The following is a 72,089-nucleotide window of genomic DNA, read 5'->3' as shown; positions in this document are numbered from 1 at the left end:
ATATATAAGAACAAATAAATTGACATTCGTTGAGTGATAAAAGAAAAGAGAGGCGTCAGTCTTGGATCCCAAAAATACATGAGTGAGTAAAAAAGATGTCAACTTAGTATGCAAGCACAAGGAGCCTGCTTGAGATCATAAAGAGATTTGTTAAGGTGGCAAACATTAGTTGGTTGAGTCAAGTCAACAAAACTAGAGGGTTGCTCCATGAACACTGTTTCAACTAGATTACCATGTAGAAAGGTGTTGGATACATCAAGCTAACGAATCAGCCAATCATTTAAAATAGTTAAGGAAAAAATTATTTGTATTGTAGTATGCTTTATAACAAGACTAATGTATCCCCTATAAGATCTAAGATAAAGGATTTCTGAGGGAAGTTTCTTCTCTACCGTTCTCACGATAGGAAGCATCTAATTTATATTGGAATTTAGGGAGAGTTACAAGTGTATCATAATTCTATAGTTGGAGTTACAATGAAATACAGTTGAGTTTGATTGAGACTCAAGTTTGTGAATTTGGTGTTTGAGTTTCTAACATGGTTGACTCTATCAACGGAACATTCAAATTTTAAATTTTTTAATGTTCCGTTACACCTCCCCGCAAGTGAATCATAATTCTCTTGCACAACTCTTCCAACAATAGTCCACTGCTCGAAGGACTTATCTTTGCAGTGAATTGCAGATGATTAATATAGGAACGAGCACAATTATGGACTATCTTCACAAAATTAAGTCCATCGCTGATTCCTTCGCGGCAATCAATGACAAGGTAAATGACTCTAACTTGGTAGCATATACATTAAATGGTCTTGGTTCAGATTATCTCACTTTCATCATCATTGTGGAAAATATTATCCCACCCGTTACCTTTAACAACCTAAAGGCCAAACTACTTACTCATGAGCAACGGTTACGTCATGGCTATAGGACCACCCAATCAATCTTAACTGATTCTCATTCCCCTACTGCATTACTTGTTAGAGATCAACCCAAATTTAATCGGTCTAATAATAGTATTAATTCCTATCCACCCAACAACCAAAACCCACCTAGATCTGACTTCTGAAACTCATCAAATGGCCCTCCAAGATCTCAAAATTCCTATAACCGACCAAACCAAAACACCTTTAATACTAATTCCTTCAAATGTCAAATATGTGCTAAGCAAGGCCATTCAACCAATAGATGCTATTTTTGTTATGCCCAGAGCTGAAATAATCCTAATCCACAACCTCACATTCCTTATTGTTGGCTTACATGGTACCCAAAATACCCGACACATTACACCACAGAATGATGCACAGTGGATACTAGATTCAAGTGCTACCAACCATATGTCATTTGATCCAACCATGCTACAGCGATCTGCCACTTACAAAGGAGAAGACCAGGTTTCAGTTGGTGATGGTAAGAAACTCCCTATAACTCATATAAGCTCCTCACCTTTAAAAACAAATTCAAATCATTTATCTCTTAATGATATACTAATAGTTCCCCAATTGTCAAAGAATTTAATTTTCATTTCTCAACTTACATTTGACAATAATTGTTCTGTTGAATTTTTTTCCATGGGGTTTCTATGTTAAGGATTTGGAGTTAGGCATCACTCTACTGAAGGGTCCAGTCAAAGATAAATTGTATTCTTTCTTGACCAATGTTGTGCCTCCTTTGGCTCTTTATGGAAATAAAGCTCCTTCTGATATTTGGCTTCACCGGCTTGGTCATCCTTCTTCTGCAGTATTTACTCATTTGAAAAATAGTGTCTTATTTAATTCCTTTGAAACACTTAGAACCAATAAAATTTGTGATGCTTACCAACTTGACAAACATCACAAATTACCCTTTTCTATTTCAGTTATTAGAACTACTCAACCATTACAGCTTATTCATTGTGATTTGTGGGGTCCCACTAAAACTTTGTCAATTAGTGGATTCAATTCATATATGATTGTCGTTGATGATTTCAGTCAATTTACTTGGTTTTATCCTTTGCGATTTAAATTTGATGCAATTCATTGTTTCAAGCATTTTAAAAATATGGCTGAAAACTTGCTTTATAATTCTATTAAATTTTTCAAAGTGATGGAGCCTTAGAGTTAACAAGGGGAGCTTTCAAAAACTATCTTGATGAATGTGGCATTGTATCTAGGATTTCATATCTTCATACTCTAGAACAAAATGGAGTTTCAAAAAGAAAACACATATACATTATAGAGATGGGTTTATCCTTTCCATTCCAAGCTCACATGCCCAAAGAATATTGTTTAGAAGCCTTTACTGCTGCTGTCTATCTAATAAATCAGTTACCTACACTAATATTCCAAGGAAAATCTCCTCATGAATCACTGTTTAGCTTAAAACCAGATTATTGTTTATTGAGAGTTTTTGGCTGCCTTTGTTAACCCAACTTGACACCCTATAGAGAAGACAAATTATCGCCAAAGTCCAAGGCTTGTGTCTTTCTTGGTTACAGTCTTTATCACAAGGGTTATAGATGCTTAGATAGAGACACTGGCAAGGCATATTTATCTAGACATGTTATTTTTGAAGAAAAGGAATTTCCCTTTCCAAATCCCCCATCACACCAATCATCAAACAAATCACCAGTCGAATTTATTTCTCTACCTGTTTTCATCCCACACACCCCACCAAATGTGTCTCCGCTCACTTCACATTCTTCTTCACCTATTTCAAACAACCAACCATCACAAACAGCCCCTACAACATCATTACCAGCCATATCAATGGCAAATCCAACCCAAGATATTAATCAATCCCCACTTCAACTATCTTCAACAATAGACCAACCACATCCCCAACCATCTCATCCTATGATTATTAGGAGTAAAACCAATTCTACCAAACCAAAAACCCCTCTCTCTTTCTCACTATTAGACACCCAATACCTCAAACCTTTCTTACCACCATCTCCAACATCCCAACTGAACCTAAAACCTATAAATCAGCCTCAAAAGACCCAAAGTGGATTGATGCAATGCAACAAGAATGCAAAGCCTTGATAGACAATCAGACTTGGAACTTGGTGCCTTATAACAAGGGTATGAATATTGTAGGCTGTAAGTGGGTGTATAGGATCAAGACAAAAAGTGATGGTTCCATTGAGAGATACAAGGCACGATTAGTTGCCAAGGCGTTTAGCCAGTAGGCAGGAGTGGACTTTCATGAAACATTTAGTCCAATTGTAAAGCCAACCACCATTCGGATAGTATTAACTGTTGCACTCTCAAAGTCATGGCCAGTACATCAACTTGATGTGAAAATGTCTTCTTGAATGGCAACTTAACAGAAGATGTTTACATGGAACAACCACAGGGGTTTGTTTCCACATCTAAACCAACACATGTTTGTCATCTACAAAAAGCAATTTATGGTATCAAGCAAGCTCCACGAGCTTGTTTTTACAGATTCAAAACATACCTACAAGGAGAAGGTTTCAAGCACAGCGTGGCAGATTCTTCCATGTTTACACGCAAAACCCAAGGTATAATGACAGCATTGCTATTATATGTAGATGATATAATATTGATAGGAGCCAATGAAGCTGCAATTCAAGAGGTTATTCAAAGCCTGAACAAAGAATTTGCAATGACAGATTTGGGACACTTGCATTACTTCTTAGGAATTGAGGCTAATCAAAGTTTAGATGGTCTTTTACTCACTCAAAGTAAATACTCCATCGATTTATTAAAGTCTACAGGAATGGAGACTTCAAAGCCATGCATAACCCCAATTGCAGTTGGAACAAAGTTATCATCAACAACAGATTATCCCCTACCTAATCAAACGGCATACAGACAATTAACAGGAGCCTTACAATATATGACGATCACTAGACTAGATATCTCCTATGCAGTCAATCAAGTGTGTTAGTTCATGCAATCTCCCACAAAAAATTATCTACGAGCAACAAAACGTATTTTACGTTATGTCAAGCATACTATTGGTGCTGGTGTTCTCTCAAAACCAACCCAACTTTCTTTCATAGCTGCTTACACTGATGTAGATTGAGCAGGATGCCTAGACACTCACTGATCAACTAGTGGGTTTTGCACTTTTCTTAAGGATAATTTATTATCATGGTCTTCTAAAAACAACCTACAGTATTTAGATCATGTATGGAAGCTGAGTACAAATCCCTTGCCATCACAACATTTGAGTTACTATGGCTTTCTTATGTTCTACATGATTTGCAAGTTCAACTTTCAAGAGGAATGAAAATTTATTGTGATAATGTGTTTGCAACACAAATGGCTGCAAATCCAGTGCTACATGCTCGCACAAAACATATAGAAGTGGACTATCATTTTGTCCGAGATTTGGTTCAGAACAACACCATAAAAGTACACTTTGTTCAGTTAGATGATCAAATTGCAGATGTGTTTACTAAGGGCTTAACATCACAAGCTTTCTTCAAGCATAGAGACAAACTCTTGCACCTACCAATGCAGAGTTTGAGGGGAGATGAAAGACCATAACGGATTTGTTATGGTTTGAATTTTATTTTTGAATTCAAGTTTTTAATTTTGAACTCAAATTCGAATATTGTAAACGACTCTTGTACAACAGCCATGTTTATTTATAAATAGATGATTAGAAAACATTTATCATTGTTTGCTAAAAGAGAAAGATCACCTTCTCTTTCATTCCCACCTATTTTCAAATCTACATTTTACTTTTCTGCACCCTTTCTTGTTAGTGTCGGCTTAGTCTTCTTTTACTTTTAGTCATCCTCTCATTCTCCAATCAATTACAAAAATCTCAGGTCCTCCACCTTTAATCTTCCTGGCTTTTGAAATTCTAGTTCTCACGTTGAAGATTGGTTTCATTCCATTGCATCTAAAAATAAATAGATAAAATATAATAAAAAAAAATCCAGTTATGGTTTCAGATTGATATCAGTAGGGATCGACAATATTAGATCTTATCCTTAAGTTCTTTTAAAAGTCTACATCGTTGACCTCTTTACCCCTTGTTCATGCTATGCACCTAATATGATATTGGTTTAACATCAATAGCGACAAAGTACAAAAGTGACATAGATCATCATCTTCTAATGATCTCACAGATTTTGAGGTGTACACTGAGATATGCGGAGCATGATCCAACATATATTTGTAGCGTTATAAAAGAACCATGAGGATGAAATCCATGGTAAAATCATTGTTTGGTGGGAGAAAAATCATTTATGATATTTATTTGATTTGATTTTCTTGGGTTCCAAACGGGGTCTTCATCTCACCCTCCTCATTACGGTCATAGTCAGTAGGCCCAGCACCCCTTGGGTTGTTGTTTTGCCGTCTTTTGGACGTGACCAAATGTCTATCTCGCCAGCTCATCTTCCGCCCACCTGTATTATTCTTTTCTTTTAAATATTCCAAATCTTTAGAAAAATTAAAAAATGAATCATATCCAACGTAATTAATACATACTCTCACCAACTTTCCGATATTTTCGTACACACGGTACTTATTTAAATTTAATTTAATAAAAAATATCCTTCTAGATTGAGTAACATTCAGACCTCGTAGAATTTCCATTAACTGAAGAGGTCTTACTTCCATTTACGCCAGATCGGTATCTAAGAAACCAAATCTAATTTTACGGTATCCAAGTGTGCCACGTGGGTTGACCAGTCTTTCTCCTATAAAGACTTGGCTCATCATGCTCATGCCGGCTCATTCCCAACTGTCAATAAACCAACAGATATATTTATCTCTCTCTCTCTCTCTCTGTCTCTCTCCTCTGTCTCTTCCTCTCTCTCTCTAGCTAGGGTTTGAGATTCCGAGTTTACAACAGTTCACACACGGCTACGCTCGAAGACAAACTGAGAAGAAACAATCCATAGTTTTTCGGGGAAGGAAGCAGCGGAATCCGGCGAGAACTGCTGCTCGCTTTGAGAAGATTAATCTTTTATCTTTGTTAAAGAAGAAGGAATTGTATCTTCTTTCATGAGAATCCGGTGTTTTCATCTTTTCTAGCGCCACTTGAAATATAACTATTTGCTCCACTCAAAGGCAAGCAAGAAGCATGACTCGACAGATCGTACTCCACCGGCAATCTCAACCGGAGAACTTTCAGACAAGCAATAAGAAACGGTTTGCAGAGGTGGCCGGAGGAACAACCGCCGCCTGTGCAGCCGTGTGTTGTTGCTTTCCATGTGGGCTTTTGAACCTTCTCGTTCTTACCATGTATAAGTTGCCTAAAGGGATTTGCAGGAAAGCATTAAAGAAGATGAAGAAGAAGAAGAGGGAGAGTCAGAAGTTGAGGGAGAAGAGTACGTGTGATCACGACCCGGCCGAGTCGCAGGTACACCCAGTTTCGCTAGAATTATGGTCGTTGGATAATTCGAACGAGAACAACGATGATGATCTGACTGCAAAGAGAGTTCTTGAATTGGAGAAGGAGATGTGGAACCAGTTCTTTAGTACCGGATTCTGGAGAAGTTCTTCCCAGAGCCAGAAAGATTTAGAGGCTTCACCTGTACAAAACGGTTGAAACAAAATTTAGTAACTTTCGGTGTGTTCCTTGCGAATCGCAAGTGAATTTGTGTTCAAACGAGATTCTTGTCTCATTTGTGTTGTACAGAAGGTAAAGAATTGGGAAGCGAAGCAATTCGGTTTCGATGAACAATTAGATTAATAGAAGGCCTTGTCATCGTTGGTTTCTAGGTTTTGGGTAATTCAAGATCAAGGTAAGATCGTTGGCTTATTTGTTCATGTTTAGTGTTTTCTTGGTGATTAATGCGTTTTGGCGAAATGGGTTCATAATTTTATTGACTGAACAATAAAGAAACCCTACTTTTGATCGATTGGAATCTGAAAATAATATAAGTTGGATTGGATTGCTGAAGTTCCCTGTGCAATTCGTAGAGAGATTTCTATTTTTATTTGGGGTTTTTGGGTCATAAAAACTGGTTCGCAGACCAAAGAGTAGAGCAGCCGACACCATCAACATGTGGTACTCCAAACGTGACCAAATGTGTTTTGACCCCATAAGCCTGATTCGATGCTGATTGCTGAGGGGGTTGGGTTCTCTCTCTCTCTCGGGTGGAAGATCTCTTTGTCAGTGTCAACTTTGTGGTGGGCACTTCATAGCTACTGGGGAGGCTTGAAACTACAAATCCAATTTAAGAATGGAAAATTACAGTTTAAGAATTCTTTTGAAATTTATGCTTATTGACATGCATGCTTGGTCCCCCTACTCTTTCATGATTCCCATCCTCCCATTTCACCCATCTGATGTGATGTAACTGGTCTTCTTTATCTCTCTCTTCCCTTTAAGAAACCCATTAGTCAACAATAAATTATCTGGTTTAAAAAAGAAAGTGTAAGGATCTGTTTGATAATCAATCCAAAAAAGAGTTTACTGCTTCTAGACGTAAAAAAAAATGGTTAAAGATTATTTGATGGGGATTGTATTGCTATAGAAGATTTTTAAAACATAGATTAAAATTTTCGAAAATTTCTGCATCAAGAACAGAGATGCGAGTAGGTTTAAATGAAACAGCTTTGAAATGAGATATCATGAAATTTAGTAATTAGGAATATGCAGAACTGTTGGTGGGTTATCAAATGGTTGTCAAGTTCATGAATCAGTCTAGTTCCCCATGCTTTGAATTCTTTTGAAGGCATTTCATCTTCATTGGACACGTCTGTTACTTATAGACACATACATAGAGTAATATTGTGGGCTTGAGCCATCAAGCGCACAACTGCAATGAATTAAAGCATATCATAGCTACATGCCTCATGCATGTTTCTAGAGCCAAGGCCCAACACTGAAACAAGTGATTTTTTATTTATTTTTAATGATAAAAGGAAAATTCACTCACTTGAAGTATTGCATACAGTTACAATATAAAATAGAAAGTTTTATATCATTACTCTCAACAATACTACTAGATGGAATTAGATATAATAATCATTGTTTTAGGAATGTGAAATGGAAACAAGTAAATTAATCTTACAATAAAACCCCATCATGGGAACCACAAAGTTAAGAATTTTGTAACAAATGTTTTTCCTCATTTTTATTTCTTGACGTTAAAGATTTTTTAAGTAATGACTGGTACTTGATGAGATGGGGCCTTGTAATATGTAATAGATTGGCCTGAAAAGCTATCGGCTGTGCCCTTCCCTTGCTACGGTGGTCCACCATCTGGACAAATAGACCAATCTTCCCCCATTTATTTAAACGGGTTCGCGTTGAGCTCCTCTACTTCCATTTTTGACCATTGGATTGGCATATGTGATGATGTGAGACACCCACAATGCTATTGAGTATAATTCCTATGGTGTCCCTATAGTGGACAAAATGATAACAATTATTAAACAGAAGATTCTTTATTTTATAAAAAAAAAAATATCTTTTTTATTATATTTTAATCCTTTGGAGAAGTTTGTTGTGATGAGGGAATTAAAGACATATTGAGTATAATTCCTATGGTGTTCCTAAGTCAAAACGTCTTTAGAAGATATATTATTATATTAATCCTTGATTTTCATTCAGTACCATAAATGCCTTCTGCAGAATGTCAAGATACATTGGAATGATTACAAACAAAAAAAAAAAAAACATTGGAATGGATTGAGATAAATATCGAATTTAACCTCCAAATAGCATAGAACAACAACATAATATGTCTTCTAAAGAGTTTTGACTTGTTGATGTTATTTCTCAAAGAAGCAATGGAAAAGCAAAACCCAAATGTACTGAGCAATGTAAGCGAGAAATTGGACTTGAAAGAGATGACTCTCTTTCTTTTAAATTTTTTCTTCTTCTTCTCAATAGCATGTATCTTTAGAAATATTTGGTTGCATTTTTAAGAAAAAAAATTAACAAGATGTATCAAAAAACAATATATATATATATAGATTTTTTTTTTTTTTTTTTTTTTTTTTTTTTTTTTTTTTTTTTTTTTTTTTTTTTTTTTTTTTTTTTTTTATAAAAAGATGGACTACAGATGGACTACACGCGTTCACTTTATTCTCATGATATTGATACTCCTTATCTTTAGTATTTCTTTCACATATGATTACAAGAAACAAACGTCATTTGACATAGAGTCATTTGACATAGATAAGTTATATTTAATTTTTTTTATTGGTAAAGATAATATTTTGTGGATTTAATGGGTTATGTCATTATGTGACAAATGATTTTTTTTTTCCTCTTTTAAACAATGCATTTTGGTTTTGATGAGTGATGTGACACTCTATATATATATTCCTTGTTTTTCTTAGATGTAAAGATCCGAAAGAATAAATGATGGTCTCAAATTAGGTTTTTGTCTATTGTTTTTGGTATTGAAGGTTGTTTATTTATTTATGTAGGCATAAAAAATTTGAATTAATTGCAAAGATCAATTTATACTATTGATTTGTAAATAGACAAAACCCCCTCCCCCATATTTTTGCTCCCATACTTATTCAAATCAGTCGTATTAAATTATACATGTAAGTATGATTGCCGTACACGATTTCTTGAGAACATACCATTTGCCATTTGGCCTTATTAATTGTTGTACGTATCCATACCATAATTATTGCCTACTCGAACTTACTAACTACCTCGGTAATACTACAAGAGGTTTGGCTACTTAGTGCCAGCAAAAGCATACTTCACATATAAATGACTTTGAAGAAGAGAGACCCCCCCAAGCCCTATTGATTCAACCAAATGAATGGACCAAACAAAAGGGTGTAAATACCTTGGCTCAACTCAATAACCTATGGTGTTGGTTCAAGTGGAGTCAAACAAAATATAAACCATGGTTTGTTAAGGGTAATAATGGTTTTCTATGTTCAATGGATAAGATTGAACCTTCTCATGCAACCCTAGCCGAATCTAGAGTTGCCCTAGCAGCCATCACTCCCCCATGCATGAAGGACTTTATTGGAAGCTCACCTAAAGTCCAGGCCGAATTAACTTTTTCAATCTCCCATTATGTGTGTGTGTGTGTGTGTGACACATTTCTCTCTAAACCCTAATTCGTGGCTTCTAACTTGCCATCAGAGCTCCAAGTTTCCACCCATTCGTTTCCCTCGCTTAATGGCTTCCTCTCAACGAAGCTAAATGAGACAAATAATTTTTTATGGAGATCTCAGATTGTGCCCCTTCTGAAGACCCATGAACTATTTGATATTGTTGATAGTTCTTCTCCTTGCCCACGGGCTACCATCTCCGATAAAGATGATGTTACGATCTTCAAAGCAAACCTTGACTATCAAAAGTGGAATCGTTAGAATCAACTACTAATGCATTGGATCATTGCTTTCCTTACTAAACCAATTCATGCACAAGTTGTTGGATGCACCACCTCTAGAAAAGTTTGGTCAAAGTTGGAGCAAATCTACTCAACTTTCTTTTTTGCTTGTATAATGCAACTTCGCCATCAAATCCAAAATATTCGAGGAAGAAATAGTAGCATTCATGACTATCTTCTTCGCGTAAAAAATATTTTTGATAAACTGGGTACTATGGGATGGCCTGTGAATGATGAAGAACTATGCCTCCATGTTTTGAACGATTTGAGAGTTGAATACTCTCCTTTTGTGATTGCCATTACCACCTGCAACTCTCTCAATTCGTATGATAAATTAGAAGGTATGTTATTGACTCAAGAAATTCGGTTAAGAGATTAACTAACTACTTTTGAATTTTCTTCTCCTATGGAAAACATGGCCAATAGCCAACCCACCCTTATCAGCCTCCAAGATAGTCCTACACGAGCATTTTTCTCAAAGGGGCAAATCTGGTTGTGGTTGTTTTTCTCCTTCTCAAACTAGCAACCAATTGTTTGTCAGATATGTGATCGTACTAGACATAGAGCAAAGGATTCTTACCAGAACTTCAATCATGCCATTCAAGGCACCATTAGTGTACCTCTCTCTGTGAATATTTCTAAAATTACTAGTGTTCCTATTCTAGATGAAAATTGGTACCTTGACTTTGGCATTACACATCACATCACCAATGCTCTTGAGAATCTCCATATTGCTGAAACCTACAATGGTTTAGATCAGGCTCAAGTTGGTAATGGTATTGGTCTTCCTACATTGGTAACATAAATATTGATACATCTTCTTCTCTAGTTTATCTGTTTTCTATTCTTATCTGCAAGAACTTATTATTGGTCTCACAATTCCCTAAGGATAATAATGATATGTTTGAATTTTGTCCTAATATCTCTTATGTGAAGGATTGTACAACGAGGAGATGTCTTTTTCAGAGTAGTGTTAAGGATCGATTAAATTGTACCAAATTCAGTTGGGCTCCAATCTCTCCCCCAAAGCATTGCTTGGAGAAAAGACTTCTTTTGGCATTCACGTTTGGGGCATCCTGCCTCCAAAGTTGTTAGAAATTTAATTTCAAATTTTGCTTTACTAGTTTGTTTAGATGAGTTTGTTTACATTTGTGATGCTTGTCACAAAGGTAAAAGTCACAGACTTCCTTGTTGCCCACCAAACTGTTTCTTATGGACATTTGGATTTAATATTTTAGGATGTCTGGGGACCCTTTGTTGTGGATCAATTGGGAACTTTCGTTGTTATGTGATTTTTTGTGATGATTTAATTCAGCAATTTATTTTATTTTATCCTCTGACAGTTAATTGTGGTTGTTGGTATTTTTAAGAGATTTAAGTTGTTGATAAGTTTATTCTATGTATATATTATTTTGAGTAATTAATTTGATACATTTTCAAGTATTCACACTAGTTTTGAATCATTTTATCTTAATATTGCATGCAAATGAATATAAGATGCACTCTCTCCAAATTTAAGTAATTTTTGTAATTTATATTTATCGTAGTAAATACTGATTCATATTTATCTATGTTTGTAGTGAATCATTTTAGTACTTGTATTCCTTCAACAAAAAGGATTTGCTTTGAGAAATTAATGGAGTTTGAAGGTTTAATCAAAGAAGGGAAAAGAAAAAGAAAAAAGAATCATATTCAGAGAAGGAAAAGGAAGAATCCTGTTTTTGGGTGTTTTCTGTCTAGTTTCGATCAAGTCCTTCATCTAATAGTCATCTGACATCCGATCGAGCTGCTTTTTGGACAAGATCTTCAAGACTTCTTGATCTTTACATCCAACGGTGGGATTGTGTATTTGAGCTCTCAATAATAATACAATGTATATGCCACCTAGACAAACAAATTTCTTAGTTGAGTCAGATTAAGAACTCAGAGTTTGTTTCAAACTATACTAGGAATCAAATCCCATGTAATCTAGGAAATCATTCTATAAAAGAGGAGCATACTCCAGCAATAAGGAAACTTTTTGGGCTTTAGAGAACTGCAGAGGATGAATTTGGAGAGGAGGAGCTGTTGGAGCTTCTACTTCTTCAACCTTAGAGTAATGTTTCCTTTAACTATTTATTATTATTCTACTTCTTCTATAATGTTCTAAGTTTCTTTTGCTATGGTTAGATGGATCCTTATATGAGATAATTATTGATTATATTTCCTTTCACATAATTCAATTCCTCTCTTGTTTTCTTCAGTTTTGTTTTTAATGTCTGAATGTCTAGCCAATATTCATGAATCTTGTGGCGTGTTTTCGATCATGTAACGATGAGGAGTACATGCTAGACTTGAGATTGAAGAATGAAAAATTACATCTAAAGCGTAACAGGTTCGATGGTTTGTTCGACTTATTTATGAGTTTCTTTGTGTTTAATGCAATATATTAAATTGATTCTCTAAGCATAACTCGTAGGGGGGGTTTAATATGTTAGGGATCCTCAGGCGTGATAGTGAGGTAATCTAACTTAGGAAATCTTGTCGACAAGAGTGGAAATTAAATTGGTTATATGAGAAGGGGGGAATAGATCAATAATCTATATCATGTTTGGTGAAACCGAATCCCTAGTAATTTCATTCATTGAGTTTTTTTTAGCAATTTAGTTATTTCATTCCTATTTTGTTAATTTAATCAATAGTTTATAAAAATCCTTCATAATTCATTTAGCCAGATAATTATAGGTGTTTTTGAAGCGTGTACGTAATTTTACTCTATTCGATCCTCATGGGAATGATATCCCTCTTACCTCTTTATTAATTGGGCAACCTTGTGCACTTGAGTGTACCAATGCAATAGTTGCTTGTTGAGAATCTCTTTTCTAGACAAATTAAGCATTTTCACAGTGATGAGGGAGGGGAATATAGAACTCTCTCCATTTTTCTTTAAGAACATAGTATTAAATACAAGCTCTCTTGTCCTCACACACCTATGAACAAAATGGGGTTGTTAAGCGTCGTCATCAACACATTGTGGAAATTGGATTGACCTTATTAGCACATGCTTATTGCTCTAGAAAGTTTTGGATGCATGCCTTAAAAAATACAGTTTTTCCAATAAATCGTACACCAATGCTGAAAAATAATTAAAACTATGTAAATTTCAGCTTGATTATGACTCTTTCAGGATTTTTGGTTGTGGATGTTATCCACGTTTGAGACCATATAACAAACATAAGCTGGAATTTCAGTCTGCATTACATGCCTTCTTGGGATACAATTTTTGCCTTAGAGGATACAAGTATTTCAATCCTATTACTAGGAAAATTCTTATCTCTTGCCACATTGTGTTTGATGAAAGGCGAATCCTGTTCTTTGGCAGTGAGGTAAATCCCTCCCCTTCCCACCATTTCCCTCACTCCACTCCCACTACATCACTTCCCTCAATTTTAGGAGCCCCACCTAAGATGAACTCTCCTGAGGGAGTCCCACACCTTTACTTCTCACATTGGGTCCCACACCTCCTCCCCTAGGGAGACTTCTCCAAGCCCACACATTTCTAGGGCTTCCCCCACCACCTTGGTCAAATCCTCTTCCTCCTCCCCTCCCTTGGCCAAATCTCTCTCCTGTTCACCTAGTTGTTCACCTACCCTATAAACCCCAAGAAACCCTACCACCCACTACTTCCAAACCTCCACAAAACACTCATCCCATGATCACTAGATCAAAGGCAAACCCTAGGGCTCTTCTCACCCCTACTTCCTCAGTTGATTATACCCAAATTGAGCCTACCTCTTTTACTATTGCCAATAAATACCCTCATTGTCAGAAGGCTTTGGAAGAAGAATTTACTGTACTTTTGAAGAATGGTACTTGATCTCTTTTTCCTCCTCCTTCCTCTCATAATATCAATCACCGCAAATGGGTTTTTGGGTCAACCATAAGGCAGATGGCTCCATTAAAAGATACAGAGTCCACTTAGTGTCAAAGGGTTTTAATCAACAAGAAGGCTTGGACTATAATGAAAACTTTAGCCCGGTGATTAAACCACCTACCATTCAATTGTTCTTGGCTCTTGCAGTTTCGTGGCCTTGGCCTATTCGCCAACTGGATATTTACAATGCCTTCCTTCATTAGTTTTTGCATGAAATTGTATATATGAAGCAACATCCTGGCTTCATTGACTCCTTTCATCCTAACTATTTTTGCGGACTTCACTAGTCTCTTTATGGTTTAAAGCAGGTTCCACGTGCTTGGTTCGACCGACTTAGCTCCCTTCTTCTTGAATATGGGTTTATTGGCTCCAAAACCGACACATCTTTATTTATTGTTTTGCTAGCACTATGTTTATTTTGATATATGTTGATGATATTATTCTTACTGATAGTTTTAACACTTTATTGGCTCACTTCCTTAGTGACCTTGGATCTATTTTTTCCCTAAAGAATTTGGGCTCTCTACATTATTTTTTAGGCATGTTTGTCATTAAATCTCACGATGGCATTCATCTTTCTCAACATTAGTATATTCAAGATCTTTTTAAGAGGGAAAATATGTTTGATTGCTTGTCTCTACTCCAGTCTCCACCACTGACAAACTTAGTAAGTTTACAGAGGAATTAATGGCAGATCTATCAAAACATTATTGGTGCCTTTCCATATGAAACTATGACTTGGCCTGACATTCAATTTGCAATCAATAAAGTTTGTCAGTTCATACACTCTCCCACTATTCATCATTGGTGCAGTGAAGCTTCGACGGTTCGGGAGATCCTATTGCCCATATCGGTTACTACCAGCAGACTATGGCACTAGCTGGTAACTCTGATGAAATTCTTTGTAGAGTGTTCAGTTCTTCCTTAACAAGAGCAGCACATAAGTGGTTCTTGAATCTTCCTTCGGGGAGAATTGTTGATTTTGAGGAGTTGGCCCAAAAGTTTATCGGTCGTTTCCAAAGTGGCATCCAAATCAAGAAGACGGAAGAAACATTATTCACCATCAAGATAGGGAAGAACGAATCGATTTGAGAATACCTGAAGAGATTCAACAAAGTCACTATGGAGATCGAGAATTTGGATGAATAGGTGGCTAAAACCGCTTTATTCACTGGGCTTATAAACCGAAGGTTGTTGGAGTTATTACTTCAAGATATGCCTGCCACTTATTCAGAATTGGTGCAACGATGCCAAAAATAGGCAGAAGTGACCGAAATACTAGATGCATGTCAAGGAGAGGCGAAGGCTTCAAGCAAAGAGCCATAAGTTCCCGAAAGGGATTAGAAGCAGAAGCGGCCCAACCATGATCGGGCAAGGAAACCATGCTCGACCTAGAGGCAACGTTCTCCCGATCAAAGTGATTATACACCACTGAATGCCCCGCGATCAGAAATCTTGATGCAAATCAAGAATCAGGACATCCTGAAATGGCCGCCAAAGATTATAGGAAAACCAAGAGAGAAGAATATGGAGAAGTACTGTCGTTATCACAAAGATTATGGACATTACACAACGAATGTAAGCACTTGAAGGCTGACATTGAAAGGTTGATAAATCAGGGACATTTGGCTAGCTTTATGAAAGGACAAGAAAATGAGCAGAGGATGACCGCTGAAAAGAGGGAGTGTCCAGGGAGTAGAGATTGTCGGGTTGAAGTTCCCAAGCCAAAAAAGGGAAAGTAAGCAGGGTGGCCCAGCTGGTCTCCTATTCTCACTATATTTGGATGTCCCGAACCCGAGTCCCTCAGAAAACTGAAAGCAAGATCCAAATTTGTGGGATCGGGAGACTCCTAGAAACAGAAGAAATTGGAAGAGAACCCCATCATGTTCAGTGAAGAAGATAAACGGGGCTTGTGTACACCTCATGATGACGCAATAGTAATTAAAGTTGAAATTGGACGTTGAGAGGTGCACAGAGTTCTAGTCGACACAGGATCTTCAGTACACCTCCTGTCTTACAAAGCCTATCAAAAACTGAAGGTCGAACAAAATTTAATGAAGCCATCGTCTACACATCTTTACGGATTCGCTGGTTCGTCAGCTGTAGCCGAAGAGTCGATTCAATTGGATCTGTCGGTGGGGAATTTTCCGAAAGAAGCCACTATTCAGGTAAATTTCCTAGTCGTTTGGGAACTTCCAGCTTACAATGTCATTCTTGGCAAACCTTCCCTAATGAAGTTAGTTGCTATAGTCTCACCAAGGCATATGAAGATAAAGTTTCCAACCGACAAAGGAATTGGCCAGGTAACTTCGGATCAGAGACTTTCCCGACAATGCTATGTTGTATATCTCAAGGATAAAGTTGGACCCTAGAAGGCCACGACCTTACCAGTCGAGGTAAGGTATGATTGAGATGAGGATGCTATGCAAAGGCCTGAACCAGTGGAGAAATTAGAACGGATCCTTCTTCAATTGGGCGATGAAAGAAAAACAACCCATATTGGATCCGAGCAACTAGAAGATTTTAAAGAAGAATTAAAGGCTTTCCTTCGGGAAAACATGGACGTGTTTGCTTGGTCAGCCGATGACATGCTAGGTATTGACCGAGCGGTAGCCAAACACAAGCTCTGGATCAACCCGAATGTTTAACCGGTAATTCGAGGGAGACGAAACTTCTCGATCAAGAAACACGAAGAGATTAGAGGAGAGGTTGAGAAATTAAAGAGTTCGGGCTTTATAGTAGCCATAGAATGCTCGACGTGGCTGGCCAACGTCGTAATGGTAAAGAGTCGAAAGGAAAGTGGAGAATGTGTACTGATTACACAGATCTCAACAAGGCATGCCCAAAGGACTGTTATTCGCTTCCCCCAATAGATCTTTTGATTGATGCAACCACAGGGTATGAAATTTTAAGTTTCATGGATGCTTATTCGGGTTATAATTAAATTCTGATGAGCAAAGAGGATGAAAAGTTCACGGCCTTTATGACCAATCGGGAAAGCTTCTAGTATAAAGTCATGCTATTCAAGTTAAAGAATGCGAGGGCTACCTACCAAAATATTCCCTATCCCTACCCCACCTCCTCCACCTACAGTCCCACCACCCCCATCCCCACCCATGGCCGAATCCCTCTCCTTGAGCTCCACGTCTCCCTCCCCAAGTAACAACCAAATTCTCCTCTGGGCCCCACACCTCCTCCTCATCCTTATCCTCTTCTCCTTCTATAGATCTCATCACTAATCTCCCTTATGATCCTCACCCTCCATCTCCTTCCCCACCTCCTCTAAACTCTTCTCTTAATACTCACCCCATGGTTACTAGCTCTAAAACCCAACCTTTCCCAAGAGCCCTTCTTCCATATACCTCTGATGACATCCAACAACTTGAGCCCTTCTTACACAAATACCGTCAATGGTGAACGACTATGTATGAAGAATTTAATGCCTTAATAAAGGATGACACTTGGTCTCTTGTCCCTCCACCTCAGAATAATGTTATTGGTTGTAAGTGTGTGTTTCGAATTAAAAGGAATGTTAATGGTTCAATTGAACATTACAAATGTCACACCCCACCCACCGGTCTCGGTTACCCGCCCGACAACCCGTGGGAGTGATCCGTCACATGATCCATGGTTTTTATCCATCAATAATAATAAATGCAAATAAAGACAATCATGAGCAAGAATAAGTTTAATAATTAAATAAAAGGATTATAGGAGTCCAAATACTCCAATAAAATATTTAAGGAAAGAATAAATGATCAAAATGAATATGAGTTCAGCGGAAGCAAACAAAAAGAATTAAATGATTTTCTTTCCAGTTTCTTTCTCTAAAGCTAGATAATGTTTCTCATGTATTTCAAGAAAAGGGGTCCTCCAATTCTTCTCCATACGATGGGCAAACTGCCTATCAACGTGTCTCCTCCGTCCATCAATGGGTGCTATAAGCGCACTCCATGCACTCGCAAGAGCTCTCGCACAGTCTATCTCCATTTCCCATTGTCGGTGCCACATCTTCTTCATACGAGAAGGCTCCTTCATGGGAAACCAATCCATCTTCCGGCGTATATCCTCCATCTGTACAGGCTATTATAACATAGACAAATAAATGAATCAGTTCTGACGAACCCAGTAAGAACAACAATAATTCTCACCCATATGTCAAACCATTAGAAATACATATATGATGTGTATGAGTGCAAAGTATGAATACCACTAAGATCTAACTATGTAAGTCTCTAATAGTTGACAAGCTTTAAGATATACACCAGCCCTCCTCTTGGTAGGTCTAGTCACTCTGATCCGGCAAGGGCTGGTTACTTCTGTAGGGATCCTGGGTAAAATGGAAAGTCCACATCTAGCTCTGAAACCATGGCTTGGATTAGGTCAACACTCTCTCACCACGACCATTGGCATGAGTATTGGCGCATGTCGGGGTTTCTAGTCCAATGCAAGTCATAATGGTAACATACTACATGAAGTCTAGATACATCCCCTATGGCACCAACCAACTCAGTTCAGTATCCTTCGCAACCTAGGAATGAGAACCCTCATGGACTGGATACTGCTATTGGACTCCATTCCATAACCCTATGGTCATCCACATTTTGTTGGGGCGGAATGCTCTCATGACTCCTCACCACACCTAGTCCGCTCCTTGGACATCCATGAGCCCAACCCTAACATATGCAACTCACCATTGTATGACCAACAATGGACCACTGAGTCTCCGCACGAACTGGTTACCACTGTAGGATGAAACAAAGTCACATCATCGTCGTCACGGGTCATCCGGCTTCAATTCCCCTACCGAAAGGGTAGTAATATGTGGGGTACCTAGCCGTGCAACTCTAGACTCTACCTAGGTATGTCATCCAGTAGTTATGACAATGCTAGAGACATCAACAGGCATGTGTCCCATACCACAGCCCTTTGATATCTCAACCCAAGATACCCCAATGGAATACCCTTTCCATTAGAACCACAATACATCAACCATCATCATACTACACTCATAATTAACAAAGTATATGTAAAGACAATACAAACAACAAGCATACATTAAGATCAGCAAGCTATTCATGGTTACAGCAGTATATAAAATGAAAGAACAGTATTGAAAGACATTGGACTAGCATGTTCAAGTCATTTTATAAAGATAAGATTGTATGTCCTTACCTGTAAATAAGTAGAAATCCTCTAGATTGCAAACTAGAAACAATTATAAAATTTTTACTTGAAACAGATGACACCTATAAACAGGGTTACAATAATATGTAAGTCAAATTAATCAAATCAGACAAAATCCAAAAGTTATGAGCTCACTGGAAACCAGCCGGTCGCTTAGGCTGAGTGACCGCCACTAGTGACTGCCCCAAATACATTGAGTTTCAGATCCGAAACTCAGGCTTTTGATCATCCATTTTCAGTCCGAATTTTGAAGGATTATAGTCCGAATTTCAAATCTAACACTCCCACAACCAAGGGTAATACGAACCTAACAATTGACACCAAATTGGTTATCCAGAATCCTCCTCTTGATTAAATCAATCCTTTTCACTAAAGTAGGCTTTTGTTTTCGCACCTGATCTCATCAAGATCATTAAAAAGGTAGGTACTGTAATAGGAAGATTATGAACAACCAAAGAGGAAACTAATCTAATTCAATCATAGCCAAAGGTAGAGTATGAGTGAACAGAGAATCACTTACCTTAACCAAATCAGCTAGAAAAGATAGGAGAAGCTTCCAAAACACTAACAGCACTTCAGATCACCTTCCAGCACGTCTCCACAGCCGCCTAACCACCAAAATAGCAATCCCGAATATAATATTTGTAAAATAGACTAGGGTTTATAGAAGTTTGGGGGCAAAATAGGACAAAACCCCACAACCAGGACCAGGCTATCGATTGGGGCGATCGCTTGGTCCAATCAACCGCCACTAGCAACTGCCCCCTAGTATATTGCTATACAAGGGTGCTTTGCTTAGTTGGTTGAAGTCCAAATACAACCTAACCCTAATGAACACATGGAGAAGGTCTTACACGCATTCCGGACATCTCCAGACATCACTTGCCTTCTAGAAGTCCAACTACCAAGCAAGGCAGGCTCTTTAAGAAGAGAATCCAGATCCATGGATTCAGGGTATGGATCATGGATTTCTATCCAGACACTCCACAACTTTACTCAGCTAGACCTTCGGGTTCTCGGACCTGCAATAGGGATCCTGGGTTAAAAATACGAGGGTTGTTACAACAAAACCCAAAGCCCGATTGGTGGCTAAGGGGTTCAATCAACAGGAAGGTCTTGACTACAATGAAACTTTTAGTCTTAGTATCAAACCCACTACTGTCCAACTTGTTCTATCTCTTGTTGTCTCCCATTCTTGGCCTATTCTCCAACTGGACATACAAAATGCCTTTTTACATGGCTTTCTTGATGAAACAGTCTATATGAAACAACCACCAAGGTTTGCTGATTCGCTTCATCTTGATTATGTTTGTCGACATCACAGATCTCTGTATGGTCTCAAACAGGCCTCCCGTGCTTGGTTTGATCACTTTAGTTGCTTTTTATTGGACTTTGGTTTTATTGGATCTAAAATTAACATTTCTCTTTTCATTTATCATGGCATTTCTGATACACTTTATATCTTAATCTACGTGGATGACATCATTGTTACTGGAAGTTCTGAGTTGTTACTTTCAAAATTTATGACTGCTATTGCCTCTGTGTTTTCTATCAAAGATCTTGGTCCCTTGCATTATTTCCTTGGAATGGTCGTCTCCATTCTCTAATGGTCTTCATCTTTGTCAACAACAGTACATTACTAATCTTCTTCACAGAGCCAACGTGGGTGATTGCAAGCCTGTTATCAACCCTCTTTCTCCTTCTACCTAGTTAAGCAAATTTTCTTGGGAGCTAATGGCCGATCCTACCTTGTACAGAAGTATTGTGGGGCTTTACAATATGCTACTATAACTCGCCCTGACATAAAATTTGCCATCAACAAGGTATGTCAATTTATGCAAAGTCCAACTCTTGATCATTGGTCTGTTGTCAAAAGGATTCTACGGTACTTAAAGGGTATCATATCTCATGGAATTGTTATCAACAAATCCTCTGATATGACATTAACAACCTTTTTTTATGCAGACTGGGATGGTTGCCTTGACGATCATAAGTCTACCAGTGGTTATGCTATCTTCTTAAGACCCAACATTGTATCTTGGAGTTCTCGAAAACAATCCACCGTTAGTCGCTCCAGTACTGAGTCTGAATATTGAGCTCTTGCTAATGCTGTTGCAGAGCTCACTTGGCTAAAATCTCTTCTCCACAAGCTTCATGTTTTTCTGAGTGATGCTCCAGTCCTCTGGTATAATAATATTGGTGCAACCTACCTCATTGCAAATCCTATCTTTCATGCTCGTACCAAACATGTGGAGATTGACTTCTACTTTGTTCATGATAAGGTTGCCAAAAGAGATCTTCAGGTTCGTTTCTTATCTACCAAGGATCAACTGACAAACATCTTCACCAAGCCACTCTTTACTCCACGTTTCACCACTTTGTTGGCCAACCTCAAGGTCACTTCACCTTCCTTGAGTTTGTAGGGCGTATTATGGATATTTCTAGAAAATCAACCAAAACCCTATCCGCCACTCCATCTCAAGCTTATGTGGCTAGGGTTGCTTCTAAGACTTCCACAATTGATCAAACACCAGCCACTACACTCAAGAAGGTCTCTACAATTGGTACTCATAAGGACTCTAACCAATCCAAAGAAGAGTTTGATACAAATTACAATTTCCACAAAAACCCTAGTCAATATTTTATGTAATCTAAAACACCTATCTTCATTTAAATCCAAATACTATAACTCAAGGAATCTAGAAGATCCCAACTACAAGAGTCATAGAACACTAATGAACAAGGACTCTACCTCTATATAAGGAAGCCATGTACACAACTCTGAATATAGTGGAAAATATCTAAAACTCTCCCGTGGACATAGGTTGAATTCAACCAAACCACGTAAACTTGGTCTCTCTCTCAATTCAACGTTTTCAGCATGGGTAAACCTAGTTTCATCTTATTAGGTGATGCATATGGGGTGGCCCATGAGGTATCTCGGGGTCCCAGACTCGGAATAGGCTGAAATTCATCACATTGATTCGAAACAAGCCCGTGAGAAGAACACTCGAGAGTTTCGCATTTCAAGATCGTTTAGAGGGCGTTTTAGGCATTTTACTATTTTCAATGGCATTTTCGTAAAATACCGTTTTTTAGTTTTATGGTTTTTTGGCACTATAAAACCATGTTTTGTATTCCTTTTGGAGAGAAGCTGAATATTGTTGTTTCTAAAGAAACTTTTGAAAGACAGAGTTCTCCAGTTTTTATCCAATTTTTTGTTTGGCCTTATTCTTTGTTGTTTCGACATCATTAGGAGTCGACATTTTTAATCGAAAATGACAAGATTACGAGGGTAAAAGTAGTATTTTATATGGTATTGTCTTTTGGCTTCTTAATTCTAGAAGGGATAAATAGACATTAACATCCAACAATAACGGTTTCTTAACATCATCCAATTAGCAATTAAGGGAATAGTAATCATCCCTTTTATGAAATACAGGGGAAGAAGTTGTAATTTAACAATATTATTGGGGACGACAATAATTATGCCTCGATACAATTTCCTTTCAAGTTCATCACCTCTTTGCATGTCTTCATGAATAAATACCGTACACACGAGATCACTTATTTGAACTTTTAGAATGGAATATTGCAAATGTACTCATGTGAGAAGTTGCTTAAGCAAACTAGAAGTTGCTCATAAGTATGGCCCACGTTCACCATTAAAAAGAGGGACTACAGCAACACCCACCCTCAGCCAGACTCTCCTTGAGGACCAAACCCGAGTAAAGTCCATCAATTCCAAAATCTCCAGCCAAAACTCAGTTTTTGATTCTACAGCAAAAGTTCCAGCCAATTCTGGTGAATCTTTAGGGACTGGGAACTTCGTAGTTAGAGTCGGATTTGGAACACCAGAACAGAATTTTACAATAATCTTTGACACTGGTAGTGACCTCACTTGGATTCAATGCTTGCCATGCTCCGGTGAATGCTATGAACAACAAGACCCATATTTCAACCCTTCAGCTTCCTCCACCTATTCCAATATCTCATGTCGCTCCCCTAAATGCTCCCAATTGTTGTCGGCTACTGGTAACAAGCTATCCTGCACCTCCAATTGCATCTATAAGGTCTCGTATGGTGATGGTTCCTACTCTCAAGGGGATTTTGCAACCGATACACTAACATTATCTTCCTCTGATGTCTTCAGTGACTTCGAATTCGGTTGTAGCCATTATAGTGATGGTTCATTTGGTTACGCAGATGGGTTATTAGGCCTTGGCCGTAATCGTATCTCTACAGTTTCACAAACTGTTAAGAAATAGGGATAATTACTGTTGCCCCCCTGTAGTTTGATTTTATTACCAATAAAACCCTGTTCTTTACAAAATTACTGTTGCCCCCCTTCCTTATAACGGTGTTAAGTTGCCGTTAAGTTTGAATATGTAATATCTAATTTGCCCTTCATTAAAATTAAAAAAACAAAAGATGATGCTACCCCATTTATAAAACCAGATTAAATGTCAATTTTACCCTAAACTTCATTTATTTTGAATTAATGAAATGGGCAAAATCCAAATCCGATTTGGTTTACCACCTTCACTAAACTTTATTTATTTTGAATTAAAGAAATGAACAAAATCCAAATCCAATTTGGTTTCCCACCCTCACTAAACTTCATTTATTTTGAAAAAAAATTAGGTGATATTCAATTTCCAATTTGAGTTGAATTCGATTTTCCTTCCCCTTCTCTTTCTATTAGAATTTTATTTAATCATTTTTTCTTTCTTTCTTTTTTTTTTTTTTTTTTTTTTTTGTGAGAATAAAACAGATTATATATATATATTTTGTCCACAGTTAATTAAGGGTACTACTGTAACTTGACAAAAGGGTAACTAAGTAAAGAGATAAGTATAAGGGTATTTTGAGGTTTTTGAGAAAATATAAAGATGCTACATCATCAGTTAACTAACGGAACTTAACGGTAGGGGGGGCAATAGTAATTATAGACAAAGTTGAAGGTTGGATTAGTAATTTTGAAAAGTACAGGGGATACAGTAGTAATAAAATTAAAGTCCAGGGGGCCAATAGTAATTATCCCTAAGAAATATAAAGGGATTTTCTCCTATTGTCTTCTATCCACTACCAGTTCCACTGGTTATCTTGGATTTGGAGAACAATCTGTAGCTTCCTCCGGTGTGCAATACACTCCATTACTATTAGACCCAAGAGGCCCTTCTTTCTACTTCCTTGATCTCGAGGGAATAAGTGTTGGAGGAGAAAAACTTGATATCCCACCATCAGTATTTACAGTTTCAGGAACTATTATAGACTCCGGAACTGTCATTACTCGTTTGCCACCAAAGGCTTATTCGGCACTTCGCACAGCATTTCGTCAAGCAATGGCGAAGTATCCACCTGCCCCATCATATTCAATACTTGATACATGCTATTACTTGAAATGAATCACCAATGTAACAGTGCCCACCGTGTTATTGCATTTTGTTGGACACACTGACTTGAATGTTGACAAGTCCGGGATTCTTGTTGAAGCAAGTTCAAACCAATATTGTTTGGCTTTTGCCGGTAACAGTGATGCTACTGATTTGGCGATGGTTGGAAATATGCAACAACAAACAATTGAGGTAGTTTATGATGTTAGGAGAGGGAAGTTAGGATTTGGTCCTAAAAGCTGTAATTGACCAGTCCTTGTTGTATGAAAGGAGACAAAGAAGAATATGATGAGATCCACCCAGAAGAATAAAGCATAAGCTAGAAGAAATTGTTGTCCTATTTGTAATAAATTTGTTGCAGTTTCCATAAAACCCTATGTAACCCCTTCTATGGTAATTCTTTTTCTTAAATTCTCTGTTATTTTATAGATTGTCATGGCAAATTTCTATTTTTTTTGGGATAATTAATATGATCCTTGCACTATAGCTTAATTACTATCTTACTCCTTATGCTTTTTAAAATTACTACTCCAATCTTAGACCTTGTTTGTAATTTATTGATGCCCCATTGCCATTAAGCTCCGTTAGTTGAGTGATGGTGTGACGTCGTTGATTTTTCAAAAATACCCAAAATAATGTTGAGATTCTATATTACTTATTTACATTTTGATAAGTTTATTTTATGCATAATATTTTGAGTAATTAATTGGATATGTTTTCATATTTTGACAATAGTTTTGTATCATTTTACCCTAATATCCCATGTAAATGAGCATGAGATGCACTATCCCCAAATTTAGGTAATTTTGGTAATTTACATTTATCTTGGTAAATCCTTATTCAAATTAATCTATGTTTATAGTATGTTCGTTGTGAGTACTTGAACTCCTTCAACAACAAGGATTTGCTTGGAGCAATTAGTGGAGTTTGAAGGTTGATCAAAGAAGGAAAAAGAATCAAGAGGGAAAGAAGGAAAAAAAAAGGAAAAATCCCATTTTTGGATGTGTTTTGTCCCGTTTCGATCAAGTCCTTCATCATATGGTCATCCGATGTCCAATCAAACTGATTTTGGAGGGGAGCTTCAAGACTTATTTATATTTAAATCCAACGGTGGGATTATGCATTTGAGCTCTCAAAATCAATGTGATTTGTATACCACTTAGACAAAACGAGTTGCTTAGTTGAGTCAGATTAGAAACTCGGAGTTTGTTTCAAATTGTGTCAGAAATCACTCTATAAAAGGAGAGCATAGTCCAGCAATAGAGAACATTTTTTGGAGCTTTGGAGAAGTGTGGAGGACAAATTTCATAGAGGAAGAGCTGCTGGAGTGCTGCTTTGGGGCAAATTTTGAAGAGTTGTTGCTGGGGTTTCTACTTCTTCCTCTTGAGTGATGTTTCCCTTAACTTCTTCTTCTTGTTCTCTCATGATGTTTTAAACTTTTATTAATAGGGTTAGATGGATCCTTGCATGAGATAATTATTGGTTTTATTCTCCTTTCATATAATTCAATTCTCCCACTTGTTTTTTTTCAATTTTGTTCTTAATATCTGAATGTCTAGCCAATATTCATGAATCTCATGGTGTGTTTAAGATCATGTAACAATGAGGAATGCATGCTAGACCTAGGATTGAAGAATGACAAGTTACATCTAAAGAGTAACAGGTTAGATGGTTTTTCAACTTATCTATGAGGAGATATATTAAATTGATCCTCTAAAGTGTAACTGGTAAGGGGGTTTAATATGTTAGGGATCTTTAGGCATAACATATGACATAATCTAACTTAGGGAATCTCGTCGAGAAGAGAAGAGAAAAGGTATGTTGGGAAATGCCATGTCAGTATTGCCACATCAGCCTTCCTTAGTTTTGACGATAACAAACACGAAATTACTAATGTCCATATCAAGTTGTGATTGTCCAGTTATTATGAAAGCAAGTGGACCAAACTCACTGGATGTCTAAAGTCAAGGCCAAGACCAAGCCAAGATGGATATGAAGTCTAAGTCAAGATGATCATGAAGAATAGATTACAAAACGACTCAAGAACATCAATGATCATCAACTCAATCTCAAGCAAAAAGACTTAGTAAATTAGGACTTAAGTCACTTCATGTACATTCATATGTAATGCACTCAAGTATACACATATCATATCATTAGATTGACCTAGAACATGTTAGGAAAGTGTATGAGGCTTAGGATTGGCTAGAAATACCAAAAACCCAATCAAGTCCTTGTTTGCACCTAACTGTGCAACTATGCTTCAGACGGGATTCTGTCTAGTCACAGAGAGCTAGGTAGAATTTTTGTCTAGTCAGACGGATGTCCGTCTAGTGCTGACTTAAGCTTCAACGACTAGTTTCAAAGGGTCACTTCCCAAACGGATGACTATCTGGTCAGACGGACGTCCGTTTGGACTGAAATCTGGACCAACATTATGTTCGTTTTCTACCTATTGGGGATTGGGCTAAGGCACTCAAAGGCTATCTATATAAGCCAATTCACACTTGGCTCTCAAACCATGGCTGGGGTTAAGTCAACACTCTCTCACCACGACCATTGGCATGAGTATTGGCGCATGTCGGGGTTTCTAATCCAATGCAAGTCATAATGGTAACATACTACATGAAGTCCAGATACATCCCCTATGGCACCAACCAACTCAGTTCAGTATCCTTCGCAACCTAGGAATGAGAACCCTCATGGACTGGCTACCGCTATTGGATTCCATTCCATAACCCCTATGGTCATCAACATATTGTTAGGGCGGAAAGCTCTCATGACTCCTCACGACACCTTGTCCGCTCCTTGGATGTCCATGAGCCCAACCCTAACATATGCAACCCTACCATTGTATGACCAATAGTGGACCACTAAGACTCCGCACAGACTGGTTACCACTATAGGATGAAACAGAGTCACATCACCGCCGTCACGGGTCATCCGGCATCAATTCCCCTATCCGAAAAGGTAGTAGTATGTGGGGTACCTAGCCATGCAACTCTAGACTCTACCTAGGTATGTCATCCAGTAGTTATAACAGTGCTGGAGACATCAACGAGCATGTGTCCCATACCATAGTCCTCTGATATTTCAAGCCAAGGTATCCCAATGAAATGCCCTTTCCATCAAAACCACAAACCATTATCATCATCATACCACATTCATAATTGATAAAGCATATGTAAAGACAATACAAACAACAAGCATACAATAAGATCAGCATGCTATTCATGGTTATAGCAGTATATAAAATGAAAATTGAAAGACACTGGACTAGTATGTTCAAGTCATTTCATAAAGATGAGGTTGTATGTCTTTACTTGTAAATAAGTAGAAATCCTCTAGATTGCAAACCATAAACAATTATAAAACTTTTATTAGAAACAGAGGACACCTATAAACAGGGTTACAATAATATGTAAGTCAAATGATTCAAATTGGACAAAATCCAAAAGTTACTTGCTCACTGAAAACCAGCCGATCACTTGTGCCGGTCGCTTAGGTTGACTAACCACCACTAGTGACCACCCCAAAAACAGAGAATTTCAATGCGGAACTTAGGCTTCTGATCATCCGTTTTCAATTCAATTTTGGGATGATCACAGTCCAAATTTCGAACCTAACACTCCCAAATCCAAGGGGGAACATGAAACCTAACAATTGACACCAATTTGGTTACCCAAAATCCCCCCCCCCCTTGATTAGATCAATCCTTTTCACGAAAGCAGGGTTTTGTTTTTGGACTTGATCTCATCAAGAGCATTAAAAAGGTAGGTATTGTAATGAGAGGATCATAAACAACCAAAGAGGATAACAAGTTTACTTTAATCATAGAGGGTAGAGAATGAGTGAACAGGGAGTCACTTACCTCAATCAGATCAGCCGGAAAAGAAAGGAAAAGCTTCCAGATCACCAGCAGCACTTCGCTCACTTTTTAGCACGTCTCTACTATCACCTAACCACCAAAAACAGCAATCCCAAATATAATAATGCATTAATAGAGCGATGGTTGCTATTTATAATGAACATGGGGTCACTTGGGGTGGCCGCTTGGTCCAATCAACCGCCACTAGCACCGCCCCCGAGTATATTGCTATACAAGGGTGCTTTGCTCAAGGGGTTGAAGTCCAAGTACAACCTAACCCTAATCAACACATAGGGGAGGTCTTACCTTCATTCCGGACGTCTCCAGACAACTCATGCCTTGATCCAGAGATCCAACTTCCCAGCAAGGCAGGTTCTTCAACAAAAGAATTCAGATCCATGGGTTCTGGATATGGATCATGGACTTCTATCCGGACACTCCACAAATTAATAAGACTAGATCTTCGGGATCTTGAACCTACAATACGGATTCCGGGTTAGAAATACAGGGGTTGTTACAGAGGTAGTCATGAATGCTACTATTACCTCATTTCATCTAATGTAGTTGGAGATGAAGTTGTGTAATTTTTCTAAGGAGGGTGTGGCATAAGTTGTTTCAAGTTATTGTCAAACTTCATTTGTGGTGGAACACCTAACAACTTGAGCATGTACATACTCAGATAAAGAAGCAATAATCTAGCACATGTGAAGCTGATCTTTACGAATCCACTTGTTATAGTCAAGATTTGTTATACACAAAGTGATAGAATTTTCTTTAATAGTGACAGTGGCGGGTGGGCATCTAGAGGACCCATCCAAAAGTCTTCAAAGGAAGAAACAAGTTGGGACCTCCATAGTAGATAATTGCTTTCTGTGAGCTTAATGACAAGTAGATTGTTGAGGGAGGGAAGTGAAGCAAGGGGTTGGGAAAAAACTTGGTGCTCTAGTTACCGATGATACAATCGTCTGATAACAGAATTATTCGAAGATTTGAGAAATAAAAAAGCTCATTGAGGTTTGCAATCTCATGATCAAATCTACTGCCGGGAGATCCTGTTGCAAGAATGCATAACTACAGTTATGGATAATCAGTGAGAAATTAAAATAAGGAAAGAAATCTATCATAGGGAAATATGCTAGATTTGGTTGTCAGTGTGTGAGAGAGAGAGAGAGAGAGCTCATTTGAAAGGAGAAGAAACACAGAAATCTTATGTGTTTTGGTTGAATGCAACCTATGTCCACAAGAGAGTATGAGATAATTTCCACTATGTTGAATGAGTTGTGTACATGCTTCTAATAGAGAGTCAAAGTCCTTGTTCGTTAATCATCTAGGATTTGATAGTTGTCATCATGTGAGTCCATGTGTTATAATGGTTGTAGAGTTTGGGTTTACATGATGATAGGTGTTTGAGAATACATAAAATATCAACCAGGGTTATACCGAAGTAGTAATCTACTTCAAACTATACTCTGGATCTGTTAGAGTTTTTGTGAGTGTCATCTATAGAAGCCATCTTAAGTGTAGTAGGAGTTCGATATACTTTGGGCTTCTGAGAAGTAACCCTAGCTGCATAATCCTGAGAAGAAGTTGAGGCTAGGGTTTTGGGTGGTTTGCCAGAAATATCCCTAATACCGAAGATCAACATGACATCTTTTTGGGATCCAATATAGACTTGGCATCTTTGATTTATACTAAATCCAAAAATAATGCTGAAATTTTATAATTTATTTACACTTTGTTAAGGATAATAATGGTTTTTCGCCCTCAACAAATAAGATTGAACCATCTCATCCAACCCTAGCTGAATCTAGGGTTGCTCTAGCCGCCATCACTCCTCCATGCGTGAAGGACTCTATTGGAAGCACATTTAAAGTCCTGGCCGAATTAACCTCTTCAGGGTATCATTATTTCTCCAAGAATTTGACTTCATCTCAAACACCTTAAGGTCTATAGAAGAACAGACTCAGAGTTTCACTCAAACACACAAGAAACCCAATCTATGTAAAACCCTAATACCAACCTTGTGTAAATCAAACTCTAGAACAAGAATTATAGACTATTGTTGAACAATGACTCATGTATCTCTATATATGTAAGTTGTTCTATAATAAAACTTAAGGAAGCAAATCACATTCTTATGGACATAGGTTGTAGAGATCAACCGAATCACGTAAAATTGACTCCCCCCCCCCCCACATTCTCTCCCCCCCCCCCCCCTCTCTCTCTCTCTCTCTCTCTCTCTCTCTCTCTCTCTCTCTCTCTCTCTCTCTCTCTCTCTCTCTCTCTCTCTCCACCACTCAAAAACGTCTCTCTCTAACCCTCATTCGTGGCATCTAATATGGCTTCTCTGAATGAATCTTAATGAGTTGAATTACTTGTTATGGAGATCTCAGATTTTTCCTCTTCTAAAGAATATGAACTATTTGAGATTATAGATGGTTTTTTTCTTAGCCTACCTCCCATCATTTCCGATAAAGATGATGATGCAATCCTTCAACCAAATCTTAACTATCAAAAGTGGAATTGTTAGGATCAACTATTGATGTGCTGGATCAATGCTTCCCTTACTAAACTAGTTCATGCGCAAGTAGTTGGTTGCTCTACCTGAGAAGTCTAGTCCAAGCATGAATGGATCTGCTCAATTTTCTCTTCCACTCACACAATGCAACTTCAATTTCAAATCTAAAATATTTGAAGAGGTAACATTAGCATTCATGATTACCTTCTGAGCATCAAAGATATTTCTGATCAATTGGTTGCTATGGGACGGCCTGTGAATGATGAAGAACTATGTCTCTATGTCTTGAATGGATCGGGAGTTTCTCCTTTTGTAACTACCACCTGAAATTCTCCCTTCTCCTATGATGAATTATGAGGTATGTTATTGACTCAAGAATTTCAGTTAAGAGATGAACTAACGAATATTGACTCTTCTTCTCTTACGGCAAGCATGGCCACTAGCCAACCCCCCCCCCCCCATTAGGCCTCCATGTCAGCCCTACAGGGGCGTTTTTCTACAAGAGGCAGATATGGTCGTGGTCACTTTTCTCCTCATCATGGCTCTCATACACATCAGCCACCTCATCAGACTGAGAATTGGTACCCTGACTCTAGTGTTACACATTACATCACCAATGCTCTTGAGAATCTCCATATTGCTCAACCCGACCATGGTTCAGATCAGCTTCAGAATGGTAACGGTGCTAGTCTTCCTATTAGTAATACTGGTAACATGAATATTCGTACATCTTCTTCTCCATTCAATCTGAATTATGTTCTTCATGTGCCATCTATTTGTAAGAATTTACCATCGATCTCCCAATTCACTAAGGATAATAACGCTCTATTTGAAATTTTATCCTGATATTTGTTATGTGAAGGATTGTACGTTGGGAAGAGGTCTTCTTTAAGGCAGCGTTAAGGATGGATTGTACCAAATTCGATTGGGTAAAGCTTTGGTTGGAGAAAAGACTTCTTTTTTAAATTGGCATTCACATTTGGGGCATCTGCCTCCAAAGTTATTAAAAACTTAATTTCTAATTTTGTGTTACCAGTTAGTTCAAATGATTTTATTTATGCTTGTGATGCTTGTCTGAAAAGGAAAAGTCATTAACTCCCTTATCGCCCATCAAAATCAGTTTCTGATGGACTTTTGGACTTAATATATTCTGATGTTTGGGGGCCCTCTCCTGTGGAGTCTATTGAGGGGTTTCAATATTTTGTGATTTTTTTGTATGATTTCAGCATTTTTTTTTTTTTTTATCTTGTGACTATTAAATTTGAGGTTGTTGGTATTTTTAAGAGATTTAAGTTGCTTGTTGAGAATCTCTGTTTTAGAATAATCAAACATTTCCATAATGATTGGGAGACGAATATAAAATTGTCTCTACTTTCCTTATAGAACATGGTACTAAACACAAGCTTTCTTGTCCACACACTTGTGAGCAGAATGGGACTGTTGAGTGCAGTCATCGGCACATTGTAGAAACTAGATTGACTTTATTAACACATGCTTCTTGCCCTAGAAAGTTTTGGATACATGCTTTTGAAATTGCAGTTCTTCTAATTAATTGTTTGCCTACTCCAGTGTTAAAAAATTCCTCCTTGTATTTCAAGTTGTCTAAAGTTCAGCCTGATTATAACTCTAGGGATTTTTGGTTGTGCAAGCTATCCATGTTTGAGACCATATGGCAAACATAAGCTAGAATTTTGGTCTGCAATACGTCTTCTTGGGATACAGCTCTAATCGTAGAGGATATACCTGTTTCAATCCTATCATTAGAGAAATCCTTACTTCTCGCCATTGATGAAAGACGATTTCCTTTCCATGCCATTGAGGTAAATCCTCTCCTACCCCCACCAGTTCCCTCCATTTTAGGGTCTCCACCTTTTGTGGGAACCCTACCCCCATTCCCTCAATTTTAGGAGCCCCATCTTAGCCGAACTCAATTGTAGAATCCTTCACCCCTACTTCTCCCATTAGGTCCCACACCTCCTCCCCTATGGCCTCTTCTCCTAGTCCCTACGTTTCTAGGGTTTCCCCCACCCCTTGGCCGAATCCTCTCCCTCCTCACCTCCCTTGATTGAATCTCTCTCTCATGTCATCTAGTTGTTGACCTACAGTATGACTCCGAGGCTACTCTACCACCCATCACTTCCAAACCTTCACAGTCAATCTTAAGGAAGCAAATCACATTCCTATGGACGTAGACTGCAGAGATCAACCGAACCACGTAACATTGAATCTCTCTCTCTCCATCACCCAAAATTGTGTCTCTCTATAACTCATGGCCTTTAACAGTTAGTAAGTTTTTCTTTGGTGGATAGGATAGTAAAATTCCAATGGCATTTCACCCCTCAATATGCCGATGGAAATTGGTAAAACTATAAAGTTTCTTTTACCAAATTCCCTTGTTCTATAATAAAAAATGAAGTCCTTTTCAATACTTTTTATGCATGGGTTTTCAAGAGTCTCACTCCCATATCTCCTATAGTCTTATTATTTTGACCGGCCCTGATCAATGGTGCATGGGTGGATGGATGGCTACCCCCAAGAAACTAATACACAAGACAACAAATAGTACTGCCAATGATTTTCTTTTTTCTAAGTTAATAAATAAGTTTTTATTTTCCAAAAAAGATTGAAAAGTCAGAGTTGAACTACACAATTTGCTGAAGTCTTTATTAAATTCTTATAATAAATGATTGCATAGGGGTTAGACCCAAACTACAATACAACACATTTATTAGTGAGAAATTAAAACATAACCAACAATTTCTTCAAGCATAAGCTTTGTTTCCTCAATATTTTCTTCCTCATGGATGTCATCAGATTCTTCGGAATTTCCCTTCATACTACGAGGACCGGTTAGTAACAGCTTTTAGGACCAAATCCTAACTTTCCTCCCCTGACATCATAAACTACCTCAATTGTTTGCTGTTGCATATTTCCAACGATCGCCAAATCAGTAGCATCACCATTACCAGTAAAAGCCAAACAATATTGGTTTGAACTTGCTTCAACTAGAATCCCAGACTCATCAACATTCAAGTCAGTATGTCCACCAAAATGCAGTTCTATGGTCGGCACTGTTACATTAGCGTTTGCTTTCAAATAATAGCATGTATCAAGAATTGAATATGATGGAGCAGGTGGATACTTTGCCATTGCTTCACGAAATGCTTTGCGAAGAGCCGAATAAGCCCTCGGTGGCAGCCAAGTAATGACAGTTCCGGAGTCTATGATGGTTCCTGAAACTGTAAAAACTGATGGTGGGATGTGCAAGTTTTCTCCTCCAACACTTATTCCCTTTAGATCAAGGAAATAGAATGAGGGACCTCTTGGATCTAATAGTAAGGGAGTGTATTGCACACCAGAGGAAGCAATTGATGATTCTCCAAATGCAAGATAACCAGTGGAACTGGTAGTGGATGGAAGACAATAGGAGAAAATTCCTTTATATTTCTTGACAGTTTGTGAAACTGTAGAGATACGATTACGGCCAAGGCCTAGCAACCCATCTGCGTAACCAAATGAACCATCACTATAATGGCTGCAACCAAATTCGAAGTTACTGAAGACATCAGAGGAAGATAATGTTAGTGTATCGGTTGCAAAGTCCCCTTGAGAGTAGGAACCATCACCATATGAGATCTTATAGATGCAATTGGAGTTGCAGGATAGCTTGTTACCAGTAGCTGACAACAGTTGGGAGCATTTAGGGGAGTAACATGAGATATTGGAATAGGTGCTGGAAGCTGAAGAGTTGAAATATGGGTTTTGTTGTTCATAGCACTCACCAGAGCATGGCAAGCATTGGATCCAGGTAAGGTCACTACCAGTATCAAAGATTATTGTAAATTTCTGTTGTGGTGTTCCAAATCCGACTTCAACTACAAAGTCTCCAGTCCCTAGGGATTCACCAGAACTGGCTGGAACTTTGACTGTAGAATCAGAAACTGAGTTTTGGTTGGAGATTTTGGAATTGATGGACTCTACTCGGGCTTTGTCCCAAAGGAGAATCTGGCCAAGGGTAGGCTTTGTTGTATACCCTGCTCGTTTCAAAGGTGAGCATGGTCCGTATTTGTGAGAAACACGTAGATTGCTTAAGCTTTCGGAACCTGAAAAGCATGAATATATATATCAATCCATTGAACAAGATAAATATCAATAATACAAACAAGAATTTGGAGGTAATAAATAATCACCTTCTTCTTGAGTAGAGCAAACTGGTTTGGAAATCAAAGAACTGACGGTAAAATCATGTGTCTGAAGATTTCCTGCCTCAACCCACTTTGAACAATCAAAGAGAATCAAGACCAAAGAAAGAAGAAAGAAAAGGAAGAAACGATAATGAGAGTTGGCCATGGAATGCTATTACTGATCTTCTCTGCCACAACGGTGATCACAAGCTCGCTATATATAGGTATATGAACAGCAAAGAGAAGAAAGAAGATATGTGTTATACTAAGAGCACATAAATATTGGATCTAGAATCTTCGTTGTGAGTAACCTTAACTATAACAGCTCGTCAACAAAGTCTTTCACAGTTTGAATGTCTGATCGTGCAAAGCAATTAGATGATGAAATATAATGTAAAAAGTAGATTACACAAGAATTCCTTTGATTTTGTTTCTCCAATTCTTTAGAATTTGTGAGGAACATGTGAGACACAAGTCCCACCGGCCACCACCATAATAGATAATCCATAATGATAAACAGAAATAAGGGATAATTATTGATGATGCTACATTGTATTATAGGGAAATTATATATTAAAGCCTGTACTTTAAAAAATTACTATTGCCTCCTTCACTTTTAATGATGTTAAGTAGAAGTTAGATATTAGTATACAATATTCATTTTACCCTTCTTTAAACTCATATGCTAAAGCAAACTTCATTCTACACATCATTAAAATGAGGTATATGAAAGATTATCACTTTGTCTTAACAGTAAAGAGATAATAGTGAAATCAGATTGAGTACATGATTCCAATAATTTAAAGATGAGATAATTAGTGTTGCCTCTAGTGTTGCCTCTTTATACTATAATAAACTTGATTACTACTTTATCTCCTATACTTTTTTAAGTTACTAATACAACCTTAGACTTTACTTGTAATTACTGATGCCCCTTACTATTGATTAGTTCAGTGATGACACAACATCTTTAATTAATTTTAAAACTAAAGAAAACCTTCAAATTTTAAATTACTTATTTAAACTTTATATTGATTTACATTACTGTTCTTAGTAATTAGGGAAAAAATAACCCTAAACCTAAGTGCTAAACGAGCCTATTTTCTTATCAAAATAAGAATAATAATAATAATAATAAAACATCTTCTTCTCTTACCCTGCCAGGAAAATTATGGGGGAAAAAAAAAGATTTTCTAGTAAAAAAACTTATCTAATTTTATCTCTTTTTTTTTTTTTTTTTTTTTTTTTTTGTTATTAGGGATATTTTTGGAAAATTAACCAAAACCCTTGCTGCAACTCCATCTCAAGCTTATGCGGCTAGGGTTGCTTCTAAGACTTTCACAATTGATCAAACACCAGCCACTACACTTAAGAAGGTCTCTACAAATAGCACTTACAATGATTCTAATCTATCCAAAGAAGAGTTTGATACAAATTACAATTTCTACAAAACTCTGGTCAATATTTTATACAATCTAAAGCACATATCTTTATGTAAATCCAAACATTGTAACTCATGGAATCTAGAAGATCACAACTACAAGAGTCTTAGAACATTGATGAACAAGGACTCTAGCTCTATATAAAGAAACCATGTACACAACACTGAATATAGTGGAAAACATCTAAAACTCTCTCATGGACATAGGTTGAATTCACCCAAACCACATAAACTTCCCCTCTTCTCTCTCTCTCTCTCTCTCTCTCTCTCTCTCTCTCTCTCTTAATTTCATGTTTTCAGCATGGCATCAGAGCACCAGGTTCTTTCTTCCCCCCTGTTTTGCTTCCGTCCCTCAATAATCTACTGGCCATTAAGCTCACAGAGTCACGGACATCAACTACTACTTACTATGGAGGTCGCAACTTGTTCCTCTCTTGAAGACTTGTGACTTATTTCATATTGTGGATGGTTTTTCAATATGCCCTCCTACAACTATCACCATTGAAGAAGACTCCATCCCTATATGCAACACCATCTACAACAAAGATTAAGCAATTTCATCATCAGTTACAAAACATGAAACCAGGTAACAATACTATACATGACTACCTTCTTCGCATTAAGCACACTACCGATCAACTTGTGGTTGGCGGTAAGACTATTTCAAATGATGACATTTGCTTGCATGTTATCAATGGTTTGGGCTCTGATTACTCAGCCTTTGTTACTTCTATAACCACTCGTGGATTCCCTGTCACTTTTGCTGAGTTAAAATGAATGTTACTCACTCAAGAAATTAGTCTCAATGATGACTTAACCTATGACTTCTCTTCACATTTGGCTAATCTCTCTTAGATAGGCAATGCTCGACATTATCGCCCTCCCTTCCGAGGTCGATCAAACAACAGAGGCAGACCTTTTCATGGACGATCTTCTGGCTATCATCCTTCACTTCTTGCCACTCCACCTTCACCCTGTACTAGTGGTTACAAACAATAGCATCCGTCTCTCATTATTTTCCAAATTTGTGATCGTCACGGCCATAATGATCATGATTGCTATCAACTTTACAATCATGTTATTCAAGTTACGGCCAATACTTCCCCCTCTATGCATGTTTTTGAACTATCTGGAGGCACTATCACAGAAGAATCTTGGCATTCTGACTTTGGGGCTACCCACCACATCATCAATGCCCTTGACAACCTTCAAATTGCTCATCCTTACACTAGTTTGGATCAGGTGTTAGTTGGTGACTATGTAGGCTTGCCAATCACTCACACTAGTAACTTTTCTATTCATACAAAGCATTCTCCTATTTTTCTAAATAAAGTTCTTCATGTTCCTTCCATTCAAGAGAATTTATATTAGTTTCCCAGTTCACTCGTGATAATAATGTCTTTTTTTAGTTTCATCTTGACATGTTCTATGTGAAAGATCGAGCAACGGGGATTTGTCTTCTCCAAGGAACCATTAGAAATGGACTTAACCAGATTCACTTGGGCGACTTTTCTCCACGAGCTTTCATTGGTGAACGAACTTCTGTCTCCCAATGACACTCCAAACTTGGTCATCCTACTTTTAAATTAGTCAATCGCATTGTTTCTCAATCTCAATTACTTGTTACTTCTGAGAAAGTTCAGTTTTTGTGTGATGCTTGTCAAAAGGGAAAGAGTCATAAACTCCCTTCTTTTCTTCTAATTCAGTTTTTACAAAACCAATGGATTTGATATATTCGGATGTGTGGGGACCTTCTCCAATTACTTCTATTGATGGTTTTCGGTATTATGTATTTTTATGGATGCCTTTAGTAAGCATACTCGACTTTTCCTATGCATTTAAAGTTTGAGGTTGTTGGGATTCTTCAAAAGTTTAAGCTACTTGTTGAAAATTTATTTTCTCGATGGATTAAATTATTTCAAAGTGATTGGGGTAGAGAATATCGAACTTCTCTACTTTTCTCACCTCTTATGGGATTGATCATTGTCTTCCTTGTCCTCACACACATGATAAAAATGAGGTTGTCGAGCACTGTCATTGTCAAATTGTTGAAACTGACCTTACCTTATTAGCCTACTCCTATTGCCCTAGAAAATTTTGAAACTATGCCATTGAAACTATAGTATTTCTCATCAATAGGATTCTTACCACTGTTTTAGGCAATTGAAAATGGCCTTACAACATAGGTGATTGCAAGCCTGTTATCAACCCTCTTTCTCCTTCTACCCAGTTAAGCAAATTTTCTTGGGAGCTAATGGCCGATCCTACCTTGTACAGAAGTATTGTGGGGCTTTACAGTATGGTACTATAACTCGCCCTGACATACAGTTTGCCATCAACAAGGTATGTCAATTTATGCAAAGTCCAACTCTTGATCATTGGTCTGTTGTCAAAAGGATTTTGCTGTACTTAAAGGGTATCATATCTCATGGAATTGTTATCAACAAATCCTCTAATATGATATTAACAGCCTTTTTTTATACAGAGCTGGGCTGGTTGCCTTGACAATCGTAAGTCTACCAGTGGTTATGCTATCTTCTTAAGACCCAACATTGTATCTTGGAGTTCTCAAAAACAAACCACTGTTGGTCGCTCCAGTATTGAGTATGAATATTGAGCTCTTGCTAATGCTGCTGCAGAGCTCACTTGGCTAAAATCTCTTCTCCACGAGCTTCATGTTTTTTTGAGTGATGCTCCAGTCCTCTGGTGTAATAATATTGGTGCAACCTACCTCGTTGCAAATCCTATCTTTCATACTCGTACCAAAAACATGTGGAGATTGACTTCTACTTTGTTCGTGATAAGGTTACCAAAGGAGATCTTCAGGTTCGTTTCTTATCTACCAAGGATCAACTGACGAACATCTTCACCAAGCCGCTCTTTACTCCACGTTTCACCACTTTGTTGGCCAACCTCAAGGTCACTTCACCTTCCTTGAGTTTGCAGGGTGTATTATGGATATTTCTAGAAAATCAACCAAAACCCTAGCCGCCACTCCATCTCAAGCTTATGTGGCTAGGGTTGCTTCTAAGACTTCTACAATAGATCAAACACCAGCCACTACACTCAAGAAGGTCTCTACAATTGGTACCCACAAGGACTTTAACCAATCCAAAGAAGAGTTTGATACAAATTACAATTTCCAAAAAAACCATAGTCAATATTTTATGTAATCTAAAACACCTATCTTCATGTAAATCCAAACACTATAACTCAAGGAATCTAGAAGATCCCAACTACAAGAGTCATAGAACACTAATGAACAAGGACTCTACCTCTATATAAGGAAGCCATGTACACAACTTTGAATATAGTGGAAAATATCTGAAACTCTCCCGTGGACGTAGGTTGAATTCAACCGAACCACGTTAACTTGGTCTCTCTCTCTCAATTCCACGTTTTCAGCATGGGTAACCCTAGTTTCATCTTATCAGGTGATGCATATGGGGTGGCCCATGAGGTATCTCGGGGTCCCAGACTCGGAATGGGCTGAAATTCATCACATTGATTTGAAACAAGCCCGTGGGAAGGACACTCGAGAGTTTCGCATTTCAAGATCGTTTTGAGGGCGTTTTGGGCATTTTTCTATTTTCAGTTTTTTTGGCACTATAAAACCATGTTTTGTGCATCTTTTGGAGAACAATCGAATATTGTTGTTTCTGAAGAAACTTTTGAGAGACAGAGTTCTCTATTTTTTATCCAATTTTATGTTTGGCCTTGTTTTTTGTCGTTTCGACATCATCAAGATTCGACATTTTTTAATCTAAAATGACAAGATTACAAAGGTAAAAGTAGTATTTTATGTGGTATTTTCTTTTGGCTTCTTAATTCTAGAAGGGATAAATAGACATTAACATCCAACCATAACGGTTTCTTAACATCATCCAATTAGCAATTAAGGGAATAGTAATCATCCCTTTTTTGAAATACAGGGAAAAAGTTGTAATTTAACAATATTATTGGGGACGACAATAATTATGCCTGGATGCAATTTCCTTTCAAGTTCGTCACCTCTTTGCATGTCTTCGTGAATAAATACTATACACACACGAGATCACTTATTCTGATTTTATTTTAATTTATTTGAACTTTTAGAATAGAATATTGCAAATGTACTCGTGTGAGAAGCGAGAAGGAAAAAGAAAAATAGAATTAGAGATCCTACGTGCATCAAACCTAGTCGGCTGAAAACTATACAAAAGGTGGCAATCTTCCCATAAGAGAGAATGAAGCAATAAAGAAGGGGTGAACAGATCTGTATCCATATCTTAATTTTTGTTTACCTATTCATCTCTTGTCAAATGGTGGTGGGTCTTGCGGATCTCATCTCACATGGTCTGCATGAATTCTAAACAATACAGAAAACAGAAGAAGAAAAAATCAAGGACCTTTAGAACAATGACCTAATTTTTGCACTTCTGCAATACCTGTCCAGATGTTAATGCAGTTGCCCACCTCATGTTACATATTTATTTGAAGTATCTAACAGTATCAGATGAAATTCAAACTTCGAAATTGTGAGGATCGGAAGAGTTCCCACTTGGAAGGAAACATGTGTAACGTCGGATAAGGAAGGCATATATGGTTCAAGGTGAACCAACCTTTTGTTCTTCACAGCTATAACTCTCTGATATAAAATAAACATGATCAGAGATAAAGATCTCAAGTGTTTATATCTAAAGATCTCAGAAATTTCTCAGAAGCCATACAAAGGGGTAACCAATAAGGGGCGAACAGACAAGGCTTTTATATTTATATCTATTAATCTATTTATTTATCTTTTATGAAGCGGCAGCTGGGTCTTGCGTCTCACATGCTTTACACAAATTCTAAATAATACGAAAAAGAAAAGAAGATAAAATCAAGGAATGCTGGAAGCCTGGAACGATTAGATATCACAGCTAAGGAAGAATGTTTTGAAAACAATATTTTATAGTTATTTTTTCTCTACCGGCCATTTCTTTTGTATATATATACGTAGGTAGGGTGGCAACTTGCAAGTCATCACCCTTGTAGAAGAGGAAGTTATTAGTGATAACATCCCATGGCCACTACTCATTACTTCTTCCATTTCCTTCTTCTTTCTTCCATTTTGTTTCTCTTGGATTGTTCAAAGAGGGTTGAGGCGATTCTTCATCATCAGACACATGACTTCACTATTAATACTTTGACTTCAAAAGAAGTTTGTTTTTCTCCAAACAAAGGTGATTATCTATTTACTCCACATTTTTATTTGAATCAGAAAACATTTGTTCTATCATTATTACCTAAAAGCTATGGTCTCAATCTTTTCAGGTTTTGAAGGCTTAAGCAAACTAGAAGTTGCTCATAAATATGGCCCATGTTCACCATTGCAAAGAGGGACTACAGCAACACCCACCCTCAGCCAGACTCTCCTTGAGGACCAAACCCGAGTAAAGTCCATCAATTCCAAAATCTCCAGCCAAAACTCAGTTTCTGATTCTACAGCAAAAGTTCCAGCCAATTCTGGTGAATCTTTAGGGACTGGGAACTTCGTAGTTAGAGTCGGATTTGGAACACCAGAACAGAATTTTACAATAATCTTTGACACTGGTAGTGACCTCACTTGGATTCAATGCTTGCCATGCTCCGGTGAATGCTATGAACAACAAGACCCATATTTCAACCCTTCAGCTTCCTCCACCTATTCCAATATCTCATGTCGCTCCCCTAAATGCTCCCAACTGTTATCGGCTACTGGTAACAAGCTATCCTGCACTTCCAATTGCATCTACAAGGTCTCGTATGGTGATGGTTCCTACTCTCAAGGGGATTTTGCAACCGATACACTAACATTATCTTCCTCTGATGTCTTCAGTGACTTCGAATTCGGTTGCAGCCATCATAGTGATGGTTCATTTGGTTACGCAGATGGGTTATTAGGCCTTGGCCGTAATCGTATCTCTACAGTTTCACAAACTGTTAAGAAATATAAAGGGATTTTCTCCTATTGTCTTCCATCCACTACCAGTTCCACTGGTTATCTTGCATTTGGAGAACAATCTGTAGCTTCCTCCGGTGTGCAATACACTCCATTACTATTAGACCCAAGAGGCCCTTCTTTCTACTTCCTTGATCTCGAGGGAATAAGTGTTGGAGGAGAAAAACTTGATATCCCACCATCAGTATTTACAGTTTCAGGAACTATTATAGACTCCGGAACTGTCATTACTCGTTTGCCACCAAAGGCTTATTCGGCACTTCGCACAGCATTTCGTCAAGCAATGGCGAAGTATCCACCTGCCCCATCATATTCAATACTTGATACATGCTATTATTTGAATGGAGTCACCAATGTAACAGTGCCCACCGTGTTATTGCATTTTGGTGGACACACTGACTTGAATGTTGACGAGTCCGGCATTCTTGTTGAAGCAAGTTCAAACCAATATTGTTTGGCTTTTGCCGGTAACAGTGATGCTACTGATTTGGCGATCGTTGGAAATATGCAACAACAAACAATTGAGGTAGTTTATGATGTTAGGAGAGGGAAGTTAGGATTTGGTCCTAAAAGCTGTAATTGACCAGTCCTTGTTGTATGCAAGGAGACAAAGAAGAATATGATGAGATCCACCCAGAAGAATAAAGCATAAGCTAGAAGAAATTGTTGTCCTATTTGTAATAAATTTGTTGCAGTTTCGATAAAACCCTATGTAACCCCTTCTATGGTAATTTTTTTTTTTTTTTAAATTCTCCCTGTTATTTTATAGATTGTCATGGAAAATTTATATTTTTTTTGGGATAATTAATATTGCTCCCTTGCACTATAGCTTAATTACTATCTTACTCCTTATGCTTTTTAAAATTACTACTCCAATCTTAGACCTTGTTTGTAATTTATTGATGCCCCATTGCCATTAAGCTACGTTAGTTGAGTGATGGTGTGACGTCGTTGATTTCTCAAAAATACCCAAAATAATGTTGAGATTCTATATTACTTATTTACATTTTGATAAGTTTATTTTATGCATAATATTTTGAGTAATTAATTGGATATGCTTTCATATTTTTACAATAGTTTTGTATCATTTTGCTCTAATATCCCATGTAAATGAGCATGAGATGCACTATCCCCAAATTTAGGTAATTTTGGTAATTTACATTTATGCACTATCCCCAAATTTAGGTAATTTTGGTAATTTACATTTATCTTGGTAAATCCTTCATCAAATTAATCTATGTTTATAGTATGTTCGTTGTGAGTACTTGAACTCCTTCAACAACAAGGATTTGCTTAGAGCAATTAGTGGAGTTTGAAGGTTGATCAAAGAAGGAAAAAGAATCAGAAGGGAAGAAGAAAAAAAAAGGAAGAATCCCATTTTTGGATGTGTTTTGTCCAGTTTCGATCAAGTCCTTCATCATATGGTCATCCGATGTCCAATCAAGCTGATTTTGGGGGGGAGCTTCAAGACTTATTGATCTTTAAATCCAACGGTGGGATTATGCATTTGAGCTCTCAAAATCAATGTGATTTGTATACCACTTAGACAAAACGAATTTCTTAGTTGAATCAGATTAGAAACTTGGAGTTTGTTTCAAATTGTGTTAGAAATCACTCTATAAAAGGAGAGCATAGTCCAGCAGTAGAGAACATTTTTGGAGCTTTGGAGAAGTGTGGAGAACGAATTTCATAGAGGAAGAGCTGATGGAGTGCTGCTTTGGGGCAAATTTTGAAGAGTTGTTGCTGGGGTTTCTACTTCTTCTTCCTCTTGAGTGATGTTTCCCTTAACTTCTTCTTCTTGTTCTCTCATGATGTTCTAAACTTTTATTAATAGGGTTAGATGGATCCTTACATGAGATAATTATTGGTTTTATTCTCCTTTCATATAATTCAATTCTCCCTCTTGTTTTTCTTCAATTTTGTTCTTAATATTTGAATGTCTAGCCAATATTCATGAATCTCATGGTGTGTTTAAGATCATGTAACAATGAGGAATGCATGCTAGACCTAGGATTGAAGAAGGACAAGTTACATCTAAAGAGTAGATGGTTATTCAACTTATCTATGAGTTTCTTGTGTTTAATGAGATATATTAAATTGATCCTCTAAAGTGTAACTAGTAAGGGATTTAATATGTTAGGGATCTTTAGGCATAACAAATGACATAATCTAACTTAGGGAATCTCATCAAAAAGAGAAGAGAAAAGGCATGTTGGGAATTGCCATGTCAGCATTGCCACATCAGCCTTCGTTAGTTTTGACGATAACAAACACGAAATTACTAATGTCCATATCAAGTTGTTATTGTCCAGTTATTATGAAAGCAAGTGGACCAAACTCACTGGATGTCTAAAGTCAAGGCCAAGACCAAGCCAAGATGGATATGAAGTCTAAGTCAAGATGATCATGAAGAATAGATTACAAAACGACTCAAGAACATCAATGATCATCAACTCAATCTCAAGCAAGAAGACTTAGTAAATTAGGACTTAAGTCACTTCATGTACATTCATATGTAGAGCACTCAAGTATAAACATATCATATCATTAGATTGACCTAGGACATGTTAGGAAAGTGTATGTGGCTTAGGATTGGCTAGAAATACCGAAAACCCAATCAAGTCCTTGTTTGCACCTAACTGTGCAACTATGCTTCAGACGGGATTCCGTCTAGTCACAGAGAGCTAGGTAGAATTTTTGTCTAGTCAAACGGATGTCCGTCTAGTACTGACTTAAGCTTCAACGACTAGTTTCAAAGGGTCACTTCCCAAACGGACAACTTGTCTGTCAAACGGACGTCCGTTTGGACTGAAATCTGGACCAACATTATGTTCGTTTTTTACCTATTGGGGATTGGGCTAATTAAGGCACTCAAAGGCTATCTATATAAGCCAATTCACACTTGGCTCTCAAACCATGGCTTGGGTTAAGTCAACACTTTCTCACCACGACCATTGGCATGAGTACTGGCGCATGTCGGGGTTTCTAATCTAATGCAAGTCATAATGGTAAAATACTACATGAAGTCCAGATACATCCCCTATGGCACCAACCAACTCAGTTCAGTATCCTTCGCAACCTCGGAATGAGAACCCTCATGGACTGGCTAAAGCTATTGGATTCCATTCCATAACCCTATGCTCATCAACATATTGTTGGGGCGGAAAGCTCTCATGACTCCTCACGACACCTTGTCCGCTCCTTGACGTCCATGAGCCCAACCCTAACATATGCAACCCTACCATTGTATGACCAACAGTGGACCACTAAGACTCCGCACAAACTGGATACCACTATAGGATGAAACAGAGTCACATCACCGCTGTCACGGGTCATCCGGCTTCAATTCCCCTACCGAAAAGGTAGTAGTATGTGGGGTACCTAACCATGCAACTCTAGACTCTACCTAGGTATGTCATCCAGTAGTTATAACAGTGTTGGAGACATCAGCGAGCATTTGTCCCATACCACAGTTCCTCGATATCTCAAGCCAAGGTATCCCACTGGAATGCCCTTTCCATCAGAACCACAAACCATTATCATCATCATACCACATTCATAATTGATAAAGCATATGTAAAGACAATACAAACAACAAGCATACAATAAGATCAGCATGCTATTCATGGTTATAGCAGTATATAAAATGAAAATTGAAAGACACTGGACTAGTATGTTCAAGTCATTTCATAAAGATGAGGTTGTATGTCTTTACTTGTAAATAAGTAGAAATCCTCTAGATTATTTTTTTTTTTTTGGTGAAAATCCTTTCATTCCATAAAACTAGGAAAAGACTCAGAAGGCTGGACAAGAAAAACCCCAGCTTCTGGAGAGGAAATAGGCCAAAAGGTCCGCCTAGAAACGGCCAAAGCCCTCCGAGCAAGAGAATGGGCACATTCATTCCCATCTCTTGAAATAAAAAGGAACCTACAAGAAGTAAAACTGTCTTTCAAAGACAATACATCGTCAAGTACGGTAGCGGCTGTCAAGGGGGGTGGATCAATACTGATGCCGGCCAGATATTGCTGAAGGCCTAGACAGTCAAGATAGATGTTAACCTTAATCCACCGATTTTCCTTAGCCCAAGACAATGCCTCCCTAATCGCTAAAGCTTCACCGGCAAATATAGATGGCAATGAGCGGGGTGTAGAACATGCTTGCTCTTAGTTCGCCCATGTTCCAAACTCCAAAACCAGCACCTCCTACCCCCGATTCTCGACAACTGCGGTATCACAAGAAATAGAGCACATTTCCAAATCTTGAGTTGGTTCTACAGCTTCTTGGTTAGTGTTCAAGCAATTCTTTGCAGCTCCTCCATTACAATTCCAGAATTCATGGAAGGCCTTCTCCGCTTTTACTACAACTTCCAACGGTGTCTTCTTTTCTCCATTAAACTGTAGATCATTTCTGTGTAACCAAAGGTGCCAGCATACAAAGGAAAATTGACATAAGATTTCTTTCTTGTCTTGCTTAGATGTAAAATGAAGAGTTTTTCAAGCCTCCAATATTCCCGGTAGAGATATTTCAGTTGTTGTTTGTAATAGAAACTCCAGCACCGCTACCCACCTGCTCTCTAGAGAAGTGGCATTGAAACAATACATGGCTGCTTGTTTCCTCTACTTGACCGCACCATTTGCATAATGGTTCCACCTTGATCTGCCTTCTCAATAGATTTTCTACTGAAGCAATACCTTCTGCACAGACTCTCCACATGAAATTTCGAATTTTAGGCAATGTGTTGCATTTCCAAAGTCTCTTCCATTCCCCCTTCTTGATACTCTCCCACCTGTGTCGCCTTGAGGATGAAGGCATATATGCCATTTGAGCATCTCTACGATTAAGAAGGAGATGATATGCTGATCGGGTAGAAAAAACTCCATTCTTAGCTGCACCCCAAACCATCCTATCCTCACAAGCATTCAACGGCAAAATAATTTTTTGGATGGCCTCAACTTCAATCGGGCTGAAAAGCTCTTGCATTAGTGATGTTTTCCACGTTTTAGTCACCGGGTCAATGATCTCATCAACAAATTTAATATCACACCTTGTAGGCTTGGGCGTTGAAATCCTAAACTGCGGTAAAGAAGGAATCCAGTTGGCACCCCAAATTGGAACTTTGTTTCCTTTCCCCAGTTGCCAGATTAACCCATCTTGTAACACATTACGACCGATAAGGATACTCCTCCAAGCCCATGAAGGACAATTTCTGGTTTAGCTTCCATGAATGAACATTTAGGAAAGTATATGTCTTTCATGAATTGTGCCCATAGTGATTCCGGGTTAGCCCAAAGTTTCCATGCCATCTTACTAAGAAGAGCTCTATTGTGTAGTTGAGGATCACTAGACCTAGGCCACCATCCTCTTTAGATCTACATAGTCTAGTCCATGACACCCAATGATTCGTTTTCTTCATCCTTTTGCCCCCAAATACATTAGCCATGGCTTTTCTCACTTCATCATGATGAGCGGGAGAGAAAAATGTGGGCTATAGTGGACATAGCACTTGCTACCGTTTGACCAAAGTGACCCGCCTTCGGTAGAATGAGAGAGTTTTTCCACCCTTTAATTCTTCTTTTCGTTACCTCCTTAAAGACCTCCTTTTTGACATCCTTCTTGGGAAGACCCAAATATTTCCCTGGCCCCTCGCCATACTTCACCTTCAATACTCTAGAAAACCAGCTTTGAATTTCCTTGGTGTTCCTAAGTCAGTTGACTTTTGGTTTAGCCACCACTAGCTTGCGGTACTCTCCCCTTTGCTGCTTTTGTTCCCTCGGATGCATCATCCGCAGTGTGGATTGGTTGGTCCTTCTTGATGCTAATTCCTCTTGTTAAGTGTTCTTTTCCTTCGGATGATGGCCAATCCGGACAGATAGAGATATGGAGAAAGGGTCCCCTTGCTATCCCCTTCATAATGATCCACTATCGATCCATTCACCATAGGTAGGATCGGTTATCACCCCATAACCAAATCAGTCCACTTCAGAGAACCCCAACTTAAGCAATGTAGCACTATGAAAGGCCATTCCAATCTCTTGCTTTTTCATATCTAACTTGGTGCTAGGAATTTTTTTCCTTTTTACGACACTTAATGTAATGAAAAGCTCTGGCTGCAATTATATTGTCGTTATCTATTAGGTCCTAGGAGATATATACCTTTTAGTGTTTCCTTCATCTATTGGCCATGACCTTAGAAATCAATTTGACGCACCCCGCACAAACTAATAGGCCTGTGCTCCTCTCTTTGGATTTTTGGATCAAACATATAAATACGATTGTTCAACCAACACCCCGCTTGAAGTAATCCACCACCACTTCCATAATTTCATGTTTAGTTATCTCAAAAATTCTAAAGTCGTGGAAGCCATCCACCCTGCCTTAAGAGGACCCATCTCTTTGTGTTGCGATCCTCTTCCTCGCTTGGATTACTTCCAATGCTTCATTAGTTTCCTCCAAACAACCCTATCAACACATGAAGAGCCCTCCCATTCCTTTGTGTTACTCCTCCGTCTTAATGATGGAGCAAATCTGACACCTCTTCCTTGATTGGGACCATTCCCATTGGTCTCCTTTATTTCTATTCTTTTGTCTTCTCGTATAGTAGTTGCATGAAGCTGTTTCTTCCCCTTCCCCCACTCTCCCGCCATATTCTTCCCCACCCCCTCCCTTCCTTTACACCCAAGATCTGTTCTGACAAATCCATACAAAACATGATATAGCATAATTAAATGGACAAGAATAAATCAGTTCAGTAATAAATTATCATTTTTCAAATAATGTTCACATCCATTACTTCAAAATAATAGGTATAACATCGAGTTTTAAAAAGAGTTTTTATTCCCAAACTAACTAAACTAGACTAGTTCTCTAATGGAATCCCACCCAAAAGAATATCTTGCCTCTGAAGCTCCATTCCCACTTTTCTTGTCCTCCTTCAAGAAGATATACTAGCAACGAACCTCCATTTGGAAAATCCTCATAACCCAGTAAAATCTAATAGAAAAGACATATAAAGGAATGGTTCCACTCTGGGTCAACTCAACATCATATCACACATTCATTCTCAAGATTTCACACCACACATATAACATGAATATCAATAATGTAATTAATGACAATGATATAATATGTGAATGATTATCTCCTAACTCTATCATGAAGTCTCTATGGTAGACACGCATTAGTCACACACCGTCTTCTTTGGGCGTCTCTCACTCTTCCCTCACCTCATGCCTCTTGTTCTCCCTTTTTTGTCTTCGCTGTTGGGTTGTCACACTCTCTCACATCACCATTGTATAAGATCCCTGTCGGATAATCTTAGGCCCAATGCAAGTCATATGGTCTCTACTACATTTCGGATTTTCCCTCCGCCTAGTGCTCTTTTCTCCTTCCCACCTTATGGAATCCTCATGGAGGCATCTTTACCCCATTCATTAACCCTGTCATCACTTATGGACATGATCTCCATTCCTCTCACGTCATTTCACCTCTCCCTAGCCCTTATCATTATATCACCCTACCTCTCTTGATGTGTCTTTGACATACTGCCTCACTAACATCACGGTTAACCCTTCATACCCCGCCAAAGGGTGTGTACTCATGGGTCACCTAACCAAACACTTCTAGCATGCCCTAAATATGTAAATTGTAATCGGAAGAGCCAACCCTATCTCCCTCCGCCTCCTTTGTATCCTATCATGCCAAGGGCATTCCCATTCTCAACCACAATATAAGCATCATATAATATCACTAGGGCATGGGTGAACCCACAACCCTGTGAAATACGGTGAAGAAATAATAATATTTCTCCTCTTATACAATCACATTCCATTTCATAACCACAATAATAGATTTCAAAGCGAGCAACATCGAGTAATAATAAACATAAATCATAGCAATTCATATTTACAAAGACATAAAATACCACAGATAATACTAGCTACAGATATCATTAATGAAAGTACCCATCATTACACTGTAATATAAAGTTAAGTATATTCCTCACCTTTTACTTTGTTCTTCCTTCAAATCAAAGAATCCACTCCCACAAATTAGTGATTAAAGATATATTAACCTATTCATGCAAGAATAATTATCACAAATTAGAGCCATTTGGGTTTCAAATGATATCTTAAAATCTTCCCACCAAAACCCAAATCAAACTGGTTAGGGTGTTCTCAACCTCACTAGTGAATGGTCACTAATTTGCCACCAACTCAAGTTTATAATGAAGCAAAACTTTGGGAAAATCTAATTGGAAACAAGGATCCTCGGTACCTTCATTTTATTAAATTTGACCAAAATCAAAATGCCCCATTTGGCTCTCATAAATCACCCTTGACCTGAAATCAAATTCTAAAATTTTTTGCAAGGAGATAAACCAATACTCCCAAACTCAAGGAAACATTAATATAATAAGATATAAGCATCTAGGGCACCTATCATTATTCCTTTCATGATCCCTCATAGAAGAAAGTATCACTCCCACAAACTAGGAAGGGACATTAATACAATAAGGAAAGCAACCAAGATACCTAACCCTTCCTTTCAAGATTCCTCAAAAGAGGAAATACTCCAATTGTGGTAGGAGCTTAGAAAATTACCTTTCGTTGTTCGTCGATCCCACCTTAGATGGATCCTCCTCTCTTTCTTTCCCTTTTCTCAAAGCTGCCTCTTTCGCCTCCTGTTTGTGGTAACTTTTTAAAATCCATTTCCAATTTCCCCTAAATTGGTTGTTCCTACTCTCTGGTTGGCCCAAACAAACTCATTTTATGATCTTTTTTGTTCCTTTTGATTTGATATCTTATTTACGTCAATCGAATTCTCCATCACTGATCTACAGATATTCTAAAATTACCCTTTTTACACTATCGAGACTAATCTTCTCTCTTCACTTAAACTCTAGGAGAGTTTTTGAGTCATTATAAGGGTCATTTACCAACATTTGTTTAATTTCCAATCCTTCGGGTTCGAATTGAATGGTCCACAATTGTCGCCGAATCAAGGCCCAGGTTCTCGGTCTTAAAACCACGGGTTAAAGGGGTAGAAATCTGGGGGATTTCACATCTTCCCTCTCCAATTCTTCTTCAAGAGCTAGCTGCACCTCTCTCTCCCTTTGAGTTAGAACCTGGTCAAAAGGCAGGGATTGCATATCTAGTAATTCTTGTTTCAGTTTGGAGATCTTCTTTTGTATGTTTCCAAAGGATTCCCAATTCCATTGCTTCAACTCCTTCCTGCATCTTCCCATTTTCTTGTCTAAAACCAAACTTGATGAACCAACCTGCTTTGCCTTCCATGCATACTTAACGACCTCTCTACATTGTGGGTGCCGCAGCCAGACTGCTTCAAATCTAAATGGTCTAGGTCCCTTTGCTGTTCCACCCTCTGTATCTAGCACAATAGGATTATGATCCGATGCAAGGGCTTCCTTTACAAAGACAGCTGCATTTTCAAATTCAGTCCTCCACGCCGCATTCCCCATTGCTCTATCCAACCGCACTTTAATAATTTCCTCTGCCCTCCTGCGATTACTCCATGTGTAGACTGATCCATTGGCTCCGAGATCCATAAACTTACAAGCATCCATCAACCCACGAAATGCTGCCATATCCCTTTTACCCTCCTTATTGCCTCCAGTTTTTCGAACCGTTGATATGAGAGTTGAAATCTCCAATGCAACACCATTCATCCGCCCTTCTTCTCCCCATCAAGCTCAATTTGTCCCAAACCTCTTGCCTCTTCTCCCTCACGCCCATATACCGTAGTAAAATGACTTCCCACTTTGCACATCACTTTACAATCGATCAAATTCTTGTCTCTATTCCCTTTGTTTGCCGAATAGAACCTTCCCAGTTTTCCTAAGGCCTCTCAAACTCGTTATCCCATTTCAATGACTTCTGATTTTTTAATCTTCCCATCATCACACTTTGATTCCATTACAAAAGCCATGTCTTTGTTAGTCCTCATCAGGACCTTAACACTCACTCGTCCGTGGATTCCCCAATCCACGCGTCCACTTAATCTTCATTTCCCCGTACTGTTCCCCTCCAGCACCATGTCCGCTAAAATGCTTCTCATAATTCCCTTGCATCAGACCTTCTTCCAATAAATCTTTAGCCTTTAGCCCATCATCTTACGAGGTCTTCCCTTGTTTTTCGTTTAGCTCGGATACATTAGTACCAGCTCGGTTTACCACCTTCTTGACCACGTTTCGCTGGGTTTGCTTCACTTCGTTTGTCGAAGATTTGGTTGTGTGATGTTTGAGCATCCATCGGATAATTGGCTGCCAGAAGATGATATTGTGGTGTGTGCTTTAGGTTGTTCGTATAGTTCTCCGTGTTGGAGAAACTAAATGGGTTTGAGTGAAGACTAGATTTTGTATGGATTCTCCAAACTGTTCGCCATAGAGACTTTGTGTTTATTTGGCTGAAGGCAAATTTGATTCATATTGAACCATGGCACTTCTTTTATCATCTTGGATTTCAGCCCATGGGCTTTGGGTGTGGGTGGGCGTTCTAACCGGATTGGTTTGGGTAGCCTCGTTGTTGTGGTTGATGTTATCGGCATTGACCGTTGGCTGTTAGCCATCACTCGAGGTAGGGTTGTACCTCCGATGGGGTTGCCTTTGGCCTCAATGCATGGTGTTGGTAGTGTTTGGTTGGCTGCCTCTGTCAGGTGAAGTTTGCCATTTCTTGAGCATCGCGACGTCTCGAACTCCGTGGGTTTGCAAGGTAGCTTTGAACGTGCAAAGATGTTCGAGTGGGCTCGATCTCTATGTTCCTCGGGTACAAAGAAGAGCTTTTGCCGTGTTGGGAGAGGTCCTTTGCGTGGATTCATCATTTTGGCAATTTCCTTCGCATTAGGTGTGTAGCTTGTCATTTCGCCGGCATCCGCTCGCCCCCGTAGCTCACCTACCCGAGTTGTCACATCGGATCTTCTATCTTCTCTTCCTCCGGTGGGCGCCCACCGGTGAAACGCTTCTCCGGGCTTGCTCCGTGCCTTCGCTGCCGATATTCTTCCCGGATGCCATGTCCCCCGGCCTCATGAATCAATCGCCCATCCGGGTATAACCTTCTGGTTGGGCCCCATTTGCCCGGGCTAAAGCACATTCATTCACTATCCTGCGCCATGCGTGGTTGATGCTCCTCATGTCCTCAAAGTGTTTTGTACACCTCTCTACCTCATGACCCATAATAGCACAATAGTAACAAAATAATGGCAGCCTTTCAAACTTGATCTCTACTTGTATCACACTTCCATTCTCTTTCGCCTTTATAGTGAAACGGAGGGGTTTCCGAACATCCACCGAGTCCTTACCCGACATAGTTTAATCGGTCACCGCGTATACCTTCGATGTATATGATTTTTGAAGGTGTTCCAATCTTTCTTGCCATCGTCATAAGGTTCTCCATATCATCTATATCGTTCGGAATGCCATAAGCGTGCCCAAATCTCCGGTGGTGAAAGCCCATCTTTGCTCTTCGTTCCATCTCTCCAGCAACAAAGATTACCCCGAAGCTCCGGGGTCCTTCCATGATTACATTTCTCATATCCATTTCATGATGAAACGAAACATATACTATCGCTCTTTCATATAGGTTATCTCCACTGGCCGAGGATTCCGGCTTTCACGGTCCTTCCCTTGCTTGTTTCCGATTGGCTTGCCTTCCGAATCCAACCTACCGTGTCGTCTCATTTTTGCTTGTTTCGGTCCGCCCTTTGTCTCCGTCTTCATCATCGTGAGTTGTCTTCCTCTAACGTTTCGGTGTGGTCCTCCCGTTTTTGTGGCATGTGAAGAGCTAGCACCCTGTGTAGATGAAGGAAGTAACGGATTCGTCCTCGCATTGGGGCTGGAGGGTGAATCGCTGGTCTCATGGTATGCTTACAACGTTTCCGGTTACCTTCCGTTACCCGCATCGGCGGATTAACAACATGCATATAGCGGAGAAAAACTTGAACTACCTGGACATGGTAGTGAAGGAAGCTATCGAAATCCTCTAAATTTCAAACCATAAACAATTATAAAACTTTTATTAGAAACAGAGGACACCTATAAACAGGGTTACAATAATATGTAAGTCAAATGAAACAAATTGGACAAAATCCAAAAGTTTTTTGCTCACTGAAAACCAACCGATCACTTGTGCCGGTCGCTTAGGTTGACTGACCACCACTAGTGACCGCCCCAAAAACAGAGAATTTCAATCCGAAACTTAGGCTTCTCGATCATCCATTTTCAATCCAATTTTTGGATGATCACAGTACGAATTTCGAACCTAACACTCCCACAACCAAGGGGGAACATGAAACCTAACAATGGACACCAATTTGGTTACCCAAAATCCCCCCCTTGATTAGATCAATCCTTTTCACGAAAGCAAGGTTTTGTTTTTGGACTTGATCTCATCAACAGCATTAAAAAGGTAGGTATTGTAATGAGAGGATCAAAAACAACCAAAGAGGATAACAAGTTTACTTTAATCATAGATGAGGGTAGAGAATGAGTGAACAGGGAGTCACTTACCTCAATCAGATCAGCCGAAAAGAAAGGAGAAGCTTCCAGATTACCAGCAGCACTTCGCTCACTTTTTAGCACGTCTCTACTACCGCCTAACCACCAAAAACAGCAATCCCAAATATAATAATGCATTAATAGAGTGATGGTTGCTATTTATAATGAATATGGGGTCGCCTGGGGTGGCCGCTTGGTCCAATCAACCGCCACTAGCACCGCCCCCGAGTATATTACTATACTAGGGTGCTTTGCTCAAGGGGTTGAAGTCCAAGTACAACCTAACCCTAATCAACACATAGGAGAGGTCTTACCTTCATTCCGGACGTCTCCAGACAACTCATGCCTTGATCCAGAGATTCAACTTCCCAGCAAGGTAAGTTCTTCAACAAGAGAATTCAGATCCATGGGTTCTGGATATGGATCATGGACTTCTATCCGGACACTCCACAAATTAATCCGACTAGACCTTCGGCATCTTGAACCTACAATACGGATTTCGGGTTAGAAATACGGGGGTTGTTACAGAGGTAGTCATGAATGCTACTGTTACCTCATTTCATCTAATGTAGTTGGAGATGAAGTTGCGTAATTTTTCAAAGGAGGGTGTGGCATAAGTTGTTTCAAGTTATTGTCAAACTTCATTTGTGGTGGAACACCCAACAACTTGAGCATGTACATACTCAGATAAAGAAGCAATAATCTAGCACATGTGAAGCTGATCTTTACGAATCCACTAGTTATAGTCAGGATTTGTTATACACAAAGTGATAGAATTTTCTTCAATAGTGACAATGGCGGGTGGGCATCTAGAGGACCCATCCAAAAGTCTTCAAAAGAAGAAACAAGTTGGGACCTCCATAGTAGATGATTGCTTTCTGTGAGCTTAATGACAAGTAGATTGTTGAGGGAGGGAAGTGAAGCAAGGGGTTGGGAAAAAACCTGGTGCACTAGTTACCAATGATACAATCGTTTGATAACAGAATTATTCGAAGATATGAGAAATAAAAAAGCTCATTGATGTTTGCAATCTCATGATCAAATCTACTGCCGGGAGCTCCTGTTGCAAGAATGCATAACTGCAGTTATGGATAATCAGTGAGAAATTAAAATAAGGAAAGAAATCTATCATAGGGAAATATGCTAGATTTTGGTTGTCTGTGTGTGTGAGAGAGAGAGCTCATTTGAAAGGAGAAGAAACACAGAAATCTTATGTGTTTTGGTTGAATGCAACCTATGTCCACAAGAGAGTATGAGATAATTTCCACTATGTTGAATGAGTTGTGTACATGCTTCTAATAGAGAGTCAAAGTCCTTGTTCGTTAATCATCTTGGATTTGATAGTTGTCATCATGTGAGTCCCTGTGTTATAATGGTTGTAGAGTTTGGGTTTACATGAGGATAGGTGTTTGAGAATACATAAAATGTCAACCAGGGTTTTACTGAAGTTGTAATCTACTTCAAACTATACTCTAGATCTGTTAGAGTTCTTGTGAGTGTCATCTATAGAAGCCATCTTAAGTGTAGTAGAAGGAGTTCGATATACTTTGGGCTTCTGAGAAGTAACCCTAGCTGCATAATCCTGAGAAGAAGTTGAGGCTAGGGTTTTGGGTGGTTTGCCAGAAATATCCCTAATACCGAAGATCAACATGACATCTTTTTGCGATCCAATATAGACTTGGCATCTTTGATTTATACTAAATCCTAAAATAATGCTGAAATTTTATATTATTTATTTACACTTTGTTAAGGATAATAATGGTTTTTCGCCCTCAACAAATAAGATTGAACCATCTCATCCAACCCTAGCCGAATCTAGGGTTGCTCTAGCCGCCATCACTCCTCCATGCGTGAAGGACTCTATTGGAAGCACATTTAAAGTCATGGCCGAATTAACCTCTTCAGAGTATCATTATTTCTCCAAGAATTTGACTTCATCTCAAACACCTTAAGGTCTATAGAAGAACAGACTCAGAGTTTCACTCAAACACACAAGAAACCCAATCTATGTAAAACCCTAATACCAACCTTGTCTAAATCAAACTCTAGAACAAGAATTATAGACAATTGTTGAACAACGACTCATGTATCTCTATATATGTAAGTTGTTCTATAGTAAAACTTAAGGAAGCAAATCACATTCTTATGGACATAGGTTGTAGAGATCAACCGAATCACGTAAAATTGACTCTCTCCCCCCCCCCCCCAACATTCTCTCTCTCTCTCCCCCCCCCCCCTCTCTCTCTCTCTCTCTCTCTCTCTCTCTCTCTCTCTCTCTCTCTCTCTCCTCTCTCTCTCCCCCCCCCTCCTCTCTCCCCCTCTTCTGGCTCTTTCTTCTCCGTCTTTGGTCGTTCTTGTTTGGTCTCTTTTCCTCTTCGTTGCTTTTTTGATGGTTTTTCTCTTAGCCTACCTCCCATCATTTCCGATAAAGATGACGATGCAATCCTTCAACCAAATCCTGACTATCAAAAGTGGAATTGTTAGGATCAACTATTGATGTGCTGGATCAATGCTTCCCTTACTAAACTAGTTCATGTGCAAGTAGTTGGTTGCTCTACCTGAGAAGTCTAGTCCAAGCATGAATGGATCTGCTCAATTTTCTCTTCCACTCACACAATGCAACTTCACTTTCAAATCTAAAATATTCGAAGAGGTAACATTAGCATTCATGATTACCTTCTGAGCATCAAAGATATTTCAGATCAATTGGTTGCTATGGGACGGCCTGTGAATGATGAAGAACTATGTCTCTATGCCTTGAATGGATCGGGAGTTTCTCCTTTTGTAACTACCATTACCACCTGAAATTCTCCCTTCTCCTATGATGAATTATGAGGTAGTTATTGACTCAAGAATTTCAGTTAAGAGATGAACTAACGAATATTGACACTTCTTCTCCTACGGCAAGCATGGCCACTAGCCAACCCCCCCCCCCCCCCCCATTAGGCCTCCATGTAAGCCCTACAGGGGCATTTTTCTACAAGAGGCAGAAAAAGTGAAGGACTCTTACCAGACTGAGCCATCATGGCTCTCATACACATCAACCACCTCATCAGACTGAGCCATCTTATTTGTCATATTTGTGATCACCCTAGACACAAAGTGAAGGACTCTTGCCAATGTTTCAATCATGCCATTCAAAGTAACTTTAATGCAACTCCATCTGTGATTTTTTTTCTTTTAACTTTCCAGTGCTTCTCTTCCATATGAGAATTGGTACCCTGCCTCTAGTGTTACACACTACATCACCAATGCTCTTGAGAATCTCCATATTGCTCAACCCGACCATGGTTCAGATCAGCTTCAGAATGGTAACGGTGCTAGTCTTCCTATTAGTAATACTGATAACATGAATATTCGTACATCTTCTTCTCCATTCAATCTGAATTATGTTCTTCATGTGCCATCTATTTGTAAGAATTTATTATCGATCTCCCAATTCACTAAGGATAATAATGCTCGATTTGAAATTTTATCCTGATATTTGTTATGTGAAGGATTGTACGTTGGGAAGAGGTCTTCTTCAAGGCAGCGTTAAGGATGGATTGTACCAAATTCAATTGGGTTCCAATCACTCTCTCCAAAAGCATTGGTTGGAGAAAAGACTTTTTTTTTAAATTGGCATTCACATTTGGGGCATCTGCCTCCAAAGTTATTAAAAACTTAATTTCTAATTTTGTGTTACCAATTAGTTCAAATAATTTTATTTATGTTTGTGATGCTTGTCTGAAAAGGAAAAGTCATTGACTCCCTTATCGCCCATCAAAATCAGTTTCTGATGGACTTTTGGACTTAATATATTCTGATGTTTGGGGGCCCTCTCCTGTGGAGTCTCTTGAGGGGTTTCAATATTTTGTGATTTTTTTTGTATGATTTCAGCTTTTTTATTTATTTTTATTTATTTAATTTTTTTTTTATCTTGTGACTATTAAATTTGAGGTTGTTGGTATTTTTAAGAGATTTAAGTTGCTTGTTGAGAATCTCTATTTTAGAAGAATCAAACATTTTCATAATGATTGGGAGGCAAATATAAAACTGTCTCTACTTTCCTTATAGAACATGATACTAAACACAAGCTTTCTTGTCCACACACTTGTGAGCAGAATGGGACTGTTGAGTGCCGTCATTGGCACATTGTAGAAACTAGATTGACTTTATTAACACATGCTTCTTGCCCTAGAAAGTTTTGGATACATGCCTTTGAAACTGCAGTTCTTCTAATTAATTGTTTGCCTACTCCAGTGTTGAAAAATTCCTCCTTGTATTTCAAGTTGTTTAAAGTTCAGACTGGTTATAACTCTTTGAGGATTTTTGGTTGTGCAAGCTATCCATGTTTGAGACCATATATCAAACATAAGCTAGAATTTTGGCTGCAATACGTCTTCTTGGGATACAGCTCTCGCCGTAGAGGATATACCTGTTTCAATCCTATCATTAGAGAAATCCTTATTTCTCGCCATTGATGAAAGATGATTTCCTTTCAATGCCATTGAGGTAACTCCTCTCCTACCCCCACCAATTCCCTCCATTTTAGGGTCACCACCTTTAGTGGGAAACCCTACCCCCATTCCCTCAATTTTAGGAGCCCCACCTTAGCCGAACTCAACTGTAGAATCCTTCACCCCTACTTCTCCCATTAGGTCCCACACCTCCTCCCCTATGGCCTCTTCTCCTAGTCCCCACGTTTCTAGGGTTTCCCCCACCCCTTGGCCGAATCCTCTCCCTCCTCACCTCCCTTGATCGAATCTCTCTCTCATGTCATCTAGTTGTTGACCCACGCTATGACTCCGAGGCTACTCTACCACCCATCACTTCCAAACCTTCACAGTCAATCTTAAGGAAGCAAATCACATTCCTATGGACGTAGGCTGCAGAGATCAACCGAACCACGTAACATTGAATCTCTCTCTCTCCATCACCCAAAATTGTGTCTCTCTATAACTCATGGCCTTTAACAGTTAGTAAGTTTTTCTTTGGTGGATAGGATAGTAAAATTCCAATGGCATTTCACCCCTCAATATGCCGATGGAAATTGGTAAAATTATAAAGTTTCTTTTACCAAATTCCCTTGTTCCATAATAAAAAAAGAAGTCCTTGTCAATACTTTTTATGCATGGGTTTTCAAGAGTCTCACTCCCATATCTCCTATAGTCTTATTATTTTGACCGGCCCTGATCAATGGTGCATGGGTGGATGGATGGCTACCCCCAAGAAACTAATACACAAGACAACAAATAGTACTGCCAATGATTTTTATTTTTTTTTAAAGTTAATAAATAAGTTTTTATTTTCCAAAAAAGATTTAAAAGTCAGAGTAGAACTACACAATTTGCTGTAGTCTTTATTAAATTCTTATAAAAAATGATTGCATAGGGGTTAGACCCAAACTACAATACAACACATTTATTAGTGAGAAATTTAAACATAACCAACAATTTCTTCAAGCATAAGCTTTGTTTCCTCAATATTTTCTTCCTCATGGATGTCATCAGATTCTTCGGAATTTCCCTTCATACTACGAGGACCGGTTAGTAACAGCTTTTAGGACCAAATCCTAACTTTCCTCCCCTGACATCATAAACTACCTCAATTGTTTGTTGTTGCATATTTCCAACGATTGCCAAATCAGTAGCATCACCATTACCAGTAAAAGCCAAACAATATTGGTTTGAACTTGCTTCAACTAGAATCCCAGACTCATCAACATTCAAGTCAGTATGTCCACCAAAATGCAGTACTATGGTCGGCACTGTTACATTAGCGTTTGCATTCAAATAATAGCATGTATCAAGAATTGAATATGATGGAGCAGGTGGATACTTTGCCATTGCTTCACGAAATGCTTGGGGGGGGGGGGGGGGGGGGGGGGGGGTGGGGGGGGGGGGGGGGGGGGGGGGGGGGGGGGGGGGGGGGGGGGGGGGGGGGGGGGGGGGGGGGGGGGGGGGGGGGGGGGGGGGGGGGGGGGGGGGGGGGGGGGGGGGGGGGGGGGGGGGTGGGGGGGGGGTTTGGGGGGGGGGCGGGGGGCCGGGGGGGGGGGGTTTGGTTGCCCCTCGGGGCTGCCATTTGTGAGAAACACGTAGACTGCTTAAGCTTTTGGAGCCTGAAAAGCATGAATATATATACAATCCATTGAACAAGATAAATATTAATAATACAAACAAGAATTTGGAGGTAATAAATAATCACCTTCTTCCTGAGTAGAGCAAACTGGTTTGGAAATCAAAGAACTGACGGTAAAATCATGTGTCTGAAGATTTGCTGCCTCAACCCACTTTGAACAATCAAAGAGATTCAAGACCAAAGAAAGAAGAAAGAAAAGGAAGAAATGATAATGAGAGTTGGCCATGGAATGCTATTACTGATCTCCTATGCCACAACGGTGATCACAAGTTGGCATCCAACCTAATATATAGGTATATCAGTATATGAACAGCAAAGAGAATAAAGAAGATATGTGTTACACTAAGAGCACATAAATATCGGATCTAGAATCTTCGTTGTGAGTAACCTTAACTATAAGTCTATAACAGGTCGTCAACAAAGTCTTTCTCAGTTTGGATGTCTGATCGTGCAAAGCAATTAGATGAAGAAATAAAATGGAAAAGTGGATTACACAAGAATTCCTTTGATTTTGTTTCTCCAATTCTTTAAAATTTGTGAGGAACATGTGAGACACAAGTCCCACCTGCCACCCCCCATAATAGATAATCGATAAATAGATAAACAGAAATAAGGGATAATTAATGATGTTAGATTGTATTATAGTGAAATTATATATTAGAGCCTGTACTTTATAAAATTATTATTGCCTCCTTCACTTTTAATGATGTTAAGTAAAAGTAGATATTAGTATACAATATTCAGTTTACCATTCTTTAAACTCATATGCTAAAGCGAACTTCATTCTACACTTCATTAAAATGAGGTATATGAAAAATTATCACTTTGCACTCATTGGTTAGTCATTGACAAACTATCAATTTTATTTTTTTTTTTTGGTAAAAGGAGATTTAATTAAAAGAGGGACAAGAGTCCAAGACATCCTGAGTACAAGCTTCAAGAAGCCAAGGAACGGAATTAGACCAGACCATCCTACTTGTCAAGGATAGGGCCTTCCTAGCTTGAAACGGCTACACAATTATCCCATCTAGAAATAAAATGAACCGACCATGACGGTTCAATCTTGAGAAGACGACGGATATCTTCTACCACACGATGAGCATCCAGATCACAAGGGAGAAAAGGGTCTTCCACAATATGAACCAGATTCATTGAGTCACACTATCAATTTTAGAGTGCACCAACTTTAATTTGAGGAAAATCTCAAGAAGTAAGTTTTAAACCCTTTATTTAGTTAAAAAGATAAATTTATACCAGTCACCATTCAAGCACTCGGGAATATTTTGGAGATCTTAAAAAATAAAAATATGTCCCCTAGTAGACAGTTCTTAACAATAAAGAGATAATAGCGAAATTAGACAGAGTACATGATTCCAATAATTTAAGGGATAATTACTGTTGCCTCTAGCCAAAAAAAATTTTTTTTTTTTTTTTTTTTTGGTTATTAGGGATATTTTTGGAAAATCAACCTAAACCCTAGCTGCCACTCCATCTCAAGCTTATGCAGCTAGAGTTGCTTCTAAGACTTCCACAGTTGATCAAACACCAGCCATTACATTTACAAAGGTCTCTACAATTGGTGTTCACAAGGACTCTAATCAATCCAAAGAAGAGTTTGATACAGATTACAAATTCTACAAAACCCTTGTCAATATCTTCATGTAACTCCAAACACTGTAACTCAAAGAATCTAGAAGATCACAACTACAAAAGTCCTAGAACATTGATGAACAAGAACTCCACCTCTATATAAGGAAGTCATGTACACAACTCTGAATATAGTGGAAAATATCTAAAACTCTCCCATGGACGTAGCTTGAATTCAAGCGAACCACGTAAACTTGGTCTCTCTCTCTCTTTCAATTCCATGTTTTAAGACTGAGTACATGATTCCAATAAAAAAAAATTTGGTACATAGATTCCAATAATTTAATGATGGGATAATTATGGTTGCCTCTTTGTACTATAATAACTTAATTACTATTTTATCTCCAATACTTTTTGAAGTTACTAATACAACCTTAGACTTTTCTTGTAATTACTGATGCCCCCTACTATTGATTAGTTCAGTGATGACACAACATCTTTAATTAATTTTAAACCTTAAGAAAACCTTAAAATTTTAAATTACTTATTTAGACTTTATATTTATTTACATTACTGTCCTTAGTAATTAGGGGGGGAAATAACCCCTAAACCTAAGTGCTAAACGAGCTTATTTTCTTATCAGAATAAGAATAATAATAAAACATCTTCTTCTCTTATCCTACCAAGAAAATTAAGGGAGGCATAAAAGATTTTCTAGTAAAAGAGCTTATCTGATTTTTATACTCCTTTTTTTTTGGGGGGGGGTTATTAGGGATATTTTTGAAAAATCAACCAAAACCCTTGCTGCCACTCCATCTCAAGCTTATGCAACTAGGGTTGCTTCTAAGACTTCCACAATTGATCAAACACCAGCAACTACACTTAAGAATGTCTCCACAATTGGTACTCACAATGACTTTAACCAATCCAAAGAAGAGTTTAATACAAATTACAATTTCTATAAACCCTTGGTCAATATTTTATATAATCTAAAACACCTATCTTCATGTAAATCCAAACATTGTAACTCAAGGAATCAAGAAGATCACAACTACAAAAGTCCTAAAACATTGATGAACAAGGACTCTACCTCTATAAAAGGAAGCATGTACACAACTTTGAATATAGTGAAAATATCTAAGGTTGAATTCAACTGAACCACGTAAACTTGGTCTCTCTCTCTCTCTCTCTCTCTCTCTCTCTCTCTCTCTCTCTCTCTCTCTCTCTCTCTCTCTCTCTCTCTCTCTCTCTCTCTCTCTCTCTCTCTCTCTCTCTCTCTCAATTTCATGTTTTCAGCATGGCATCAAAGTACCAGGTTCTTTGTTCCCCCCCCCCCCCCCTATTTCTCTTTCCTCCCTCAATAATCTATTGGCCATTAAGCTCACGGACATCAACTACTTACTATGGAGGTTGCAACTTGTTCCTCTCTTGAAGACTTATGACTTATTTCATATGGCTTCTCAATATGCCCTCCTACAACTATCACCATTGATGAAGACTACATCCCTATATGCAACACCATCTACAACAAAGATTAAGCAACTTTGTCTTCAATTACAAAACATGAAACGAGGTAATAGTACTATACATGACTACCTTCTTCACATTAAGCACACTACCAATCAACTTGTAGCTGCCAGTAAGACTATTTCAAATGATGACATATGCTTGCATGTTCTCAATGGGTTGGGCTCTGATTATTCAGCCTTTGTTATTTCTATAACCACTCATGGATTCCCTATCACTTTTGATGAGTTAAAATGAATGTTACTCACTCAAGAAATTAGTCTCAATGATGATTAAGCCTATGACTCCTCTTCACATTTGGTTAATCTCTCTAAGACAGGCAATGCTCAAGATTATTGCCCTCCCTTCTGAGGTCGATCAAACAACAGAGGCAAACCTTTTCATCAACAATCTTCTGGCTATCATCCTTCACTTCTCACCACTCCAGCTTCACCCTCTACTGGTGGTTACAAACAATAGCAGTCATCTCTCATTATTTGCCAAATTTGTAATCGTCACGGCCATAAAGCTCATTATTGCTATCAACTTTACAATCATGTTATTCAAGGTATGACCAATGCTCCCCCCCCCCCCCTCTCTGCATGTTTCTGAACCATCTGGAGGCATTATTACAAATGAATCTTGGCATTCTAACTTTGCGGCTACCCACCACATCACCAATGCCCTTAACAACCTTCAAATTGCTCATCCTTAAACTAGTTCAGATCAGGTGTTAGTTGGTAACAGTGCAATCTTTCCAATCACTCACACTAGTAACTTTTCTATTCCTAGAAAGCATTTTCCTATTTTTCTAAATAAAGTTCTTCATGTTCCTTCCATTCAGAAGACTTTATTATTAGTTTTAAGTTTACTTTGATAATAATGTCTTTTTTGAGTTTCATCCTGACATGTTCCATGTGAAGGATCGAGCAACAGGGATTGTCTTCTCCAAGGAACCATTAGGAATGGGCTTAACCAGATGCAGTTGGGCAACTTTTCTCCATAAGCTTTCATTGGCGAATGAGCTTCTATCTCCCAATGGCACTCCAGACTTGGCCATCTTGCTTTTAAATTAGTCAATTGCATTGTTTCTCAATTTCAATTACCTATTACTTCTGAGAAAGTTCAGTTTTTGTGTGATGCTTGTCAGAAGGGAAAGAATCATAGACTCCACTTCTTCTCTTCTAATTCAGTTTTACAGGAACCTTTGGATTTGATATATTTGGATGTGTGGAGACCTTCTCCAATTACTTCTGTGATGGTTTTCGGTATTATGTAATTTTATGGATGCCTTTGGTAAGCATACTCAGCTTTATCCTATGCATTTAAAGTCTGAGGTTGTTCGGATTCTTCAAAAGTTTAAGCTACTTGTTGAAAATTTATTTTCACGATAGATTAAAAGATTTCAAAGTGATTGGGATAGAAAATATCAAACTTTCTATACTTTTCTCACCGCTCGTGGGATTGATCATCACCTTCCTTGTCCTCACACACATGAGAAAAATGGGGCTGTTGAGCACTGTCATCATCAAATTGTTGAAACTGGCCTTACCTTATTAGCCTACTCCACTTGCCTTAAAAAATTTTGGAACTATGCTTTTAAAACTGCAGTATTTCTTATCAATAGGATTCCTACCACTGTTTTGGGCAATGTTTCACCCCACTACAAACTCTTTAAAGTCCATCCTGATTATGCCTCCTTAAGAGTTTTTGGTTGTGCATGCTATCCTTACTTTCACCCTTAAAACAAACATAAGCTAGAGATTCGCTCTAGCATGCATGTCTTTTTTGGGTACAATTCTCACCATCGTGGTTATCATTGCTTTAATCCTCAAACAAGTAAACTCTTAATTTTCCGCCATGTTACTTTTGATGAGAAATAATTTTCCTTTCACCATCAGTCACCCACTGAGGTCACCCATCAATTTCAAATGCCTTTACCCTCTCTCCTTGGCCCTTCTCTTATATTCCCTATCCCTACCCCACTCCTCCACCAACGGTCCGACCACCCCCATCCCCACCCATTGCCAAATCCCCTCCCCTTGAGCTCCACGTCTCCCTCCCCAACTAACACCCAAATCCTACCCTGGGCCCCACACCTCCTCCTCATCCTTATCCTCTTATCCTTCTATGGATCTCATCACTGATCTCCCTTATGATCCTCACCCTCCATCTCCTTCCCCACCTCCTCTAAACTTTTCTCTTAATACACACCCCATGGTTACTCACTCTAAAGCCCAACCTTTCCCTAGAGCCCTTTTTACATCTACCTCTGATGACAACCAACCTGTGCCTACCTCTTTCACTACTACCAACAAATGCCCTCACTGGAGAACGACTATGGATGAAGAATTTAATGCCCCAATAAAGGATGACACTTGGTCTCTTGTCTCTCCTCCTCCTCAGAATAATTTTATTGGTTGCAAGTGGGTGTTTCAAATTAAAAGGAAGGTTAATGGTTCAGTTTAACGTTACAAAGCCCAAAGCCCGATTGGTGGCTAAGTGGTTCAATCAATAGAAAGGTCTTGACTACAATGAAACTTTTAGTTCTGTTGTCAAACCCAGTACTATCTGATTTGTTCTATCTCTTGTTGTCTCCCATTTTTGGCCTTTTCTCCAACTAGACATATGAAATGCCTTTTTACATGGCTTCCTTAATGAAACAGTCTAATATGAAACAACCACCAGGGTTTGTTGATTCTCTTCATCCTGATTATGTTTGTCATCTTCACAAATCTCTATATGGTCTCAAACAGGCCCTTGTGCTTGGTTTGATCACCTTATTTCCTTTTTATTTGACTTTGGTCTTATTGGATCTAAAACTAACACTTCTCTTTTCATTTATCATGGCATTCTTGGTACACTTTATATCTTAATCTATGTGGATGACATCATTGTTACTGGAAGTTCTGAGTTGTTACTTTCAGAATTTAGTGACTGCTATTGCCTTTGTGTTTATTGTCAAAGATCTTGGTCCCTTGCATTATTTTCTTGGAATGGTTGTGTCTCCATTCTCTAATGGTCTTCATCTTTGTCAAGAATAGTACATTCACTAATCTTCTTCACAGAGCCAACATGGGTGATTGCAAGCCTATTACCGACCCTCTTTCTCCTTCTACCCAATTAAGCAAATTTTATTAGGAGCTAATGATCGATCCTACCTTGAACAGAAGTATTGTGGGGGGTTTTACATTATGATACTATAACTCGCCCGTCAACAAGGTGTGTCAATTTATGCAAAGTCCGACTCTGGATCATTGGTCTGCTGTCAAAAGGATTATGCGGTACTTAAAAGGTACCATAACTCATGGAATTGTTATCAACAAATCTTCTAATATGACATTAACAGCCTTTTCTAATGCTGATTGGGCTGGTTGCCTTGACGATCGTAAATCTACCAGTGGTTATGCTATCTTCTTAAGACCCAACATTGTATCTTGGAGTTCTCGAAAACAATCCACTGTTGGTCGGTCCAGTACTAAGTCTGAATATTGAGCTCTTGCTAATGCTGCTGCAAAGCTCACTTGGCTAAAACCTCTTCTCCACGAGCTTCATGTTTTTTTGAGTGATGCTCCAATCCTCTGGTGTAATAATATTGGTGCAACCTACCTCATTGTAAATCCTTTATTTCATGTTTATACCAAATACGTGGAGATTGACTTCTACTTTGTTCGTGATAAGCTTGCTAAAGGAGATTTTCAGGTTTGTTTATTATCTACCAAGGATCAACTGATAGACATCTTCACCAACCTGCTCTCTACTCCACGTTTCACCACCTTGCTAACCAACCTCAAGGTCACTTCACCTCCCTTGAGTTTGCGGGGGCGTATTAGGGATATTTCTAGAAAATCAACCAAAACCCTAGCCACCACTCCATCACAAGCTCATATGGCTAGGGTTGCTTCTAAGACTTCCACAACTGATGAAACACCAGCCACTACACTCAAGAGGGTCTCTACAATTGGTACTCACAAGGACTCTAACCAATCCAAAGAAGAGTTTGATACATATTACAATTTCTACAAAACCCTAGTCAATATTTTATGTAATCTAAAATACCTATCTTCATTTAATTCAAACACTGTAACTAAAGGAATCTTGAAGATCACAACTAAAAGAGTCCTAGAACACTAATGAACAAGGACTCTACTCGGGCTTTGTCCCAAAGGAGAATCTGGCCAAGGGTAGGTTTTGTTGTATACCCTGCTCGTTTCAAAGGTGAGCATGGTCTGTATTTGTGAGAAACACGTAGACTGCTTAAGCTTTGGAGCCTGAAATCTATGGAATCATAATTTATAAAATTAAATGTTTGGTTGTCAAATGAAATATGTGGATTCATCCTAAAAAACTATTTGATCGACTTGATTTTTGTGAATGTGCAAATGTATAACTTTTTTGAAATCTCTAGATTTCACCCCTTACCCATAAATCTATAGATTCACGTTTTTAGTGTAAAAATGTGAATCTCTAGATTTCATGAATCTAGAGATTTTTACAACCAAACGGGTATAATTCTTAGATTCATGAATCCAAAGATTTGAAATCTCTGAAGTCATGTAACCAAACAGGGCCTTAACATCAGCCAATTAGCAATTAAGGGAATAGTAATCATCCTTTTTTTGAAATACAGGGAAAAAGTTGTAATTTAACAATATTATTATGGACGACAATAATTATGCCTGGATACAATTTCCTTTTAAGTTGGTCACCTCTTTGCATGTCTTCGTGAATAAATACCATACACACGAGATCACTTATTCTGATTTTATTTTAATTTATTTGAACTTTTAGAATAGAATATTGCAAATGTACTTGTGTGAGAAGCGAGAAGGAAAAAGAAAAATAGAATTAGAGATCCTACGTGCATCAAACCTAGTCGGCTGAAAACTATACAAAAGGTGGCAATCTTCCCATAAGAGAGAATGAAGCAATAAAGAAGGGGTGAACAGATCTGTATCCATATCTTAATTTTTGTTCACCTATTCGATCATCTCTTGTCAAATGGTGGTGGGTCTTGCGGATCTCACATGGTCTGCATGAATTCTAAACAATACAGAAAACAGAAGAAGAAAAAATCAAGGACCTTTAGAACAATGACCTAATTTTTGCACTTCTGCAATACCTGTCCAGATGTTAATGCAGTTGCCCACCTCATGTTACATATTTATTTGAAGTATCTAACAGTATCAGATGAAATTCAAACTTCGAAATTGTGAGGATCGGAGAAGTTCCCACTTGGAAGGAAACATGTGTAACGTCGGATAAGGAAGGCATATATGGTTCAAGGTGAACCAACCTTTTGTTCCTCACAGCTATAACTCTCTGATATAAAACAAACATGATCAGAGATAAAGATCTCAAGTGTTTATATCTAAAGATCTCAGAAATTTCTCAGAAGCCATACAAAGGGGTAACCAATAAGGGGCGAACAGACAAGGCTTTTATATTTATATCTATTAATCTATTTATTTATCTTTTATGAAGCGGCAGCTGGGTCTTGTGTCTCACATGCTTTACACAAATTCTAAATAATACGAAAAAGAAAAGAAGATAAAATCAAGGAATGCTGGAACGATTAGATATCACAGCTAAGGAAGAATGTTTTTGAAAACAATATTTTATAGTTATTTTTTCTCTACCGGCCATTTCTTTTGCTATATATATATATATATATATATGGGTAGGGTGGCAACTTGCAAGTCATCACCCTTGTTGAAGAGGAAGTTATTAGTGATAACATCCCATGGCCACTACTCATTACTTCTTCCATTTCCTTCTTCTTTCTTCCATTTTGTTTCTCTTGGATTGTTCAAAGAGGGTTGAGGCGATTCTTCATCATCAGACACATGACTTCACTATTAATACTTTGACTTCGAAAGAAGTTTGTTTTTCTCCAAACAAAGGTGATTATCTATTTACTCCACATTTTTATTTGAATCAGAAAACATTTGTTCTATCATTATTACCTAAAAGCTATGGTCTCAATCTTTTCAGGTTTTGAAGGCTTAAGCAAACTAGAAGTTGCTCATAAATATGGCCCATGTTCACCATTGCAAAGAGGGACTACAGCAACACCCACCCTCAGCCAGACTCTCCTTGAGGACCAAACCCGAGTAAAGTCCATCAATTCCAAAATCTCCAGCCAAAACTCAGTTTCTGATTCTACAGCAAAAGTTCCAGCCAATTCTGGTGAATCTTTAGGGACTGGGAACTTCGTAGTTAGAGTCGGATTTGGAACACCAGAACAGAATTTTACAATAATCTTTGACACTGGTAGTGACCTCACTTGGATTCAATGCTTGCCATGCTCCGGTGAATGCTATGAACAACAAGACCCATATTTCAACCCTTCAGCTTCCTCCACCTATTCCAATATCTCATGTCGCTCCCCTAAATGCTCCCAACTGTTATCGGCTACTGGTAACAAGCTATCCTGCACTTCCAATTGCATCTACAAGGTCTCGTATGGTGATGGTTCCTACTCTCAAGGGGATTTTGCAACCGATACACTAACATTATCTTCCTCTGATGTCTTCAGTGACTTCGAATTCGGTTGCAGCCATCATAGTGATGGTTCATTTGGTTACGCAGATGGGTTATTAGGCCTTGGCCGTAATCGTATCTCTACAGTTTCACAAACTGTTAAGAAATATAAAGGGATTTTCTCCTATTGTCTTCCATCCACTACCAGTTCCACTGGTTATCTTGCATTTGGAGAACAATCTGTAGCTTCCTCCGGTGTGCAATACACTCCATTACTATTAGACCCAAGAGGCCCTTCTTTCTACTTCCTTGATCTCGAGGGAATAAGTGTTGGAGGAGAAAAACTTGATATCCCACCATCAGTATTTACAGTTTCAGGAACTATTATAGACTCCGGAACTGTCATTACTCGTTTGCCACCAAAGGCTTATTCGGCACTTCGCACAGCATTTCGTCAAGCAATGGCGAAGTATCCACCTGCCCCATCATATTCAATACTTGATACATGCTATTATTTGAATGGAATCACCAATGTAACAGTGCCCACCGTGTTATTGCATTTTGGTGGACACACTGACTTGAATGTTGACGAGTCCGGCATTCTTGTTGAAGCAAGTTCAAACCAATATTGTTTGGCTTTTGCCGGTAACAGTGATGCTACTAATTTGGCGATCGTTGGAAATATGCAACAACAAACAATTGAGGTAGTTTATGATGTTAGGAGAGGGAAGTTAGGATTTGGTCCTAAAAGCTGTAATTGACCGGTCCTTGTTGTATGCAAGGAGACAAAGAAGAATATGATGAGATCCACCCAGAAGAATAAAGCATAAGCTAGAAGAAATTGTTGTCCTATTTGTAATAAATTTGTTGCAGTTTCGATAAAACCCTATGTAACCCCTTCTATGGTAATTTTTTTTTTTTAAATTCTCTCTGTTATTTTATAGATTGTCATGGAAAATTTATATTTTTTTTGGGATAATTAATATTGCTCCCTTGCACTATAGCTTAATTACTATCTTACTCCTTATGCTTTTTAAAATTACTACTCCAATCTTAGACCTTGTTTGTAATTTATTGATGCCCCATTGCCATTAAGCTACGTTAGTTGAGTGATGGTGTGACGTCGTTG

General features: G+C 38.4%; 3 protein-coding genes and 2 pseudogenes across 3 annotated transcripts; 4 read left to right on the top strand and 1 right to left on the bottom strand.

The window, feature by feature from the left end:
• Window positions 1–5,779: 5,779 nt before the first annotated feature.
• On the top strand, window positions 5,780–6,979 carry LOC149024518 (uncharacterized). The gene has a single exon (XM_089142959.1). The coding sequence runs from the start codon at window positions 6,051–6,053 to the stop codon at window positions 6,516–6,518; it is 468 nt and encodes a 155-aa protein (XP_088999085.1). The 5' UTR covers window positions 5,780–6,050; the 3' UTR covers window positions 6,519–6,979.
• Window positions 6,980–22,971: 15,992 nt separating this feature from the next.
• Window positions 22,972–25,032, top strand: LOC149024517 (aspartyl protease family protein At5g10770 pseudogene; annotated as a pseudogene).
• Window positions 25,033–34,019: 8,987 nt separating this feature from the next.
• LOC149024516 (aspartyl protease family protein At5g10770 pseudogene) lies at window positions 34,020–35,519 on the bottom strand (annotated as a pseudogene).
• A 6,302-nt stretch (window positions 35,520–41,821) lies between these two features.
• Window positions 41,822–43,339, top strand: LOC149024515 (aspartyl protease family protein At5g10770-like). Its single transcript, XM_089142958.1, has 2 exons — window positions 41,822–41,998; window positions 42,090–43,339. The coding sequence occupies exons 1-2, from the start codon at window positions 41,839–41,841 to the stop codon at window positions 43,337–43,339; spliced, it is 1,410 nt and encodes a 469-aa protein (XP_088999084.1). The 5' UTR covers window positions 41,822–41,838.
• Window positions 43,340–70,203: 26,864 nt separating this feature from the next.
• LOC149024514 (aspartyl protease family protein At5g10770-like) lies at window positions 70,204–71,721 on the top strand. The gene is made up of 2 exons (XM_089142957.1): window positions 70,204–70,380; window positions 70,472–71,721. Exons 1-2 carry the CDS (start codon window positions 70,221–70,223, stop codon window positions 71,719–71,721), a joined length of 1,410 nt encoding a protein of 469 aa, XP_088999083.1. The 5' UTR covers window positions 70,204–70,220.
• Window positions 71,722–72,089: the final 368 nt, after the last annotated feature.

The sequence above is a fragment of the Hakea prostrata genome, chromosome 2 (genome assembly GCF_041222555.1).
Source record: "Hakea prostrata isolate BN-2017 chromosome 2, UWA_Hpros_2, whole genome shotgun sequence".
Classification (NCBI taxonomy): domain Eukaryota; kingdom Viridiplantae; phylum Streptophyta; class Magnoliopsida; order Proteales; family Proteaceae; genus Hakea; species Hakea prostrata.
The sequence above is the reverse complement of the archived record's forward strand: the minus strand, read 5'-3'. Positions and strand labels throughout refer to the sequence as shown.

Excerpts from the sequence above, each read along its gene's own strand:
- LOC149024515 (XM_089142958.1), top strand. The coding sequence starts at position 41,839 with ATGGCCACTACTCATTACTTCTTCCATTTCCTTCTTCTTTCTTCCATT. Across the intron at positions 41,999-42,089 it reads TTGTTTTTCTCCAAACAAAG|GTTTTGAAGGCTTAAGCAAA; the intron begins GTGATTATCTAT and ends CAATCTTTTCAG.
- LOC149024514 (XM_089142957.1), top strand. The coding sequence starts at position 70,221 with ATGGCCACTACTCATTACTTCTTCCATTTCCTTCTTCTTTCTTCCATT. Across the intron at positions 70,381-70,471 it reads TTGTTTTTCTCCAAACAAAG|GTTTTGAAGGCTTAAGCAAA; the intron begins GTGATTATCTAT and ends CAATCTTTTCAG.
- LOC149024518 (XM_089142959.1), top strand. The coding sequence starts at position 6,051 with ATGACTCGACAGATCGTACTCCACCGGCAATCTCAACCGGAGAACTTT.